This window comes from Electrophorus electricus, chromosome 2 (assembly GCF_013358815.1).
Source record: "Electrophorus electricus isolate fEleEle1 chromosome 2, fEleEle1.pri, whole genome shotgun sequence".
Taxonomy (NCBI): Eukaryota; Metazoa; Chordata; class Actinopteri; order Gymnotiformes; family Gymnotidae; genus Electrophorus; species Electrophorus electricus.
Window position 1 is genome coordinate 35,062,679 of NC_049536.1, and position 69,878 is coordinate 35,132,556.

Here is a 69,878-nt window from a genome sequence, read left to right on the forward strand (position 1 = left end):
AGGAGCACGGCAGTGTGGTTACTGCCCGCTGTCACCTGTGCACTGGGGCTGGGGAGAGCCTGCACTAGTGTCGGAGACCCTCTGTGGAAGAGAGAGGCAGAGGTCAACAGAGTCAACTTCTCACACTAATGACATTATGCATACAACACCATGCAATACAATATCACAGCAAAACATTCAGTAAATAACGACTGAGAGCATTACAGTGGCAAAACTTCACCTGGAATTGACATCTCCATGGCCTAACTGGCCATGCTGCCCATAGCCAAAGGTGTAAACATCCCCACTCTCCATTAACACCACTATAGGAAGATATCGCGAGATTACACACAGAAAGCAGCAGCAGCAATTATGTCCAGGACGAAGTACATCACCACAAAAATAATAATGACTATTTTATTGACTATTTGGATAGTAAATATTACATTGGTTATAAATACAATTAATTCAGCAATGTGCAGTCATAACATAAAACAATAGAAAAGGCTCCAACTTAAGATCCGTGTACACACCACTGCAACAATCTCAGAACAGAATGTAGGGACTGAAAGTCCATAATGCAATTTATAAGCAGCGATTATTTGATTGTGATGTTGTAGGAATACACAACAATATGCAATAATTGTAGTTTTGTAATTTGATCATTTACAATTTAAAGGTCATGGTCCATATTTGTACATGTATTTTATCTGCAGATCTCCTGCCTGAGAGGTGAGCTGTATTTTAGGCTTACCAGAGTGGTGAAACCCGCAGCTGACCTGCAGGGCACGGAGCTCACAGTCGAAGCGCACGGCCCCCGGGGGGTAGGTGGTGATCTTACTGGCATCCTTGTCTCCGCGTTCACTGCTGCCGTCTGGAACACAGAGCAGAGTCAGACAGGAGTGGGGGCCAGGGAAGCAGAGAAGGACAGCCACACGCAGGCCCACACCTCGAGCAAACCAGTCACTTGGGAGGAGAGGCTCGACTGGAGCGTCAAGAAAAATGATGATAAAGGGAAAAGGGCATGTGCAGAGGATAACGACCAAATGAAGATGAAAAACAACCCACAACAGCAGAACCAAACCAAATTATGTTGCCGTTTTACGAAGTGTGTGTGCGTGTGTGTGTGGGGGGGGTGTCCGGGCCAAAAAACAGCACTGATTTGTGGGCAGTGAGACCCATGACCACTGTATGTGGAGGCAGACAGCCAGCGTGGTACAGACGAAACTTCAGCCTTCCCCCACCCTGGTCCACACCCTGGTCCACTGGTTGGGGGTATGTGTACCAGCGGTCAGGACAGCAGGGGGTCAACATGAGTGAGGACAATACCGTCCACCCCTCCATCCATCTCACAGCAAGAGAGCACGTGGGAGAAAAAGCTTTTATCTGCCACCAACAGGGCTGAGTAGACTGGCTCGATTAAAGAACATGCAAAAGGAGTGAGGGGTGTTGAAACAAAAAGACTAGCTATTTATTTGGGCTCTCTTATTTATTTAATGTTTCCAAATATTTATAAGGATTCTGCAATGGGATTTATTTCTGAATGTATGCAGTGATGAAAGTGCTGGAGTCGATATTTTCATTATAAGTGCCAAATTTGACTGTAGGAGTCCTGGCAGGACCTTTCACATACTCTGGCTGAAATGAACTACTTAAATACAGTAGTGTTCCCATATTACAGGTTCACTACTGTTGTAAATAAACAAAAAAACAAACAGTGGGTCCAGCAAACAGTCACATTCAAATTAAGAGAAAATAGGGACAGTACTACTACACTGTGTATGAAAGAAGCACAGTGATATGAGAGAGAGAGAGAGAGAGAGAGAGAGAGAGAGAGAGAGAGAAAAGTTAGGTAGTGCCTGGTGAGAATAGGCAGGGTCACTGGCTCAGTGGAGCCTAGAGTGAAGACCAATGTACCTTTGAGTTTGTCCCGCATTATCTTAAAGGCCTGTAGGGGTCTTAGTCTGGCTAGAGCCTGTTCACGCTCACGCTGGTTCATAAAAAGGGGGCCAGGGAATACAAGAGGCCCTGAGGGAGGTGGAGAAAGAAACTTTCACATGCATGGGCAAAGCATCTCACAAATGGAAAAACAGCACAGCATACAACACACTGGCAAATCATAGAACACACGAGCATGCTAGCAGCCCTGCTACACGCCCATTCCCAAGCACACAGGCACGTAAGGAGGCTGGGGAGAGTGGCAACTTTACGGATCTCCGCTCTCTGGAGCCCTTTTTCTGTGGGAGTTTTTTTTGTGCTTGAACAAAATGTGTGTTCAAAATTACATTCATGTGGCGAAACAAAAGGCCCCAGAGCCCAGTCCACAGGAAGCACTGGATTACGCTGCCGAGGAGAAGCAGCGCCCTGATCCATCAGATCCACAAAGCTCCAGCTCTCAGTCACATTCGGACGGATTTACGGTCGAGCTGCAGCACAGCTCTGCCCTGTAAGGAGCTGTGGAGTGACATGGTGAGCGTGTGCGTGGAGGGGGGCGTCGGCGCAGTACCTCTGCCTTCCTCCAGCCTGTGACGGCGGTTGACGCGCTGCCTTTTCTCTTCCTGTCTGATCTGGATGTGCTCCTCTATGTTTACGCCTGGAGGAGGAGGGACAGGCACAGCTAAAATAAAAACAGGCCAGCATGGGCGGGGCCGAAGGGAGGGACAAACGAGAGACAACACAGGCAGGGTGAATGATGAGCACCAAACAGGCGATGCCTGCATGCACGCACAAACACACACGCACACACACGTGCGCAAACACACACACTCTTGCACAAAATGTTATCAGGCAAACAATGAAAAAAGTACAGAAACAGCAGTTCTCTGGAGTGAGGGAGCCGGAATACCCAACAACAGGAGGTAAGGAGAGGGAGTGAGGGAGCCGGAATACCCAACAACAGGAGGTAAGGAGAGGGAGTGAGGGAGCCGGAATACCCAACAGCAAGAGGTAAGGCGAGGGAGTGAGGGAGCCGGAATACCCAACAGCAGGAGGTAAGGCGAGGGAGTGAGGGAGCCGGAATACCCAACAGCAGGAGGTAAGGCGAGGGAGTGAGGGAGCCGGAATACCCAACAGCAGGAGGTAAGGCGAGGGAGTGAGGGAGCCGGAATACCCAACAGCAGGAGGTAAGGCGAGGGAGTGAGGGAACCGGAATACCCAACAGCAGGAGGTAAGGCGAGGGAGTGAGGGAGCCGGAATACCCAACAGCAGGAGGTAAGGAGAGGGAGTGAGGGAGCCGGAATACCCAACAGCAGGAGGTAAGGAGAGGGAGTTAGGGAGAGGGGAATACCCAACAGCAGGAGGTAAGGAGAGGGAGTGAGGGAGCCGGAATACCCAACAGCAGGAGGTAAGAAGAGGGAGTGAGGGAGCTGGAATACCCAACAGCAGGAGGTAAGGAGAGGGAGTGAGGGAGCCAGAATACCTAACAGCAGGAGGTAAGGAGAGGGAGTGAGGGAGCTGGAATACCTAACAGCAGGTCTAGTGGGATCATCTCCTTCACAGCATCAAAGATCCCCCTCTGTCTGGCCTCCGGACCATCCAGCTCGCGAGCACACGCCTTACAACAGCCGCAAGAGGAACAGCCTGACTCGCCTGAGCCACAGCCACAGATGCTGAAGAGGATGCACAAACCGAACACACACACAAATTCACACTCACCGTGCGTACACAAATGCAATGCATTCAGAGGCATAACAGCACATTCGGAAAGCCCAAACTAGCAGTGTGGTTTGTGAATGTGTGCTGTGGGAGGGTGTGTGTTCCTCACCCTCCCGGTACTCTGTCAGGTCTTCCACTGCTCACACAGCTGGCCCCATAGCCAGTGCAGTCTCCACAGACAGTGCACACCATACACTGGTCCAGCTTCCACTTGTGCATGCCCGGCTGACACATCATGGACTTCTCCTCCTTCTCTTCCAGCTCATCCTCCAAGTCCTCGTCCATCGCCGTGGCCATATTCTCCACCCCAAAGGCTGGAAGGAGCCAAGGACATGTTTGGAAACGTGACTGAAGAGCCTTTTCCCTGAGGCTGCACAAGTGTAGGTTGTAGACCTACACACCCACAGAGCAGCCTGGGTGTCACGAATGCTCTGGGTTACCAAGCAGTTGCTTGACAGAGAGGCTTTACCTTTCCCTGCCTGACTCATCGCTCCAGTATCTCTGCCACACTGGCCTTTGTTGTTGACTCCAAACGTCCACACCTCACCACTCTTAGTCAGCACACAGGTGTGGGCCTTCCCCATAGCTACCTGAGTTACAAAGTGCCCCTTCAGGTCTGACACCTGACCTGAAAGAAGTGGAGAAGAAAGAGAAACATTTAAATCAATACCTCCCAAGATTACATCCAGAATGTGTCATCTGGCCAATGTCCATGCTTCCACCACAAAGCACAGCTGTCAATACTGAAATACCAGGCAGAGGAGAAGGCAGTACATCCACGCATCAGTAAGAAAGGTGTAGAAACTGCAGACAGCTAAATGGCCCTGCATCGGTGGTACAGACGTTACCCCACACACTCTGCAGGCTGCAGTGGCACTCACAGGTGCTGTCGCTGTAAACGGCATCCTTGCCAAACATGTAGAGCTCTCCGTCCTTGGTCACAATGCTGCTGCTGCCGTTATTGCAGGCCGTGTACACGGCCGTCTTCGTCTCCAGCTTGATCATTTTCTTGGGCTTGTAGGGCTTTGGCTGCCTCCGACTCTTGGCTGAAGGAATAAAAGAGAATCACATGCTGACCAACAAGGTTTAGCAGGGCAGCTGGAAAGCGAGTGAGCGTTTTCATACAGTTGATATCCAGGTAAGTTAGTGTTGTCTATAATAGATGGTCATTGCTCTCCTACAGAACAGGTAATTAGGTGAGTAGTTACAAGTAGATAATTCTTTACTCCTACAGCCTCTAGGAACTAAGGGATATTTTTCAGCATAAAGACTCAGAAGACCAAGTCTCTGCTTCCTTCAGAGGTCTCTAAGCCTCACATGCATCACACTGTGTGAAAACTACTCTGCAGTGGCTGATTGTCTGGGGAAGCTAAGCTCTCCTGAGTGTCTGGTCCTAAATGCTGAAGATGTTTACTTGTCCTGGGACTAATCAATGGATGAGAGCATGAATATTGATCTACATGTCAATTCACATTGATTTAACAGAAGGCATGCCAACTTTTGATTAAATCTTGGCCCAACCTACTCTCATAAAATATTTTTTAAAGTTCAGGAACTTACCTGAAATCACTAACCGTTTGGATAAAATCAATTAAACATTGTAAAATATTAATTGATTTTTGCAGACATTTGAGAATCATCGTTTATTTATGACACTGAGTACATTCTTAGAAATCTGAAACTTAACATTAAAATGAAATCACACTAAAAGTACCCGAAATGATGGAACATTACCGAAACGGCACTGGATATCCAGCATGTACTTGAAAATGAGAAAATGAAACGTCAGATAAGATCTGGTTCCACTGGTCGTGTAAAACACAGAAGTGACTCTTACTTGACTCTCCATCCTCCCCCTTACTGGCGGACCCGGTAAAGAAAACACTGCCATCTTCGGCCACCAGGAGGGCATGGGATCCGTCGTGGCCCACCGAGAACTGGACGATCTTGGGGGACTTGGTGATGGGCAGCTCCACCCACTTCCCCGCAGACGGCCCACCCTGCTTTATGCCCAGGCTCTGATACTTGCCAGTGTAGTAAATCTACAAGGGGAAGAGAAGATTGCGTAGTTTTCTTTTTTAAACTCATACCACGTCAGACATGTTTTGTATTTCCAATAACTACACAACAGGCAGATGGATAGATAAATAATACACTACACCTTTAACATTTTCTGTAATTGCTTTTAGTTCTTTTTTCCCCACCAATGAAGCCCATTCCCTTTCAGCCACACACACACCATCCATACAACACCCTACTCCCAACACAATCCATACACACTACAGAGGTACAAAATAAGACAGGCCAAAAGAACTGCCTCCTTGTAGAATTTCTTTTTCAGATTGGTTGATACTGTTAGACTATTAATATTCTAAAGTTGGCCATTACCAAGCCTAGGACTGTTTTGTGTTCTTATAGCAGCTTTGAGAAATTCTATTCCTCTCTATAAAAACCAGTGCAGTTTTACTTCTAGCGTCATCAAAACTCCTCTCCCTCTGTCCTCATCACTTTGTTTAAGCCAAATGTAAATGGTGCAGCTACGGGGCATAATGGGCAAGTCGTAGCACTATGAGCAGGAGCCCATAATTAATAATTGATAATCAATAATAATTTTGTCTCATAGTACAATAAGAATTACAAGCAAAGAACACAGGCCTACATAGACAACAGAAAGAAAGGCGTCATCAAAGCTCACACACACCTTTACAGACATTCCATTGGGTACGCTTTTGGTCTCACATAATTCAAAAAACATCAAGAAAAAAAAACAAACATTAAACAGAATATCTTGACCTACTGTACAGTAAAAGTGGAAAATACCTTTATTTAAATGGATGTGTACAATAACTCAATTACTTCCAGGTATTGTTTTAGGAAAAGGCACTGTGATATCAAAGCACAGAGATGATAGTCAAATTGTCATCCCAGGCTGACACACACACAAAAAAAAAACAAAAAACCCAAACACATATAACCAAGCTCACGTTTCTCAAGGCTTGTTTGGTTTCTTACGTCCAAATCAAATAAATCTACTTTAATTTTCTCAAGATGTCTCACAAAGCAGACTTTTGAACTGGATCAGCTTCAGAATGTTCCGATCAGCAGTTCAGTGCCATGTAATCAGAAGCATTTCCTCTGGCCTCTGATAAGCATGTACTTAGTTACAAATCCACACTGGCTCCTCTCCAACATCATATATTGCACTGTTGTTGCAATGTACTCAAACATAAAACACTTACATACACTTTTTCAGCATTTGCAGATGCTCTTATCCACAGTAACGTACGTACATCAGTGTGACTGTGTGCGGTACATAATGTATTTTGGTATGATACCAGATGAGCAGAGCTGAGATGTGGACAGTTTACCTTCCCAGAAGCAGTTTTCATCAGAGCAAACTCTCGACCAGCTCCAAGAAGTGCTGCTTCTTCATCAAACCCTGTGCCTGAGGACAATCAATCACACACACACACACACACACACACACACACACACACACACACACACACACACATACACACACATACACACACATACACACACATACACACACATACACACACATACACACACACACACACACACACACACACACACACACACACACACACACACACACACACAGGTGAGAAAGGCAGACACATTTGCATCAGCAGCTGAGAGTGCTCCAAAGTTAGCTCCTTTTCTGTAGTTAGATGGGCTCTAAGAGTTTGGCGCACATTTAAGAATGCTAAACAATGGACTGGAGGGATCACGAAAGCACGTGAACTCACTAATGATGTGCAGGTCTTTTTCCAGGTCAAACAGGGAGATGCCACAGGCGTGGAGACATTTCCTGGCCAGTTTGAGCTGCAGCTCCTGCTGTAGGGCGGGATCTGTGCTGGTGGCGTAGATTCGCACCACAAAGCCGTCCTACGAAAAGGAACGCACACACGATCAGTACCGCCACGGCACTACCTTCTCTTGAAGTGAATTCATTTATGCAACAGGGCAGTTATGCATCACAGAACTGTCCAGGTCCAGGGAACAGTAACTGCCCCAACAAGAAAACATGCCTTCATGTGCCCTACTCTTACATTGTGCGTTTTGTGTGTTTGTAATGGTGAATGTATTAGAACACTCATAATGTGTCCCAGGCACACTCAGTAGAAAAGAGCATAGTCCACTGGGGCCAGGAGTAAAGGCCATCAGTTTCTCTCTCTCTCTCTCTGTCTCTGTCTTTGTCTCTTTCTCTCGCTCATAAATAGGCCATTAGGACTGGGCTCTCAGTCACTGAGCACTCAGCTGTCAAACTGACCAGAAGAAAGCAACCTGCTTTACTAGGCAAACAGCTAAACTCCGCACACCTGATAATCTTACATAATGGGAATAGACCTGCGTGTGATCACTGGCCCCAGTCTAATTTGAGCAAGTTTACCAATTTAGGAAAGTGTCTCATCACTGATTTGTGATGAGTGCTATTGGTGTGTCATATGTCTGACATATTGAAGACCTCTGGTCTAGTGCCATTTTTTTTTAAATATCCACCAGCGTAAGGATATCATTTTCAGAAAAACAGACTCACTTTAAAGCCTAAATTCCTTTAACCTACTTTGTTCCAGAATAGTTTTAAAATGTGTTTTAGTCACCTTCACAGCGAGGACAGGAGTAAATCAGGTACATAGTCGTGGGACACAGCATATACGAGTGCAATCCTTTGCTTTGGGTTGGTCATAAAACTCAGTATTAAGCTTTAAAAAGGTTTTAGGATATTTCTTTTGTTTTTGTGTAATAGCCAGGGTCAAGAATACCTACCATGAACCTTTTTCCTTCGGTAACTGAAAACATAAGCACTTGGCACCTTTACCCTCTAAAAGCATGAAACTACTCTAAGTGAGTAATAAAATACACTGTTTAGGTTTGATGCTGGAGTACTCCTCAATATGATCACTATCATAACCGTTCAAATTTAGACATTTCGTGAGTTATCAGGCTTCTACTCTCTCATGCCAAAACACAATGACAACTCCCCACCACTCCAGATCATCATTTCTGCCTTGACAGATTTTCTTGTTCTTCTTATTTATGCCTCGTGCTTATGGACTTCATGCTTCAAAATTTCTTGGAGATGTAAGAAAGCAGAAGGATGCTATGCAAATATTATGGTCTTGCCCTATATAACGCCATTCTGGACAAATATTTCAAAATGTTTATTTAAAATGACTAATCTTAATATACCACTATCTTCAACACACCTCAATAAGCAAACTCAATAAAGTAAGAGTTAAAATTATTCTCTGCTAAAATTATGATCTTCTGCACTAGTAGCTAAGAAAACCACTTCATTTTCACTGTCACCTTCCTTCAATAATGTATTACTAGAAGTGTCCTGTCCCTTTCCCCGAAAAGTAAAGTGTGATATGAAACCAAGGGGATTTAAATCGGATTGACCTCTAGCTCTGGAATACTTTGTAATACTTCTTTGTTGATTGATTTATTTTTCACTATTATTTAGTTTACTGACTAGGTGGGCAAAACAAGAACAAAAATGAAGTCAACTGGAGAATCTCATGCTGAAGGAGCGTGTCAAAGCAACAGTTTGGCAATGTTTTGATATTTACTAATAAACAAACCATAAGCCCTGCCCACTGAACAAGAACCCTGCATTTGGGAGCAGAAACTAAACCAGTTGCATGGGTGTGGAGGTCTGTCAGCTGGATCCATTATCCTGGAACGCTCATGAACAAGTGGTTTCAAAGTTATGTTTACTATATAATTACAGTAATTACTGAGTATAGCCAGTGAGTCCGACTTGTTTGTGTTGCTCTCCAACTACTCACTGATACTCCACATTAGATGTATGGTTGTGCTGCTGTGCTCGTCATTAAGGTCGATTTATGTTTGTAGTCATCACTATAATGCTGTCATTTCCCATCTCACCAATTTAATTTAATCACATTTAATTTCACTTTCACTGAAAGCACCGGAAATGTTTTCAAAGACTGTAAATAAAACATTTACACTTTGGAAAATCTGCCATAATGGGTAATCACACCTTGAGAATCAGTAACTTGTAGCATTAGTATCCTTATATATCTAGATCTAATATCTGATATTAATCCAAATATCAGCAATAGAATAAAGGTTAGAAAATTCATTTATAAGCCACCTAGACTTTAAATCTTGTAGCTGAATTTATAGAATTTATCATGGCAATTATGCAGGCAATAAGCATTCTAAAAGTATATTAACATTGATTATTAACAAGTGTTATTAATATATTATTAACAGCATTTGAATGTGTTTCAGAGCAACAAGGAGGAATGAAGTACAAATTTACCCTGCCCCCAACAGTCCAGTTCATACCAACCAGCCACTTAACGGGGCAGCTATGCATACACGTCTCACACACACACCCCTCCACATCCACTCAGACATGAGACAAGATGAAGACAGAGACACTGAGCTGAGGTCTGCAATGTGTTCAAATGTGGGTGGTGTGGGTGTAAGGAAAACAGCGAGTCTTTAAGATTTTGACTGATTCATCAGTGCTTTGATGTTCTCGCCTGTTCACCAGGATATCCGTGTTGGCAGCTTAGAGGCTGTTCATGCTGATGAAACTCTCTCTCTCTCTCACACACACACACACACACACACACACACACACACACACACACACACACACTTACTTACTTACTTTCCCTCCCTTCTTTTTTGCTCACATGACCACACAACAGGCTGAACCTTGAAAGAATGAGCAACACATACACATGCAGTGAGAGTGGGTGAGACTAGGAAGATCAGATGCCCATGACAGCCAAGACAACACGATCCAAACAAAAGGCCTGGTAGCAGAGGAGCTGTGTGTGTGTGTGTGTGAGAGAGAGAGAGAGAGAGAGTGAGAGAGAAAATGGGAATGCTATCTTAAACTTTAAAATTACAAACCCTGTCGAACTTTAAATTACAATTACTATGTTGTGATGAGTGCTATTTGCTCTGTTTTACCACTACACACATGCACGCACATACGCACACACATACACACGCAAAGCTATCAAAGTAATCTGAACAGTGAACAGCAGAGTCTGTCGCAAGTGGCTACATCACTTTGTCAGCAAATGCCTTGGCAAGAAGGCTCAAAGGAACATGCGATCAGGCTACATGATGACTACAAACGTTGTGCCAAAAGGTAGACAGGAAAAATGATTTTGTTGTATGTGCAACAAATAACAGCAATACAAAAACAACGAAGCCACGACTGTGAAAGTGTGATGTGAAAGTAAATTGACTGATGGCATATTTACTGTCACAAGATAAAATTTAATTAGTATTGTCACCATTTAAAATGCTTAAACATATTTGTTTAACATGGATTTGTTTTAAAATTGTTGTTAAAATTTGAGCCAAATCTCAAAATTCTTCTATAGTGAGTTCAATACATTTTGACTTTTGTATATTAAAAAGCATGAAAATGTTGATAAGTGCCTAATTCAACAAGTATCCATTTTAGTAAATAGCCATTTTTCTTTCCTCCATATATGTCTAAAAACAGGAACTTGATACATTTTGTCACTGAAAAACCCATGTCTTCTGGTGACACCATATCCAGATTTTAAATCAGGCAATTCCACGGAGACCATTCAAGGTCACGTTACTGAAGCCCTTGGTGAAGCCTTTGATGTGCACATGGGAAGTTTTTGTCTGACAATTGTTGTCCTTGCTACTGACAGGTTAGCTCTCAATAACACGGTCATTAACTCACACAAAAGGCAGAGACGTCTCCCCATTTCATTTTCTGCTATTGTCTCGACACTTTATAACAGTAAAAAATTTCTGCAAAATGCGGAAAATTTAAAAACTATGAAAGTGGTTAAAAAAAAGAATACCAATGAATGAAATCATTTAATATTTATATTTATTTATATTAAATAAATGACACTATATGAACAGTGTCTGAAAATGAATATGAATCTAACTTTCTGTTTGTAATTTAAGATTTTTCACACCACAGGACACATTTATGGCGCAGTGCAGTGAATATGTTCGAAACACAGCGAAAATCGACAGTTGGTTACTGTAATGAATGCGGGCAGCCCACTAGTCTTACCACACCCAGGCCTTGATCACCTTCTCCTGAGTACTAATGGGTGATGCCTGCTTATCTCCATCTGTTCCCTTTTAAAAACTGCAGACCTCTTTGTGACTTGTTCCCATCCTAGTATGCATACCAAGCGTGCTCTTCTCCGGTCCTCCGTTTCCCCCCAGACTATGGCTCTCTCCCAGCCCACTGGTTCTGACCCTGGTTCTGAGTCTACTCTCTGCAGTGCGATCTTCTGGTTACTAACCTATGATCCTATGAACCTCTCTTACAGTCCTCGTCTGTATTGTGAACCAAATAAATACTTTCACATTTGGATCCAAACATACATGCATCCTAGCATTCCTGACAGTTACCCCATAAATTCTCAAATATCAGTTTTCACACTAAATAAATATATTTTCATTTCTTCAAAAACATGTTTTACGCACAAAAAAATGCAATCCAAAAAAAGCATCTCCCAACTACCCAAATGTCTCTGAAAATGACTTTTTACAGAATATTATTACAATCCATTACACTTACGTCCTTGGAGGCAGCGATCTGGTTGACATACTCTCCATCAGTGAAGATGATGTTCTGTCCATCTGCTTGAAGACCTCAGAAGGAAAACAATGACCAAACTTAAAATATCAATATGCCCTTCATCCATCTGTAATTTACTTTAATTTGGATTTGGTTCTAATCAGAAATTTTTGTCCTTAATGGAAATGTGCTGAATTGGCATTTTTAAACAATTGGTTTTCTGAAACATTAAGATAATTTAATTTCTAGATTAAAACTGGACACACTAAATAATAATTCTTAACTTCTGTTTACTAATGTAACCAACTGTAAATAAAGTGTGATGTTCGTACTTGACACTAATGTGATTATAAGTAATTCCTACCTGGTACTGTAATCTGAAGTGTTTGTAAGTAATTCCAGGTGTGATTACCTGGCATTGTGATGCTGCCCTCCTGTTCGAGAGTCTCTGGATTGATCTTGATAGCTGACATGCTGTGACTGTTCATGTCCCGATATAGCAAGGAGCCCTACAAAAAACAAAAATGTTCAGAGATTGTGGCAGAGATACATGCATACATTTTAGTAGCTAGTGTGCGCACACACACGTGCACACTTTCCTAAACTCAAGTCACTAACTGAACAATAATTTACTATTCTGGTACCTCTTGTTCAAGATGAACATTTCACATATGCCTTACAATAGAGTGCAAGGTAAAATACACCTCAGTAATGATTCAGGATTCTGTGGCCCTCCTCAGTCTCACTTTCATTAGCATACAATGAATTTTAGACCTAACTGCTTGTTTTATGTTACAGAGCTCTAACCCTACAGATGACTGGTCCTGGTGACATCCTTTTGTCCAAGCCATTTTCTTTAATCTGCAAGCTGCCACACATGACTCATCACCAGTGCAAATGCTACGCCTCGTCTAACTGGTACTGGACTTACTGTACACTACACATTCGGCAGTGGTAGCTCAGTGGTTAAGGTACTCGACTTGTAATCGGAAGGTTGCTGGTTCAAGTCCCACCACTGCCAGGTTTCCACTGTTGGGCCCCTGAGCAAGACTCTTAACCCTCAATTGCTAAAGTTGTACGCAGCCATAATTATAAGTTGCTTTGGATAACATAAATAAATAAATCCCTAACAGGGATGAATCATAACACCTGTCACATTAGACTGGACTGTCTCACTCCACAGTAAATACACCTCCTTATGGTCACCCTTCTGTGGGATGCTAAAGAGTTTGTGTTAGCTATAACTAATGAAGTTCTATAATTCTTGAACTGGTCCAAGAATTTAATCTTGGCCAAAGAGCACTTGCTTTACAGAGTAACATTACAGTTGATTATAAGACTGATTACAGTTTAATTGCAATCTTATACTCATACCAGTATGAACACTGATCCAAAAATGTTTCTTTTTAAACTACTGAGGGGTTCAGAGATATTAAGCTAAAGAACTACTGAACTCATAAATAAAGTGAGATCAGTGTGCACCTGGGGGACACCAGCTCATCCTGTATAATAAATAGGCTCTGTAAGGACAACACTTTTGGAAAAACCTTTTACCTGAGCAAATCCCAGCCATGACCTCTTTTCCTTTCGGTTCCTGATGCGTGATGTGGAGTTGTACACATGACCCTGTAAAAGTGCGCCAAAGCAGTTACTCAGACAAGCACCCACACCAGAACCACACCACAGCTCTTTACAAATGCAAGAAAGATCTTAATACATCCTCAACAAAGAAGCCAAGAGGTCAGCAGCCTGGTCTTTTAGGTAACCGCGTAGTGAAGTGCAAGCTTACCCTGACAGTTCCACTGTATCCTGAGCCTACTTTGTAGAGGCCATCCTTGCAGAGCAGGTAGAGGAAGGAGCCGTCGGTCTGCAGCAGACAGCGCTCATCCGTGTCCGTGTTCACCTCCTTCAGCAGCCACTTGTTCATGAGGGCCGCACGCTTAATGCCGTTTCCAAACCAGTCCTGGATCTGGATCTTCCCCACCAACACCGCCTGCACACTCCTCTGCAGGGCGTTCAGGATCGTCGGGACCTTACGCATCACATACGAGACAGGAGACAGGACATCTGAAGTCATGTGTACATGCGCGCTCACATGGACGTGCAGGACTGGTATTTGTTCACACTCGGTCACGTTCACTAGGCTCCAGGAATTCAGCACGGAGGCTGAACCGGAGCAACGTAGCAGCTAGCGAATCACTCGGACAACACGTTCTCGTTACATATAGACAAAGTTACACAGTGCTTGTAGCCCAGATATTAAAAACACTATTCTGCATCATCCAAGTGAGATTCAGGCGCATGTTTTTAGCAAGCCTTTTTAGCTGGACCAGTCAGCATGCTCTTATTCAAGGATGGTAATATACACATCACTTGTGGCAGAAATCAAAGAGGAAACGTCAAGTGACGTTTTTGTGATTCTCATTAAGCCCGTTATTTTTTTTTAACACAACAGAACTGGAAGCCACAACTGTGAGGGGGAAAAAATGGCAAAAGGAGTGATGCACTGAAGGCTTTTAGTTGATTGAAAAGCTGTTCTGGCACTTCCCCCAACTGGGTTTAGCAAGCAAGTTTAATATCTTTCTAATAAGTGGCCACGTGCTTGAACGCTGTACAGGTATCAGCACACTGAGCCTGTGGGGTGAAGCGAAGGTGTTCATTAGGCACTGGGAGGACAGGCCAACCTGACATTTCCTCACGTCCACAGTTAAAGAGGAAACAAGCGGCAGGAGACACCAGTGAGGCTGGAAATATCATTTAACCTTTCACTTACACTTGACTTTAAGCAAGACACTGCTTCCAACGTAATTGGCGGGGACTGGCAGTCTTTTGGTTAGATGCAATACTTGCCCAGTAGGTGCGATCCATTTCTCAACTCAACATCACTTGTATTCTTTTAAAAACTAAACAGACGCTTTCTCTTTTCTAATTGGTCTTGCACCTGTGAATAATCACAAATTCATCGCTGTTCATAGTGATTCCTTCTAGCGTGACCTTGGCCTCAGACAAGGTGTGTCCACAGGCTACACCTCACTCATTTGGGAGACTGTGCTTTCCAGTCTGACAACCACTTTCTCACAGAAAAAGTGTTTAGGTGCTCAGACTCAGATTGTCTGTTTCCCAAACACTTTTTCTCTCCCTACCATACAGACAAAAGGAGAACACAACCCCACAGTCTGACACCCAAATGCTTTCTGTCCATACCATAAACACAGAAAGATAACAGCCCTGCAGTGTGACACCCAAATGCTATCTCTCCATATCATAAACACAGAAAGAGGATAGGCCTGCAGTCTGATACCCAAACGTTTTCTCTCCATACCATAAACACAGAAAGATGACATAGACCCACCCAGAGTCTGAGCCCCTAAATGTTCTCTCAACACCATAAACACCATCCAGGTATGAACAGTCGGGACAAAATCTTACTGTGTTGTCACTGTGCTAGTTACACCGTCACGTCAACAAATCTAGCTCCATACTTTTCAAAAGTGCACAAATTATACGTGCTCCAATTGCATATGCTCCAAATACACATGCTCCAATTAGGCTTCCCCTAAGGAACATGAACTCAAAGCTATGTATAAACCTTATGCCTAATGATGCTATAGTCTACATCATTAAGCTAATATTAGCCATGTGCAGAAGACAGCGATGCACAGAAGTCAGGTACAAAGGCTGAACTCAAACGCATACAGTAACAGTGAGGTGGCCAAGATGCTCTCAGCAGCTGCAGGAACATAATAAGGCTGGGAATCAAAGGGCTTTGGCATTTTCAGCAATTCAATCGTTGCGCTCTAGAAGCAGCTGAGTGTGTGGGCCTGCCTCACAGGGGCTAGAGGAGGACCATCACTGCACCTCATCACAGCTGTCAAAAAACACTCAAGATCCTATAAAACAGAGACTCTCAGGTCCTTAGGCCCGAATGTCTTCCACATCATTTATTCAGAGCATTTACATTTACAGCTTTTGACAGATGCCCTTGTCCAGAGCAACGTACAGAACACATACATCCACCGAGGTGTTATTCAGAGTACATCTACACATCTATGACTTCATTTAGCTATGGAGACAGCATGACATTTCACACACCCAAGCAACAAGCCCCTCTAACCTGGATGGTCTGGCAAGCATGGCTGCCGTTGTTGGTGAGGATGGCGGACACGGCCTGGAGGATTTTCCCTGTGTCTCCCCAGGCTACCACCAGGCTGAAGAGGCAGGCGCAGGACAGGGCTGTGAGAGTCTGACCTGTGGGGTCGTTCATTCCTGTACTCCGCACGGTGGTCTCCAGCAGCAGATGGAAGAGGGATTCTACAGGACCAAAATTGGAATGTTTGACAAAAATATGTGTGTGTATGAGTGTGTGTGTGTGTGAGTGAGAGAGGAACACTCACCCAGCACATCTGGTGGTTCAGTCTGGAAGCTCTCAGGCTGTTGGCCCTGCAGCATGTCCAGCAGGGCCTGGAGGCTCCTCAAGCACAATGAGGGGTGTGAGAATCTCGTCTCCTTGATGAGCTCGAACACCCCACACAGACCGATGCCAATGATCTGTAATAGTAACACAATAGTAACACATTAAACAGTCACGGCCCGTCCGCTACTGCATTAAACACAGGTCACGTCCTGCCTGTTACTGCAATGGGTGCAACTGACAACAATTATTTTATACAAACACAAGCACAAATGCACTTAGATTATAGGGATGAATACAGACCATGCACTAAAATTCACACTCAACCCTTTGAATACAATAGTGTTTATTATATTTATAGTATATTATTCTGTATTATATCTATAGACACATTTATATCTCTTAATTATTTTTATTTAAAAACTCTGTACACTAATAGAGTAACAACGACCAAACATTCACAAGCATTGACTAAATGTCTGTACTTTCCACACATTCATACATTCAAGAAAACCAACTCACATTAATGAATGCCTTTTACTGGTCATACCCTGTCTGTTACTGTTACCATACTAAACACTGTATTAAGGCCAACACATCCAAACCAACAAAACCCACTCACATTAATGAACTGCATGAAAACTACAACCAAACGTATTAAATCTTCATATGAATACTGTGTCTAATTACTAAAAAGGTGAGCTTAATGAAATGCCTGCATTTCTTCATAGGACACCATGCACCCAGGCTACAGCTTGTATGTGTTCCCTTTACTGAACTGTACTTAAGTGAATAGCTCTCTCCAGACAGGTTAAATCCAAATCACTGAATAGAAATTAAATGTAGGTTAAGATAAACGAGCGAATAATTCAACAACTGTGTAGTAACAAAGGCAGAGAGGTCACACTCAGCAGCAGAGGCAGTGACACCAGAAGAAAACATTAGTGGAACCTCGAGACAAAGCACACGAGCCACAGTTGGCCTACCGTTCCAGCAACAGCACCCTGAGGGCACATATGCACAAATATTGAAAATATGCTCAAAATCGGGTATAGTCTGATGTCCACTAACAATGTTTTACTAGCTAGTTTTTGGAGTTCTACCAATAAGGATCTAAGTAGCCCACTTTAAATAGCACTTTATTGTTGAGTTATGCCTCAGGCAAAAACATATTGCTGTCAAATTTTTCAGAGGTATGTGCCCAGTGCACAGTGGTTTGCCTATTATTTCACATTTCATGTCAATGCATGATCATGCTGAAATAAATATACCTGCACAGGTAGTTACATCCCTCACTGTACTGGACTGGTTTGCACAATCAGAGATATCTGAATGGTTCCAACCTGTGTGGGTTGGTTTTGTTTGTTTGTTTGTTTTTTGAAGGAATAATTGAATGCCATTTTTGGCCAGTTTTGACAGTACTATTGAGGGTGATGCTGCGTGGGCCATATGCCGTGCGCTAGGCCTATTAAATAACATTTAAAACATAACTCACCACATTTCAGTTTATTTGCACCATCACTGATGTACCTCAGAGGTCAGCACTCTTAACATATCAGGACAATATATAGCATTTTTGGGAAACTACATTCATTTTCTAGGTTCCAAGCTTAATTTAAGCTACAGGATGCCTAATAAAATACAGGGTTTCAATTTTCATCCAGTATATTATTCGTTTAATAAGTAACCATAGGTAAATTTCCAATGCTTTTGTTTAAAAGATTAAACCCATAGCTACTATTCATTTAACATTTAAATCAATTAAGTATTTATTTTCAGTTCATCTACTAACATACAATTCTGTTTCCTGCACCGGAGGTGCTGTGTTGTGGGCCGACTACCTAGTGACATAACTAAAAATCTCACACATTACACGTGTTGACTGCACTCGAGGTCTGTTGGCGTGGTGAATATTTTTGCTGATCTTACATTACATTCAAAAGAAATTTGTATGCCAAGAGTTGATGGGGAAACTGAGTTGATGGGGAAGTTTAGTTTTCTACAAGTTCTAGTTCTAGTACTTCCACGTTTGCTGCTCTGTCCTGCGTGTCTCTGATGTCTGATCAAATGTGTGGTGTTGGCATGGGTGGTTCCCATTACACGGGCTCTGCTGTACATGCTCTTGGGCTCCATTTATTGCAGTTAATGCTTTTTATATTTAATTACATGTCTCACTTAGAAACCCATTCAGGAATGCCAATTAGGGTAGTATAAGACTATGTATGTAAAAAAATACAATAAAATATATTACTATTATTTATAAGTCCTTTCAAGAGTTTAAGGTTAATGTAGCATGACATTTTTTTAAATTATGTAGAAGAAACTGGCTGCTGTTAGATCGCACTTCTATTCATGAAAATCCTACTGCAGTAGGCTACAGCAGGGGACTCTGGCTTTGTGGGATAGTTTAATGAAATATTTGCCTATTTATAATGACAAAAGAAAACAGCAAAATTCAAATGGTAATTTTTTAGATGGAAGGACCTTGGTAGTCCTTGGTGGGGATATTTTATACCTTTTTACTTACTTCACCATTTCAGTAGTAGTTTATTGTGTAAATTGCATAGTTACACATTCTAACATTTCAACATTTCAAACTATTAATGCCTATTCACATTGTAATGCTTAACATTACAATTAATTATGAAATGTTAATATTATTATTCTTATTAACTGTGTTTTTTAAATGAGTATTCACATGCTTGTTCAGAAACACTACGAGCTAGGACTAGGAACTGAGTGAAGGGCACTGGTGGGCGGGGCTAACCCTGGGGAGTGAGTGAAGAGCACTGATGGGCAGGGCTAACCCTGGTGAGTGAGTGATGGACGCTGGTGGGCGTGGCTAACTCTGGGGAGAGAGTGAAGGGTTCTGGTGGGCAGGGCAAACCTTGGGGAGTTTGACAGCAGGCTCACGACACTCCTCCTCTTCTTCGCTGTCGGAATCACCACTCTGCACGGAGCTGCGGGAGGCCAGTGCCAGGGACGCCTCCTTCTGCTGCCAGTCCAACACGCAGTGGCGCACATTACAATAGACATTAAACGCAGAGGGGTTGCTGTGGAGTTTAATGTCTGGCACAGGGAAGGCCCCATCCAGGCTCTCTGCCTGCAGGAAGGATGAGAGACACAGATAGAGAACTGGGTGGGTGAGAGGCTGGAGGAAGGCAGAAGGCCCCAAATGAGAGGAGGCTGAGCATGAACAGGTGGGTCTGCAAAAAATACAGTGTTTGTTCATCACTCTCGCAGTCAGGAAGTGGCTGCGCTTATGGCCCAGAACTCTGGTTGGGAAATCGAAACACAGAAACAACAGAGCACGCAGACAAGGTGCTCTCAGTCTTATTATAATCCATCTACAGAGAAGGATGACCGTGAATGCGGCATTCTCATCTGAAGAAAGAGAAGGAACAGGAGAGTTGCTCTCAACATCACTGGAGAGGTGCATGATGCTGTGACCCACTGGAGCCAGTGTGCTCTACAAAGCCGGCACAGCCAACTGCAAGAAGAAACACAGTGGCAACACTTCCTTGACCATGTTTAATCCAGTCATGACACCCAAGGGTTCCAAATCAGCCAACCACCAAAGAACAGGTGGGCTAGTCAGCTACAAGGAGAGATGTATAGGTGATTACGGGGAGGAGCTCTGTATGGCTTGACATCATAGTTTAGCTTACTGAACTGAGCAAATACCGAAGGTGAGCCAAGTTTGACTTCCAAGGGATTGCATAGCCATCGATGCCTAGATGTATAAATAACCCTGTCTGCATGCATCTCACACATCTCATCTCATATGCCTGCAGCATCTCACACACAGTGAATCGCACAATATAATTTTAAAGATCACAAAGCACAATTCAAAAATTTGTTCAAGTTATAGGCACACAGAAGTACTCCAGTTTCACATAAAAGAGGAAGTGGTTTAACAAACGCCACACGACTTTCCTCCCCTTGGGTACAGCCACTGAATTCCTGTAAGAGGATTCACTGTTCGGTGGTTACGGTCTTAGTCATAACGAGGGAGAATGGAACTAAACTACCCTGCATGACACTGTGTGACTGATGGATGGAGCGAGGGATGGGCCAAAAGATACCAACATTCTGAAGTTAGTCCTTGTTGCTGTAATTAATACATTCCTCGTTCTCTGAACATGATTTACACAAAAGTAAACAAATAAATAAATAAATAATACAGCTATTCATTAAACAAAAGATCTTGCAGATAAACTCAAGACATTTCCAATGATTTCTAGCTCATCTGACTACTCATTCTTGAGGAAAAATGCTTTCAGACATTGGCAGTTCAACAATGACATTCCTTTCAGTGTAATGTTCAGCTGTAATACACTAGCTATAGGTTTTTGGCATAACAGAACATTAAATAAAAGGGCGCTTTTTGCAAAGCTGGTTTTCAATTTTATATAATTGTATGATGTGTAAACACAGGAAAGTCTGCAAGTTAACTTTGGCCTGTGTTTAGGGGCTAATGTACAGGAACATGACTCATGAACATGACTCAGGAAGGCGACGCGGAAAACACCCAATACAGACTCTGCTGTTTCATAAGTGGAAAGAGAATTCTGACCAATCAGCATATCATCTTGCACAGAAGTACCATAAAGCATGGAGGCTCCATTACAACTAATATGATTCAACAGTTTCATCTGAAACTCTCGACTAAACCTTTGATTGACAACCAGTTCTTCTAAGACCAAAGTCAATACTCAACCAATTGTTTACATTTATATAATTTAAATTTAAAATTTAAAAGTAAATATACAATGTCAAAGCAAAAATTAGAGTCCTTAATAAGATTCCTGCAAGCAGAAACAAACTGAATACAGGTCAAACGAGGTGAAATGAAATTCAAGGAAAAGAAAAGCAAAATGTTTATGGTGTGGAAATTCCACTTTAAATGATCAGGCCTCACACAGCAACTACACGCTGGAGCACTCAAGTTATTTCAACATTATCTTTAGTCTTCAAGATAAATTATCTACTCTGAAAGAACCACCAGTGTGTATTTGGAAATAAGCAGAGAAGGGCAGTGTGAAATAGTGGAGAAAGAGAGCGAGAGAGAAGCAGAAACAGCAGTTCTTTAGGGCAGACGAGCACTGCTACGCAAGTCCCTATCTGCTACAGTCACATTATTATCCCTCACCCACGTCCATGAACTATTTCATACACTGGGAAAAAGAAGCGTGTCGGAAATAGTGCATACAGCAGGAATAACCCTTTAAGAGATGGAGGGAAAAAATAACATCTGTTTAACATCTGTTACAGAGATATTCTCCCCACAGACAGAAAGCCCTGCTGACATAGGTGCTGAGTGCAGGAGATGGAGGAAGCAGTTGCTGTGGAGATGTGCAACACTGGTTGCCCAGCAACAGCCAATCATGGACCCAGCCAGTTTACTAGCATCTGCCCAACTCTAAAATACTAATTAAAATAGTCCTGCTGATATATACACAAAAAGGTTATATGTGATAATATAAAAAACAAGATTTTCAGGCCAGTGATAACTCTGAATCTACACTGAACACAACTGTGTCCACCACACTGATCTGTTAAGTAACATTAGAAGTAAATCCAGTTCTGTGTTTCCACATTAGTGAGAGAAGAGTGACTGGCACTGACTAGAAATTACTCCTGAGTATTTCATTTATTGATGAAAATGACTCATTACATATGCTAAACAAGTGTTTAGAATAATATAAAAGGTCAGATGCTGTTTTTTAAACTTCAAATAGATGAAGAAATTGAAACCTAACAAACACTTGGCTTTCACAGGGCAGTCTGAGACAAGATAAGGCTATGTGCACATGCAGTGCTTTTCTGAGCAGAAAGCATGCTGCAGAGTGCTTTTAGAGCTGATGTGAAGGTGGTCGTGTGACTAATATTGTTACCCCATTCAGTTATGCTATGCATTAGATCACACTACCTAGCCACCTAAAACTATTACACATCGTCATCCTCATTTAACTATAGCAGAAAGGAAGATGCCTGCCTTAATACCACTGTTTAAAAATTCAAATTAGAAGGAATAATGGTTATTTTTATTTATAGAGCATAAAATAAATTAAATTACAATAAAATAAATTAATTAATAGACAGAGAAACTGTAAATATGTAAAACAGTTTTAAAAAAGCATCTAAACAGAAAAACACAGTGATCAAATGAGTTGATATAAAAGAAGAAATACTGCAAGCTCTGAGGTGCTATGGTAATGCATTTCAGAACCATGACACTGAAGACTAGTCTAGATGTAGAGAATTTTGTATGAGGGATAACAAGAAGGTCTGATCTAATTGAATAAACTGGTGTATATGGAACTATACAATGTATATTGCAGGAAAGTACATGTGACAACCTCCTTTTAACCATTACTGTTTTAACAGACAATAAATGTGAGACCCCACTGTCAGAAAAAATGCCAACTAAGAGAAGATATAATGGATGTGTGTGAGGTGTATTCTGGATATTTCTACAAGAAACAAAAATGAATGTAAAAACATACTCCATAAAATGCTAACATGAAAACCATAAAAATTCCATCTAAAAATGTTATGAAGCAAAATGTTCCATTACCATCAGAAAGAGCACTTTATGATCAAGCAAGATCATTGTTTTACCAGGACGGTAGACTCAAACAAACATGATTTAAGATAATGAAATCTTTACCTTTGTTCTTGTTTTGACTTTTGATCTGACTTTTTGCCGCCTTTTTAGTTTCTTCTTACTTAAAGCTTTCTTTCCCCTAAAAAGAGAGAAAAAACAAGAGTGTGAGTGAACATTTACTACCTCTGATTTAAAGGAGTTGGCTGGCAACCAAGACTGTAAATGTAAATGTTCACAACTGATATTTAGGAAATAATAGAAACTGATCTTATGAGAAGAAACATTAATACTTTTGCACTGGTTCATTAAAGTATTCTAAGACTATCTTTGTGGAATACAAGTAAATAAATAATCAACAAATAATGACTACACCCTTCAGTGATAATGAGAAAAACAATGTGTTTCACAGTATTGATAACATAAGGACCCCATGGCTACAGCCATTTACTCTGCAGTTTTTTTTTGCGTTTAAAGTGTACTATGGTAACACTTAACTTGCATTACCCACGTTAGATTTGTTTGGGAGCTGTCACAAGGGTATACTCACTAAGATCATTAGCTCACTGCCTGTTGTTCTTATGAAAGGGAGATTTGTCATTTACCATATCAAGCACCAGAGAACTTGAATCCCCCTTACGTTAGGCCCATGCATAGGGAGCACATTTCATACGGATGGTGAAAACCAGCTACTTATTTACACTATATTTTTTTTCTGCGTCTGTAAATGTTGTTTGCTATTTTGTAATGTGCTAATCGTACATTTGGATTAATGAATTCTGTCACACTGCACTGCCAGGCGTGTATAATGGAGACGCTCCCAAGCCCCGTAGATGCGTTACGGGGATGTGCGCGGGGTGACGTAATTGAAAACGTACTCGAGCCTGCGTAAACTAATAAATGAACATGGCTTGGGCGTATCGCTTCCCTAAGTAAATATCACGTTTCGGTTTCGTTCAGCAGTGAATTTTAATTGAACTCAAACCTCAGGCTAGTTAACGCTGTCGGATGGATGCAGCTTGACACTTGGCCTGATGAAACAAACCCACCTAGCTGCATTCCAGTGGCATTTTAGGTCCACAGGCCTCACTTCAGATGTACATAGATAAAAACGGAACAGCATCACGACATAGCGAGCATAGTTGCCTACTTGTACACACAGCCTAAATATCGGCTGTTTTATCTGCGATTCTTCGCTTTACCGTAGTGGAAAGCAGCTAGCTATGGGCAGCTAACCTAAGCTAGCTATGGCGTAGGCTACGCTGTCAGCAGTTACCCAGCTAGCCGGTTATCTTAGCTATGCTAGCTATCGCGGTAGTCCCAGTACACTACAAATGTCTTGGCTAACGTTAGCAGGCTACAGTTTAGCACTAGACAGGGCCGGGAGTGAAACTGCCCTAGCCAGTGGGTACCAGCACCTGAAACAAGACACAGCTAATACATTAGCCAACCTGGCTAAATACTCGTGGGCCAAGCCAATTGAGAGCCTGATAGTGCCAGATTTAAACCGATTAGCCACCCAGCTAGGTCAACCTGACATGTTGGTGTGTCAGAACTCGCATTTTGAATGTAAGCAAGCAGCAAAAATACCTTATTTGGTATGAATGTGGTCACTGTAAACAAACTAGCCAACATCAATTAGCATGACGCTATCCTCCCTCAGATACGGAAGTTAGCTACATCTAGTTCAGCTGGCGTGTACTCAGCGTTAGCCATTAGCTAGCTGCCACTGTTTGTAGTGTTTTTACTGTTTTTACATGGCGCGGTGGACACTTTTACAGCTGGTGTCTTCAGATTATCTTCAGAAACATACCTCCCCAGGTGTGCGCCGTGCTCTTTGTCGCTGACCGCGCTAGTGTATATCTTTCGGTATCTCTCCGCCAAAGCTCGCCCTGACAGGAGCAGCTGGTATCGGCTCCGGCAGTCCGGAGACCCCGGAGGGGCATACGAGCCCATTCCTAACCCGACTGAGGGAAACTCGCTCCCCAGTCCGGACACAACCCTGACCCCCAGTCCCGGTCCCAGTCCCGATCCCAGTCCCGCTGACGGGGGTGAGGAAGACAGAGTCCCAGCGCCGGCTCCAGCTGCCGCAGCAGCACACATCATCGTTGTGGGGAACAATGCATATATCACACCAGTGTTACGGGCTGGTAGTCGGTGTGTGGATTCAGACGTCGTTAATCATAAAGTTCTCCTCAAATATCCGACACGTTAAAGCGAAACCGTCCGGGGGCAGCGCTCTGCATCCAGGCTCTCCGATCCGGTAAGGCTCCCGCACACAACTGCGAAACAAGCCGCTTTCTCTAGATAATGATTCAGCCTTCGCTCCTGAAAGAACCACGGTTCGAGCCAAACGGAGTGTTCATCTTCGATTTTACAAGCCGAATGCTCTCAAAAACCGTGAACCGCCGTCTGTTGTTTTTGTGCGTTGCCTGTGTTTTTCCGGAGCGGCGGCAGCACTAGCCGCGCTGCCATCTTAACTCCGTCCTCCTCCCCTCCGCCTCTCTGCATGCCGGGATGCCTCCCCTCCAAGCCGCGCTGGAGGAGCCGGATCGCCCCAGCACAGGGGCTTACTGCGATCAATTAAACATCTAAAATAATCGTTTCATTCTTTTATAGAACCTAATTATCCCATACTTAATAAATCCTAACTGAAGCACAACTATACAAGCAGGAGCTAAGACTACACCGGAATAGTACAGTTAAGTTTCCCACTGATAACCTCTGCACCACCATTTTACGGTGACGGTTATTACCCCCAGTGATAATTCACATTTTACTGAGTTTCTGTGGGTCTGTTATACATAAAGATCATAGAATGTGGATAAAGATTTCCGACGTAGCGTAATAAAGATTGTAGCTGCTGTGTTTGATCTAACGGATTGAAAGTAATCCAACACATAGTCAATTAGAAAACGGAATTAATTCCACTAAAACCACGTTTAAAAAGAGGGGATCGCCATTTATGATTTTAATAAGAAAACTTTGAAGTCACGTAGTGATATGGTCATAGAGATAGTCTTGATATTTTTACCTACTGTGCAACACTATATATAGGTTTTATATAGCAAGCAAAAAACGTGAATGTCTGTCCATAGTTTAGTTTTAAATGAACATTATAAGAACGCACACAAGTCAGCACAGCTTACTGTGAAGATTTCTAGAAAGCTGTCCACTCAGAATATCGGTTCTTGGCTGTCCACTATGCTCTTGACCTGTAACAAGATTTTTAAGAATGTATCTGAATGCACAGATATTGCAGGGGACCTGTAGGCACACAATCTATTGCCATCTTAGAAATACATTTCCTTTGGATGGAGAAAATGTAAATGTTCTGACTTTTAGTACAGAAGTAATAGATGCCCTGGCAACCAAGAACAATGCAAATAATTACCATTCTCAAGTGAATATGATATATGAGGTCAGTTTGTTGTATCAAAATGCAGCTTTAATGTTTCAAAATAAAATAATTTTCAAAAGTTATGTTTGCACAGATAAGGTTTGTCTTCAGACAGTGAAAGATGGACAATAGAGGTGCAATATCAGTAGAAGTGGAAAAAAACTTGGAGGCCACACATGCATGAAAAGCCCTGGTGGGGCTTCGTGACAAGGCCTATTTGTTTCATTTAGCTCGTCCTATACATAGAATATATCAAATGAAAGGAATGTGTATCTCCTATTAGTATAGTGTTGATGAATTATCAACTTCAAACAGATTCATCCTTGTACATTGTTTGAAACATTTATGAATTTCAGTCTGACTGTTTAAGCAAATACAGAGAAATGTACAAAGCATAAGACAATGTAAGTGATCAAAAACCAGAGTGTAGCACAGTATAGCAGGCCCACTGGCCATCTAACCATGCCAACGGCACTAGAGCAGACAGAGAGAAAGAGTAAGAGAAAACTGAAATGGACAGGCTTATAAGTGCATTATACAACAACAATGACCAACATTATTTAGAGTGCTAATTCCTGTCATTTACACAAACATGCCCTTCACCCACCAGAGAAGGTCATTCCAGCTCAAAGTTGGTAGATTTTTTCACAAAACACAACTTACTGCAACTTACTGTAATTCTATAACTGTGTGTGTGTGTGTGTGTGTGTGTGTGTGTGTGTGTGTGTGTGTGTGTGTGTGTGTGTAAAGAAAAAAGAAAGCGAGAGAGAGATTCAGTATTGTAAAGATGTGGAGTACACAAAGTTTCCAGAGAAACAGGACAAAGGCCCCTCATGAGCTGTGCAAGCAAAATACTTATAAATTTGCAGGAGGAAGAACTGGTTTATGTAGATTTATTATAATTATGTTATTATACAACATAATGAACGTTTATGTTAATTATATTAACATTTACTTTTCTATAGTTTGTGAACCATGCCATCTAGTGGTAAGGAGTAGTAGTCGATTTAAATTCAAAAACGTTGGAAACAAAACAGAATTCTTGAATAATAAATTACAGTGAAATGCCAGTTAAATAGTTTAAATTTAAATAAATATTTAATGTATTTCTCCACTGAAAATAAATAAAACGTCCTTTTGTACAAAGATACTGTGACTAAAGGTTGGAATAGCTGTACAGTAACCACATAGTGATATCTTTACTGAAGTCTTTGGGGTTTTTCTTCCAATTGTGGTCCTTTTGCTTGCTTATTTATTTGTTTTTGTTTTGCTTTGCTGTGTAGAAGGTGTGTGAAAAGTGTGTACATGTAATCTACCACCACACCCAATAACTGCATGATAGCTCAACAATAATACTTCTACCTTTGGAATTCCTTCCAGTCCCAGAGTTCACTATTTCTGAACTGTTTTTCATACTACAAATCAGTCTTTTTCATGAGCCAAATTAAACCTCAGTAATAAAAATACTTTACAGTGGTATAAACATTTTTACTAAATCTGTATTAAACATTTACTCTCATTCATGTACAGCATGAAGAGAGTGTGGCTCTAGCCAGCTTCTCATAGTGAGAGTTTGCTGTGCATGTCTCTCCTGGATCAAAGGGTAATACAAGGAGTGCTGTAGAGAAGGAGATAGGAAGCAACATTATACCAGTGTGAGATATTTAATGTTTTTTCATATTTAACAAGTTTGTTACAGGCTTCGGGCAAATTTGGGCATTAAATATATTGAAGACATATTAAACCAGACACATTTACTGAGGTTTCAACTAATCTAACAGGTCTAGAGGCTTTCCCAGGTCATAGATCTGAAGTTAACATTTTTAGTACTTGGTAGCATTGTTGCAACTGCCAAGCAGTTCAAAGGTTCCAGCAGCAGTAAACCATTTATATTAAACAACACTTGCTATTTATTTAGTCATTTATTTGGGCTATTTATTTGGGCTATTTATTTTGTGAATATTAAATGCTCCTGTAGACTAAACAAAACAAAATTGTAATAATTTTCTCAATTCATGTATTATTCACACCAGTTGTGTATTTTATACAGAAATACTTTGACTGATATTGAAGTTGGCACATAAAAATAGAGAGAAAAAAAACAAAACAACAACCCAAAAAAACAATTTTTATTACTGAAACTCTTTAAAATGTCTCACACCATTCATTGCCTATAGGATTTTCATTCTTTCCTTTGATTCATTTGTCACACCTGAACACTTCACTAATCGCAGAATAACATAAACACGGTGACACTTACAGGTCAGGTTCAAGTACAGACTTGTGTTGCGTTTGAGGCCACGCCTTTAACTGTCCTCGCCACCCCATCCCAGAAGATCCTATACAGCGGAAGAGCCAAACTCCATAATATTACTCGTACTCAGCCTTTGTCCATTTCCAAACTTAAGGTAAGTCCTCGCTTGATGTTAAATGACTTTTTGCTATAACAGGAATTCAGTATTTTGAGATTGTGTTTTCATTCATTGGTGACTATATGTTGGATGCCTTTTCTAACAGAATGCATCTTGAAACTGTGAAAATTAATTGGAGTGGGGAATTTGTCTTATTCAACAGCTTAATATAATAAATTAAGGGATAGTACCATATATTACTCTGTTCTATAGTCGTACTGTCAAAGTGTAACTGGACTCATGACAGATCTGGGGAAGGTCAGAAATGTTTTTTCTTAATATAATAAAAGTTAGTAAATATAAGTTCTTTAAAATAATATATACTATATAGATATATATAATAAAAGTTAGTGAATTCTAAACACTTTATGGCTTGGACAGAGATAACGGTCTGAAATGACATTTGCTCAGTTACAGTGGGAAGTTATGATAATATTGGATTTGAATGAGTACTGAATTTAAGATGCATCATGCTTCTTCCAACCTTTAACATGATGAACCCAAAAGAACCCAAATGAGTTTCATAGAAAGTTGCTTGTGAGCTGATTTTCAAGAATTTTATTCCCATTAGTAGCTAGTGAAGCATACACTCACGTGAACTGACAGACACTGGAAGTAAGTGAAGAATGTAAACTCAAAAAGACCTCATGCATACTAAATCACACATGCAAAAGTAAAATGTCAATTATTTACAAGCCACACTCTTGTAAACTGTTCGTTTTTGCACATCCAAGAGTTTATAAGTCTTATTTAGTTAATGTTTTGCTCCTTTGGAATGTATGTGAACGCAGTGGTAGCTCAGTGGTGAAGGTACTTGATGGTTGCTGGTTCAAACTCCACCACTGCCAAGTTGCCACTCTTGGGCCCCTGAGCAACACCCTTAACCCTCAATTACTGAAGTTGTACTCACTCATAATTGTAAGTCGCTTTAGATAAAAGTGTCAGATAATTGCCGTAAATGTGAATGTACAGATTAAAGGATTGAAGAATGTCACTACATCCGCTACGTGCTCACTGTGTGTGTGATGGAGCGTATGACTAATAGTTGTATAAGGATAAAGCTGTCATCACTGGGCAAAGGATACTCCTGAAGGCCTGTGTTTCAGTGAACTGTTTCTGCTAGGGGTGTGTTTGAGTAAGGTGTGTCTTTAGAACAACCAAGAAATACAGGTTCTGTATGCAAAAAGGTGTTTATAATAAATGAGAGGTTAAAACAAGCATTTCGCCTGTAGCTCACCTGTTATGGCAGGTAGCACACAGTGCTGGAAACACCAAGGTCTTGGGTTCAGTTCCCACAGGGTGTGTGAACTATCATCATGATAGATGTGTACATTTCTCTGGATAAGACTGTCTGCCAAATGTAAATCTACAGATAAAACAATACCATGAAGGGGCATCTGAAGTTATCAAGTAACATCTGAGTTATGCAAAGTAATCAATATAATACCATCTCTGTGCTCACAGGTTTGAGTGAAATGTAAAGTGACCACTTTTCTACCACATGAACAGTAAAACCTGGCTTATATCACCATCTTGTGGGTAATGGATGTATGTGAAATAGTTCTAAACTGTTCTTTCAATATACAGTGTGTCCTGAACACTCCTGTTCTTTTTTAGGGTACCTGTATAAGTCCTATCTCAGCCATGATCAAGAAGCCGCATGCACCCCAAACAGGTGCGACAATGTTATGCTCTGTTCTCTACCACTTTAAATTCTTTCTTCTCCAGTGGGTGAAGAAGATATAATGGTACTGGTACTTTGTCCTTTGACGATTATGCTTTTATGCAGCAGATAAAAGACCACAGCTTCGACAGGAACTGGGAGATGTTGATAAATGAATGCCAGACTTCATTAAATAAAACATTGTCTAGCACTGACAGGTTCATTTAATACACATTACATTTGGGTGCTATGTCTGCAGGCAAGAGCCAAACCAAGACTCCAGAGGAGAGCAAAAAGAAGACATCACTGCGGAAGGACAACAGCTGGATCAGAAAAGATCAATCTGATCAATCCCTAGAGTGAGTTTACATTTACACAGCCAAACACACAGATAAACACACAGCCAAACACACAGATAAACACACAGCCAAACACGCAGCCAAACACACAAGCACACAGCCAAACACACAAACAAACATACAGACAAACATACAGTCAACAACACAGACAAACATATGCATTCCTTTTCATATTCTTTAAGGATGAGTTGATGAGGAAATGTACATTAATATTTGTGGTGACTTAAAAATTATATTACTGCAGATATAGTGCAATATGATTTTGCATCTTGAGCTTAGCAGTGCCATCTATCAACATGATCATAAAAGACGTGTACCTGTACGGTGATCATACCTTTTTAGCATGGTTCGGTGGTCCTTGTTGAAGACTTGTCCAGACTTGTTAAAGACTTCCCCAGACTTGGTAGAGACTTGTCCAGACTTGGTAGAGAGAGCAAAATCCATGTTAAGTTTTCAAAGTTTTGAAACCAAAAAAGTGAACGCCACAACATTCAAATACAAACTCTTTAAATATATTATTTGTATCAGATGATTGTGAGTTGATATTGTACATCATGTAACATCAAAAATATAAAGTTGATTTTGCAATTCTTCCATATTCCATAAATATTCCATATTTATCATCCATCCAGAAATAAGGATGGATTGTAATCATATCTCATATCTCCATGAATATCATTTAATGTCTAGATTACAATAATAAACATTGCTGGGTTTTTGGTAGGCAAAATGTCATTTTTCTTTTCAATCCAATTCAATTTTATTTCTATATCACTTTAACAGACATACAAACAATTTAAAGATATTTAGAAATTATTTTGAAGTTTGGGTAGGAAGAAGGGGTATCATCACATTTGCCCCCAGAATAATAAGGCAATAACATCCAGGCCTATTCGTACCACTTGTGTATAAAAAATTCTGTTGAGTTTTCTTCTGTGCTGTCCTACCATCTCCCAGTATTCCAGCCTGCAAACCCTGTGGGCGACTGTACAAACCCCCACCTGTTGTGCTGTCCTACCATCTCCCAGTATTCCAGCCTGCAAACCCTGTGGGCGACTGTACAAACCCCCACCTGTTGTGCTGTCCTACCATCTCCCAGTATTCCAGTCTGCAAACCCTGTGGGCGACTGTACAAACCCCCACCTATTGTGCTGTCCTACCATCTCCCAGTATTCCAGTCTGCAAACCCTGTGGGCGACTGTACAAACCCCCACCTGTTGTGAACACCAGGAACCGCTCAGCCCCACAACGCCACACCTACCTCTTCCGACGTCTCTGATCAGGTTCGCCAGAATACCAGTACACACCTGAAAGCGATTCTCCTCATTACTGCCCCCTACTTAAGCTCCCCTCCCTCGCACTCACTTCGCAAAAATATTGCCAACCCCATGTTGCATACCGAGAATTCCGGATACATGACTTCCTGGTTTCCGAATACTGTCTGTGTTTATGACCTCATCTCCTGCCTGACCCCTGGACGCCTCCCAGACAATGCCCTGTGTCATCGACTTCAGACCGACCTGATCACAAGTACCTGCCTGACTCCTCTAACCTGTTCTGTTTCATCAATAAAACCTCTTGCAATTGGATCCTCTCCCTCGTGTGTGTGTGTGTGTGTGTGTGTGTGTGCAGTTGTAACACAACCCACAGAACTATGAATCAGTTTATATATATCAGCCTTATACAAAAACATTTGGTTCTTATATATGAGCATGACTCAGAATTTTGTCTAACTTCAATTATAGGTGACTGTAGTTAATGTTTCTTTCATATAGCTGTCTATATTCTAGCTGTCTATGCTAGTTAGCTAGCTAAGATCAGGTCATGTGATGGCATAATATAAGGCAGACAACCAGAACCAAAAAACAAATATAGAAATAATAATAATTATTATTATTGTTATTGGTCCTGCAGAGAGGCAACCAAAGCGGGCAAATGAGCTGTTGCTCAGGCAACTTCAGTCCAACCTTGTACTCCTCCATAAACCACTTCAAAAAATGTCACAAGTGTACGATACAATTGTCAGACGTGGGTCCCAGTATGTATTTGTGTTTCCAAGCTCTCCAGATAAAACCAGCACCATCACCAGTCCAACTCAAACATCATCGGTCCAGGCGCTGTCTAAAAGGTACCGCTGACAAAACATAAGCGTGTCATGATTGTAAATACGATGTTTTGTTCGTGGAGGCTACCTCATATCAAAGATCAGTCTATCTGGAGATAGAATCAGGAAAGTAGTGCTTTCTCATGACACTTTTACAATGTAATATTTTTAAACTTGCAGATTCAGTAGAAGTCATGATGAGCTGGATTCAAGCAGGTAACACTGAATTTAATGGAATTTGGCTTCATTTTCTGATATTGATTTTTGGTTTACTTATTGATACAAACCTGTGAGTAATGAACAGATGCATGAATGGATGAGTCTGTATGTTGTCATGATCATTTTATTTTCTTTGAGAAATGCAGTGACTCTCTTTTTTATAGAGAACTCAACAATCTTGACAAATCACCTGCCTCAACCCTCAAAACCTCTATGAGGTAAACACACGATCACGTGCCAGTATTCAGTCACCGAGGCACAACATTTTAAATGGGTCAGATTATGAGCCTAAATGTCTTATAACCTCTGCATCTCATAATAGCACCAAGACCTATACTAATGATGATTATCCAACATCAGAGACCACATCTCATACCATCAGCTCCAAATCCAGGTGAGAAAACTTACAAATATCAGTATGACCTTTGATACAATTGTCAGACGTGGGTCCCAGTATGTATTTGTGTTTCCAAGCTCTCCAGATAAAACCAGCACCATCACCAGTCCAACTCAAACATCATCGATCCAGGCGCTGTCTAAAAGGTACCGCTGACAAAACATAAGCGTGTCATAATTGTAAATACGATGTTTTGTTCGTGGAGGCTACCTCATATCAAAGATCAGTCTATCTGGAGATAGAATCAGGAAAGTAGTGCTTTCTCATGACACTTTTACAATGTAATATTTTTAAACTTGCAGATTCAGTAGAAGTCATGATGAGCTGGATTCAAGCAGGTAACACTGAATTTAATGGAATTTGGCTTCATTTTCTGATATTGATTTTTGGTTTACTTATTGATACAAACCTGTGAGTAATGAACAGATGCATGAATGGATGAGTCTGTATGTTGTCTTGATCATTTTATTTTCTTTGAGAAATGCAGTGACTCTCTTTTTTATAGAGAACTCAACAATCTTGACAAATCACCTGCCTCAACCCTCAAAACCTCTATGAGGTAAACACACGATCACGTGCCAGTATTCAGTCACCGAGGCACAACATTTTAAATGGGTCAGATTATGAGCCTAAATGTCTTATAACCTCCACATCTCATAATAGCACCAAGACCTATACTAATGATGATTATCCAACATCAGAGACCACATCTCATACCATCAGCTCCAAATCCAGGTGAGAAAACTTACAAATATCAGTATGACCTTTGATACAATTGTCAGACGTGGGTCCCAGTATGTATTTGTGTTTCCAAGCTCTCCAGATAAAACCAGCACCATCACCAGTCCAACTCAAACATCATCGGTCCAGGCGCTGTCTAAAAGGTACCGCTGACAAAACATAAGCGTGTCATAATTGTAAATACGATGTTTTGTTCGTGGAGGCTACCTCATATCAAAGATCAGTCTATCTGGAGATAGAATCAGGAAAGTAGTGCTTTCTCATGACACTTTTATAATAATGTTTTTTAAACGTGCAGATTCAGTATAAGTCATGATGAGCTGGATTCAAGCAGGTAACATTGAATTTAATGGAGTTTTGCTTCATTTTCTGATATTGATTTTTGGTTTACTTATTGATGCTTACCGAGTTTGTAAAAATCTCACTTTTATATTTGTGCTCTTCCCCTGTAATTTATGGCAAATCTAAAATATACATTTGCAAACTGAGAGCTTTTATAACAACAACAATAATAATCATTATCATCATCATCATCATCATCATCAGCATAACAACAACAATAATAATTCTTACTATTATAATATGAATTTCTGCTTTACAGATCACCTGTGAAGTCTGATACTCCAAAGATGTAAGTGTACTATTGGAGGGAATGTTCCTGTTGAGTGTAGTCCTGTCAAATGAATATCCATCTGAGTGCAGCAAGAAGTGCATATCCAAAAGAATTTCTGACATTTAAAAAATAACCTCCCCACCAACCTGTTTCACTGAACTAGACATTCTAAAACAACTGTGACAGAAGAACCAAAGACGAGGTAAAACACACCCTGAGCGTCTACGGCACGCCTAACTAAATAACACATTCCTTTCTCATTGTGGTATGTACAAGAAAAATTACTTTTACCTTTCAGCATTACCACTACAACAGTTCCAGATGCTACAAAGACTACTGTAACCACCACCAGGTAGCATGCCTAATGAAAAAAACATTGTTCTTTACTAAATGGACATTTTAGTTTATGCAACACATACTAGATTACTCAAACCTGCCATTTCCAAGCTATTAAGTCTCTTTATATATTTCTTTAGGACATCTGTGGTGAAATCACCATCCAAGTCTGAAATACTTACTGAGAAGGTCCTGGCAGATGCAAAGGCCACTTATGACGGGTAAATGTTAATCAGTACGATGGCATCAATGTCCTCGACACCCCTAAGGCTCGAGGGGGATACAAAATCATGGCAGGGCTGTTGTGTTTTGTACCTGGACTTTTATATTTTTGATAAGGAGACAGGATTGCAAACCTTTGCCACTTCTCATGCCTAGCAGATGCATACCTTAATTCACTTATTATAGCTAAAGAAAAGAATGATAGAAACATGAAGACAGAGCAGTGAAAAGATGGCATTTGGCTGTAAATGTACAGTTTATCTTCAGCTCATGTCTTTACAGGAAATCCCAACCCAACCAAAAGGTCACAAATGGTTTTAATCTAATAAACATAAAATCTGAATACTAATAAAAGAGTAATCAATAAACTTTTACATGGTATCTCTGTAGCTCAAGTGTGTCCAAGACAGAAATCATGACTGTGACAATTTCTAAGGAAACCACAAACCTGTGAGTAATGAACAGATGCATGAATGGATGAGTCTGTATGTTGTCTTGATCATTTTATTTTCTTTGAGAAATGCAGTGACTCTCTTTTTTATAGAGAACTCAACAATCTTGACAAATCACCTGCCTCAACCCTCAAAACCTCTATGAGGTAAACACACGATCACGTGCCAGTATTCAGTCACCGAGGCACAACATTTTAAATGGGTCAGATTATGAGCCTAAATGTCTTATAACCTCTGCATCTCATAATAGCACCAAGACCTATACTAATGATGATTATCCAACATCAGAGACCACATCTCATACCATCAGCTCCAAATCCAGGTGAGAAAACTTACAAATATCAGTATGACCTTTGATACACCTGAGAACAAAGCACCATTTTCAGTAAATTACCAGTAACATTAAAAATACCAGTATCATGCAGAAAAGAACATATACCGATGTTATGCTTCACCATAGTGCTGAGGACCAGTTGTCTGATATCCCCATACCAACCTCACTCACGTCAGCACACCCATCGCCTGCCACCAGGTATGACATCCAGGGTGGGGTCAACATTTTTCTCTCTCTCTCTCTGACTCAGAGTCTTTACCAACATCTGCATAGTGGAGCTCTTTGTAGTTATGAGAAAAGCAGTGTAACCAGTCCTGCAGCCTATAAAAGAACTCTGTCCAGAGAAAGCAGGTACACTCTTTCAGTCTTTTCTGGACTCCACTGTCTTGTCTTGCAGTCAATTTGCATTTTGTCAGTATTTTTAAATGGCATTAAATCGCTTGCGCAGATCAGACGATTATTTTTCTGATACACGGGTCTCCAACAAGACTGTGTCTTCAACACCTGATAGGTAGGAGTCATTTCTCTGAAGTTATGCACCTTTAAGTCACTAAAATACTGCAAACTCCCTAATTTTTTGGATTTTTTAAATGCACAGATATGACAGGTTCAGTAGTGTTAAGAGCTCATCTAAGACCTACACCACTTACACAGACAGCAGGTACAGTGAAAATATAACGGCAAATGTTTTTTAAAAATCTAAGTTATGTTTCAATTCACCTAATAATTAAACACATTTTTAACTAATTGTACATTGGGGCATATTTTATCTGCAGACCTGAAGACTATCTCTCTGATACCTTTACATCAAAGACGGTTAAAAGTGTGTATACAACACCTGAGAGGTAGGATGCAACTGAAATGTTTACATCATTGTCACTTTTTTACATTTTTTACATTTTTTTCATTTTTACATCGCATCCATCCGCTGTAGGAAAGTGAGTGAAAAGGATATGTGTACATACTGCCACAAGCCCATGCAATGTGAGACCAAGATGATCCTGGAGGACATAAACCTAAAGTGCCATGCCAGCTGTTTTAAGGTCAGTCGTTTTCTGACCTTTTTTGAGGGCTTATTATCTTTATCTAACAAGCACTGAATAAATGTTTTCAACTATTAAATGACATTATTGCTCATTAAAAATAGTATGGCATTATGAGGGCAGTGGTAGTGCAGTGGTTGAGGTACTTGAATTGTAATTGGAAGGTTGCTGGTTCACGTCCCACCACTCAGTCGTAATTTTAAGTCGCTTTGGATAAAAGTGTCGGATAAATGTAAAATTATGATTCAGGTTGTCAGATCATGATTTGATATTTTTGAGCATTATAGAAGTCTTTTGTACTTTGTATGACAGTTAATAGAGTGGCAGTGTAGTAATTCGTTTTATGTATGAGTTGTATGTTTGAGTTTTATGTGTGGCTCTGTTAAAGTGCGAGGTGTGTAAGAGTCCTATGGGACACCTGAAGGCAGGGGACACCATGTGGATCTACCAGCGCACTGTGCACTGTGAAAACTGCTATGGTGCCACCAGGGGTAAGACTGTTGACTGATTGTACAGAATCCCATAATGATCCACATACTGTCTAACTATTTGTAAAACAAATGTGCTTGTTCTTCAGAGAAGTGGCATCGCTGAAGCAAACCTATGAAGAGCACAGAAATGAAGGAATTCCGTGTGTTTGACACTTTTACAGGGTTGTGGTTCGCTAAATCTTTGTTACACTACTCTTTCAGGGATGTATCAGAACGTTTAATCATTTGGAAATACAGGATAGTCCACAAAAAAGTTGGCGAATATTTCTTTGTTATAATTGCCTTTAATATTTCATCCCACCTGTCAGCTTTATTTTGACTAATTTCCAACAGAAATTATCGTAACGTCTTCCGAGATCCGTGGATATATGTTATTTTATGTATTAGCAACGAAGAACGGCAGATTTTTTAACTCCTTGTTTATGTTATTCTTAGTTATGATTGTTTATGATTGACTGTTCACGTCCATTGTGTATAAAAATAAAATAAATCACCACAATTTATTGACCGCTTACTTGTTTTTAATTGTGCTCACCGGAACTGCAGTAGCGCTCTGCGCTTTTAAAATCAAATCTCTGAAGCTAATACTTTAAGAAAATAATGCGTTGTTGTCTGATCCTACGTGAGCATGATGAGACCCCCCCCCCCCCCCCCCCCCCCCCCGGTTCTCCGCCACTGAACATCTGAACAAAGGCATGGAAGGATGAGCAGTGGCTCCAGACATGTAAGCATGTCCTGACGGCGTTGTGCTGTGGACCGAGCAGGAGGAGACAGGCCAGGCATCCTTTACGAGTCTCCACATCAGCACCTCAGAGAAGCATGCAAACCCAGACAGCGGACAGCGTGCAGTCCAGCGCGCACTGAAAGCAGTGGTGCGGGAGCACTAGGCGAAACCACTGCCACCATTTTACTGCTGCATATTTACTTAGGCCTGTTTTTCTCCAATGGAAGCTGCTGTGTTCAATTTGCAAATGACGGCGGACGTCAATGGAAACGATGCGGCGATGGACGCAGAACTGGAGGTCAAAAAGCTCCAGGAGCTCGTGAGAAAACTGGAGCGGCAGAACGAACAACTGCGGACCCGAGCAAACGCTGCCAACCACTGCACCTCCAGCACCCACCTGCTTTCCAACCCGATCTGCACAGGAAACCTTGCCACTGGCCCAGGCCCTAGCCATTTTTACACGGGTAGTTATTGCATTTCGTCACAGTTAGCGACGGACGGACACTGTCCTTGTTTTTACCCGCAGCCTCCGACTGATGCTGAGAACAACGGATCCTCCGCGATGGAGGACGTGGAAATATTGGACCTTCGTTTTCTTCTACCCACCGACGGAGAGTCCGAGGACAGTTGGTACTACACCAGCATTCCGTCGCATTGACCTGCTTTTAAATGGCTGCAGTTAGACGCTTTTGCGAGCCTCTGATTTGAATAAACACGATTATTAATGAATTCCGCCAGTGCTGCTCAGACTTGAATTACGTAGACTGCACAAGTTCTTATTGTGTCTGATTTGACTAGGAGAGTGAAGTAAGCTTGTCAGCAGTGCATTTATTGACTTTCTTTTTCTACCTCATATTATGTTATTACCTACCCCATATTACCTTAACAATTTAGCTCTAGTTAGTAGTCAGGGCGACCAGGTTGCAACAATAATCAGGTGTGCGTACATCTGAAAAGGACCAGGCTAAAAGAATCTGATGGGGAATATGTGAATTAGTCTAACAGATTTGCTGACTTCCACACAAGTGGAACATTTCAGATTTAAACTTCAGTTTACAGTTGCCACCTGTCACCGTTCAGTAAGTGCACAAACCTTTTACTGTCAGGTTTAGATATTCCAGCACAACACAAGGGCTCAGTAAAATGACCATGGTGACAGTGAATTGCATCCCATAATTTGTGGCTGTGTCCCATTTGTAATTGCAATAATATCTTTAATCTATATTACATGCATAACTTGATTTTCTATGAAAGAAATAATCATGTTAACATTTAACATTTTAAAACATTTTATCGACACTGCACACCATCTTGAATTTTGGCCATGAATTTTTGGCCACACCATCTTGAATTTTGGCCATTCTGTTGCAATTTAGTGTCTATAAAATCACATACAGAAATTGTGCCATGGTACTCTGTGATCTGAACTGATAGTTGACGCGTCTTGTTGTGAATGATGTTCTGATCTCACCATCAGTCTGCCTGCAGCCCTGTAGCCTGGTCTCACTGTACATCGTTTCCGCACAGCTCGGTCTGTAAACTTGTCTTGTATGTCTTGTCTTAAATCACTAGGTTGTATGTGTCACCGAAAGCAAAGCTGCACACACACCTGTCCCCCAGCCCTCTCCAGTGGTGTAGACATGTACTCGACAAGCCTACTCCAGAGGTGGAGTTAGCTAAGCGATCTTTATGCTACCGACTAGACCAAGGTATGGTATCCTTCTCACACCTCTCTCACAAACACTCCCACACTAACAGAGAGGTCTGGACCTGAAGCAGACTGGGGGTTTTAAGAACAACAGGGCAGTTAAACCTTTGAGCAAAAAATCTCTTGTGGTGGCAGTGTGAGTCGTTAGGTTTTACTGATATGTTGGCCCTCATCACCGTCCTGGGCCTGCCAGCAATTTAGCTCTAGGTTAATGGTAAACAATGATATAATCAACCTGAAACAGCAAAAATCAACAATAAAATCACGAATCTCTTATGGAGATTTTCCCAGCAACTGTCGCCTTGCTCACTGGGGGTCTTGCAGACATCTGTAAGTTGCTTTGTGGCAACAGCTGCAATTAAAACCCCAATATGAGTAGATTTGCCTCTCCATGTCTTACGCCTGTTCTGTAATAGTGAGCCTGTTGGCTAATATGTGGCATGGCAAGTCGTGCTGTGTTTGAGTCTTTTGAATGTGCTGGTTCTTTGTTAGACTCAGCAGTTTGTGTGTTTGGGCTGAGGGGGAGGGGACAGAGTGTGTGTGTGACGTGTTTGTTCCCTTTGCCTGTCAGTTAGTTATATTTAGTGGAAAAAACAGTACAGAATGAAATGTGCAAAATGTAAGATGTGCTATGTGAATGTGAGAAGTGCTGTTCTACTTGGATATAGCCAAGTCACAGAGAAGAAAATGGTCAGTAAGTATCCTCTGAAGAACAGAAGGTAGAGTTCCAAAAAACTATATATACACACACACACACACACACACACACACACACACACACACACACACACACACACACACATACACACACACACACACATATATATATATATATATATATATATATATATATATATATATATATATATATGTATGTATGCATGTAATGTATGTATGTGTGTGTGTGTGTGTGTGTGTGTGTGTGTGTGTGTGTGTGTGTGTGTGTGTGTATATATGTATGTGTGTGTGTGTGTGTATATATATATATATATATATATATATATACACATATATATCTTTAAAATATCACTATCACTGCTGTGTATATGAAACAGAGAAGCCATACCAAGTGTAAATCCCTTTCTTCTCCTCAGCTCTCTTCAGTCCTGAAATATTCGATACTGTGTTTTGCAACCATGTTGGAGAAGATGGTTACCATAGAAACTATATTAACCATTTCTAAGGAGGCACATGCAGAAGAGCAGTGCAGTGTCTCAGGCCCAGGCACAGCATTCTGACTTTAGGCTTCTTATATCAACCATTGCATTCTGATTGGTCAGTATAACTAGTGGATGTGACGCGGTCTACAGAGTAGCGTGCTGTTGAGCTGGTAGCTCTGTGCTGTTGAAAGGCCGGATTCAGCAAGGTTGGCTCTGTGCTGCGAGGTTGTGAATACTGCTTTGTTTAGATAGCCTTTAAAACCCTTTGTTTTCCTCAGAAGCCATGAATGCTACTTTTCATGCAGTGGTGGCGAGGCTGGTTGTGTAAGGTGTATCAAAGGCACAGTGCTCTGTTTGCCCCAGAGCAACAAGGAATTTGCTGAATTTTCCTATGCAAAATACATCTAACTGCACTGGTAACTAAAGACTGACAGAAGGTCAGATTTTGTGATGTAACCCTCTAACCTTGTGCTCTAACTCAAACCATGACACCAAGCACCTTTTAACTCCAGGTTTGCATAAATATTAATCTTGAATCATATTATTCAGTAACAACATTGAAGTAAGTATGAAATGTATGTACTAGTATGAATAATATGTAGTTACATAATTAAACAAGAGTGGACCTGCTGGTGGGTAGTTTAAGGGGTTTTAAGAAACCTTAGAGTAATATTTGTTTTTATCAACAACTCAATCGTGCTAACGCTTTTTATAAAGCTTTATATTGGCAAATGCATGATCATCAGGTCAACGAACCCTTTATGGACAAATGACTGATATCCTTTCTGTTCTTTCTTTAGCCAAAAGATGGAGAGGAGTCCTGTCAGGCTATGGGTCATCCTCCGTTACGTACAGCCCAATGTTAGGACCGTCTTCCCAGAGTACCTCTGCTAAATGTCTTACTAAACCTGCACTAACTGAACAAACAGGTAACAGATAACAGATAACCCAGCAAAAGCAGGCCATTGCCTGCACTCAGGGACTTAGACTGCTGGGGGTTGTTATATGCTGATATAATCTCATCTTTTTAATCCAAGTTTTATGCTTATTAAAATGATATAGTATTGCGTGGCATTTCTGTAAATGATGTATGAGAGCATAATACAGGTTCAGGACAGCCACTGCATTAGTGCTGACGTTTGCTTTGGACAGAAAAGGATACAGCTCAGCATATTTTTTTCAGACTTAGCAGAATGTGAACCCTTACTGCCTGGCTGAGGTGACCTCGTGGTGTTTGAGATGTGGCTAGTTTTCTGTTCTCCTTATAGTGACGCTGTGTTCCACAGTCTTAAAGGGACGTGTATGGATCCCTTCATCATGAGTGCTTTAAATACACACTTCAAATAAGATGCTTCCTCATTTCTCATATTTCTGTATTGACCTCTACTTTGTAAACGTGCAGTGGCCTCATTCCTCATCTGAGCCATTGCACTGAGCTGCTTGTGGTGTCTCTGTTCATCCAGCGCCATCCTCCCCGCCCAGCCACTCCACCCAGCTCCAGCTGCCTCTCCCGGGGAGGAGTTGCAGCCGCCTGGCCGAGAGATCTCCCTCATTCCTCTTTCACACAGCTACCCACAGTAAGCCAGGCCATACTCACCCATCAGTCATCCAGAACTTGGAATTCTTGCCCAAAAAATATGTACTGAAGTAGCGTTTTGATTTAGTAACTGAAGTCTCAGTTGGTATGGAAGGAATAGAGCTGAGCAGTAAAGTCCTGGATGTGCCAGGACGAACCCTCACCACTCCAGGGTAACACTGCCTGTGACCTTGCAGGCTACAGTCGTCCTCACGCTGCCATCAGCCCCCAGTCTTCCATGGCCAGTGACTTCAGCATGACTGAACTGGATGAGGACTGCATCTCTATGAACTACAAACTTCAGGACATGACTGATGTCCAGGTCATGGCCCGACTACAGGAAGAGAGTATGTTGGTTTTAACATGCCGGTCAGCTTTGCAGCATTAGTATATGAACATGCTAATGTGGCCACATTCCAGCAGTGAAGCGCTTGGGTTTAAGTGCTAAAATATAAGCTACAGTGTTAGAGTTGTGCTTAACAAAGCTGTGTTTTAACAGAGTACTGTCATTTAAAAGCTTTATTAAGATCCAAGATTTATCAAGATATGTGTGTGACTCTGTGTATGTGTGTGTGTGTGTGTGTGTGTGTGTGTGACTCTGTGTGTGTGTGTGTGTGACTCTGTGTGTGTATGTGTGTGTGTGTGTGTGTGTGTGTGACTCTGTGTGTGTGTGTGTGTGACTCTGTGTGTGTGTGTGTGTGTGTGTGTGTGTGTGTGTGTGTGTGTGTGTGTGTGTGTGTGACTCTGTGTGTGTATGTGTGTGTGTGTGTGTGTGTGACTCTGTGTGTGTGTTTAGGTCTGCGCCAGGAGTACGCCACCACTTCAGCCACATGCGCTCGACGTAGCTCTAGCTTTTCCGTGCACTCTGGTCTGCGTCGGACAGGGCGGAACAGCGTGGGTCTGGAGGAGGACGAGGAAGATGACGAAGAGGATGTGGAGCACGATGAATTGCCGCCGCCGCAGCCGCGGCTCCACCGCGCGGGCTCCATGCAGCGCAGTGTGTCCCACTCCTACGGCCTCTCTGGCCCCAGAGACCCACGACGCAGCCCCTCCAGCCCACACTACCTCAGCAGCCTGAGCAGCCCCAGCCCAGCTAACTACACGCCACCCGCCGAGACCCAGGGTTACCGTGCCAGCACAGGTCAGCACACAGGTCAGCTCACAGGACAGCACACAGGTCAGCTCACAGGACAGCACACAGGTCAGCTCACAGGACAGGTCACAGGTCAGCACACAGGTCAGCTCATAGGACAGCACACAGGACAGGTCACAGGTCAGCTCACAGGACAGCTCACAGGACAGGTCACAGGTCAGCACACAGGTCAGCTCATAGGACAGCTCACAGGACAGGTCACAGGTCAGCTCACAAGACAGCTCACAGGACAGGTCACAGGTCAGCACACAGGACAGCTCACAGGACAGGTCACAGGACAGCACACAGGTCAGCTCACAGGTCAGCTCACAGGACAGGTCACAGGTCAGCTCACAGGACAGCTCACAGGACAGGTCACAGGTCAGCACACAGGTCAGCTCACAGGACAGCACACAGGTCAGCTCACAGGACAGCACACAGGACAGGTCACAGGTCAGCTCACAGGTCAGCTCATAGGACAGCACACAGGTCAGCTCACAGGACAGGTCACAGGACAGCTCACAGGTCAGCACACAGGTCAGCTCACAGGTCAGCTCACAGGACAGGTCACAGGTCAGCTCACAGGACAGGTCACAGGTCAGCTCACAGGTCAGCACACAGGTCACAGGTCAGCACACAGGTCACAGGTCAGCACACAGGTCAACACCACACCTGCCATATGACCCTGCTGGGTCATGAGGGCACAGCGTAATACATCTGGTGACAATTACAACATTTTGTTGATACATTGCACATGTAAGAAAAGGAAGCTTTTTCAGAAGAAATTGTTGCTTTTTTAAAAAAAAAACCCTTTACATTTATTTGTAGATAAATAATAGCTACATTTACTAACTTTGCCATAAATGATAATTAATGTGCTGGTAATCTTTTGTAATTACAAACACCACATGTGGTACGGTGTGTGCCATGGGGCCAGTGTTTCAGATTATGAGTGGTTGAATGGCAGGTTGTGGCAGACTTCAGCCTAGATTGCACATGCTACTCTATTTCTGCCAAAATGTGGGGCTACATCAGGCTGTAGAGCCCTTGGGGCACTTAGAATAACAATTCACTTGTGAAGGTTTTTTTGTATAATTGAAGTAATAGTTCTGCAAGGGTATAATACATATATATATATTTGGCCTTTTTGTGTCCTATCAAATTTAGAATCTCTTTAAACTGAATAGCCATTTCTCTTTGTGCTAATTTGTACTATCAACAAGCTATTCAATGTCCTTTGTGTGTTCATGGAATATTTAACAACTGACAACGGACCCTGCTCCCATATTGACTGACTAAATTAGTACTTATTGTAGGGTATTGTTTATTACACTGATGTTGTTTAACAAACTCTAGCACTTATTGTTTATTGCACTCATCATTGTTTAAGATAGACATGTATTTGTACTTCTAGGCATCAGCAGTGATCTCCTGTATTCTACAGTATTCTAGTTCATTGGTATATTGGACTCTAACCTACTGTACTGTACTAGGATATATTCTATGAGTAAATGACAAAGCACTTTTGTAAGTCACTCTGGATAAGAGCGTCTGCTAAATGCCGTAAATGTAATGTGTTTGAAGACAAGCTGCGGAGAAGTATGCCCAACCTGATCCGAGCTCCCAGCATGCTCTCTGTGTCCACTGGCCCAAGTCAGGCTGCACCTGCTAGTCACTCGACCTTTGCAGCTCACCCACCTTCGTCATCATCACTGCGGAACAGCCAAAGCTTTGACTCATCCAGCGGGCTCGCCAGGCTACAGTCTGCAAGTGAGATTGGCTACAGTCTACAAGGGTTTTTGTACTTATAGTTGCTGAAGAGCCACAAATGTACAAGTCATTGTTAAAGCAAACTGTTCACTTGGAACTGGTTCAACTGAGTCCACAATTCAACCATTGGATGTTTGTAGTGTGCAGTCATCTGTGTCTGTATCTAATCTCTGAGCATTTATGATTGTGTGCCATCAGTCCCTTCTGCTGGTCAGCTGCAGCAGTGTGTTCAGAGCATAGCCAGCTTCTCCACAGCCGGCCGGCCGGCGTTGAAAGCCACGGCCTACGTCAGCCCCACCATACAGGGTCCCAGCACCACGCCTTCGGCCGCTAGCGTCTGCTCCCTGCCCAGCAGTGGCATTCCTCTGCCCAGTAAAGCCGCTCGCAGTGCACTGCCTCGACCGGCTTCCTTCATCGGGACCCCACGCTCCAAGATAACCCAGCCAGCACGCAGGTACTCAAGGTCAAGGACGGTTCTCACTACACAGCTAAATTGTTGCAATTGATCTAAAGGCAAATAATCAAATAATTCAGACTGAGGCATTATTTGTACAATTATTTTATGCTACTGTGTGTGTGCATTATTAATGGATTTGCCACAGATTTTCCTGTTCATAGGATGCTGTAATTACTCTGCAGAGACTATTCAGCTGTTTGTTATGTCTGTCTTGGTCATTTTCAGCTTACTGACGCCCCCAAAGACAGTGACAGCACTTAGCACCCTGCGCGACGCGAGCTGGAAGGATGGCTGTTATTGATGAAGGATGGAGGTTATTGATGAAGGATGGAGGTTATTGATGCCAGAGAAGAGCAACAACCCACAAATCTCCAGCAGCGCTTCAGGCCCAGCTGGCTGGGCACAGCTGTTGTACGCAGACTGTATGAGAAAAGAGACAAGGGGTCTTATGATAATTGGTAATATAAGGGAGTCCACAGTCTTCATTGCATTAATGCAATATAATAACATTAATTCCAATATGCCATAAAGCCAAACATTCTGATTAGAGAATTATGCATTCAATTGTTTACATGCCAGTTCCTCCCCTCTAATTAACCACTGGTGTTATTTCTCCCTTTATGATTACAGAAAACAAGGAGAAAGTGATATAATTAATTAGATAAGGTATTGGATGTTTTAGTGCCTAATGTCAAGTGTTTTAAAGATTACAACTAATTTACTATCTCCCAAATGGCGCTTTAACTGTTAAGCTTAATTGTTACATTGGAACAGCCACATTAGTGCCAGTTAAGTTTCGATTTGTAAAGCTCATCTAGTACTACTGAACGGCTGCACTCTAAATGTTTGTAAGAAGGCACTTTTTGATAAGTATATAAGTGAAAAAAATATTTAATTACACTTTAACTGTGAAAACAAAGATTTGATATTTCTGTAATTACCAATGTGAATAACTGACAGGCTAGCCTTTGACAATATTACACATACATTAATACAGTTACTGGCATTAATTTTGTTCTTAGTAAATACTCTTTAATTACACACGGTAAGTAAATGCCTCTTAATGCAAAGTGCAACATGCATAATTGTATGTTTACAAGATGCTCATGCGAAAGAGCATCATTAATGAATTGCACATCTGAAAGACTTTTGTTAAACCTGAAGGAAATACAAATAAGTGTATTTTAACATTAAATAAAGACTTTTCGACTGACTTTCAATCATTTTCACTTGAAAATTTACACTACTTACCAGTAGATGGCACTATGACAAACGATTATCCTATTTGAAATGGATCTTGTCCAAGGACTCATTTTTAGGTATATTTAGTTTTGGCCCAAGCATGAATAGCCATGTATCATATGGCAAGTATTTATAGTTTTAGATTTCTGACATTCTTCTATAACAATGCTTAGATGCTTATTTGAAAATCTCAAATATTGTTTGTTCTCAAATATTCAGTCTCCATGCTCTAATTTGGATTTAATACACAGAATTATTTATATTATAGGTAAGGCTTTGATATGTTTGCTATGCTGTTACCATGGTGTCATCTGGAACAGCTGTCAGGATGTGGATGCAGCACAATTGGGAACTCATATGACTGGCTCGGTCTGAGACGGCTGTGTGGAGAGTTCCAGGCCTAGTGCTGTTCTCTGGGCTCATCCAAGTCTCTGTAAGTGGAGTCCACCATGTGTGAACTTCAGTTTGTCAGTATACAAGTGAAGACAGAGTCTCTGCAAATACAGTTGGACAGCAGGCGTGCAGTAGCATGGCTGGGGAGTCTGTCCCACTGTCTGTCCTCAGTGGACTTGTGGACAGATAGACTCCTTTGTTTCGGTGTGACCAGGTTTTCGTGGAAAGGGATTGCAGCTGTATATGATGTCTCTTCCATACCTGCTAGTGTTACTATATGTGCAGTTAGCAGGTAACTGGGGCACCCTTGGATCCAGCAGTTTGGTCAGCTCAATAAGACGCTTCTTCTCACTGTTAGCAACCAAGACTGCAATGATCTCAGTGTAGGTTTGTTCCCTATGAGTCACTTGACATAACATCATATTAAGTTCAGTGCACCCGAAAGGGTGAGCTCAGCATCAGTGAAGCTTTAATTTGTAACAGAGTAGTTTTGTGTTGGAGAATCTCCATGGTGACTCCAAGTCAGAGCAAAACACTTTTACATGCAGCTGCAAGAAAGTAAGTATAGGTACAGTGTATCAACATTTAACTGTATTTGTTAGTTACATTTAAAAACAATAATGAAATCCAGTTGTATTGCCATGTATGATATAGAGACATTAGATGTTTTGAGCAATATCCAAACAATCACTGACTTTAACCTTTTATTTATGGACCCATTATGGATAGGAAAGATTTGGATGCAAGGAACTGTGTAGTCAGAATGCCAAGTAAAGCCCAGGAGGTGAGTTATGTGAAGCTTTTATGCAAAATCATTACAGAAACGATTACTGTATAGAGTGCGCATTTTGTGTGTCTACCAGGATGCTGTGATAAATATGAAGTCGATACAGGACATCTCTAAGCAGCTGGGTTTCGAGTGGCCAGTTCTTGCATATGAACTTGGCTTCACAAGATCTGAGGTCAGGCAGTTTCATGCCACTTCTAAAGAAAAGAGGGTTCAGGCTAAGAGCATGCTGGAGTCCTGGTAATAAATAAATAAATAAATACATACATTTTACTTTGTTAATGTGTTATTAAATCGTTCTACTTAAGACTGGTACGAACTTTTTGTTCAAATAAAAGGAGTTCCGTATGTGGAGTCACTTTATATATTATTTATTTGTCTAAATGACATAAACGTTTTATCCCACAGGTATGAGCGGTCTTGGGACAAGCCCAACAAGACTAAAGTGCTTGAGGATGGTCTGGAGCGAGCCGGGCGGAGGGACCTGGCCGAGAGGCTGCACTGCGTGCACTGGGGACACCAGCGGCTCAGCCGCAGGGTGGAGCTGCCCTCCGCTTTCCCCTTCCTTATTACAGTCCACAGGACCATAGAAAACACGGACGCCCTGCGCACGATCAACCAGCTCAACCGCAGCTACAAATAATACTGTTGGTCGGAGAGCTGGAAAAACATCCACAGTTCATTCGTCTGTCATGTTCGAGAGAAGAATAGAAATGTTAACTTCGCTTTACAAACATGTCCGTTTTTAATAATTTAGGCGAACGGACATCTATGAACCCGTTCGTGAATATGTATCTAAATAAAGTTGAAATGTTTCAGTTCTGAAGTGACATTTCATTTGTAACCCTCCACGCACCGCCTTCTCGTAAAGCTGCGTGGAGCGCAAACTCACGCAACCTCAGAAAGGGTTTCAGAAACGTGCGCGTCAACCAAACGTGTCCGCACCACCAATCACCGCCGCGAGGTCCAGTACAGGGCCAGCAAGCTCGGCTGCGCCACTCCGCCCATATCGACCGAGGAGGTGAAAAACGACGTTTGGACGTTAACGATGAACGATAAAGGCGCGCGGTCGCCGCGGCCACGTTGTGACGCGCGACACGTGTTTGCGTTCTCGGGTAACGAAGAAAAGGCGCGTGTCTGTGCCGCGGGAGCCTCTGCCGCTGCAAACACGAATTAGGCGCGCGCGGCGCTCGCGGGACCGGGGACTCACACACACACGCACACACGCGCACACACACGCACACACGCGCACACACACACACACCGCACGGAGGAGCAGGACCACGCTGCTTCCTGCAGGCTCCCGAGCTCGACATGGATACGGGGCGTTGCTTCAGTGGTCCGGAGGCGCTCGAGGACTCCCGCCATGCTCTGACGCTCATAAAGCAGCTGAAGTGTTTCTACGACTCGCAGCTCCTCGCCGACGTTACCATCGAGGTGCTCGCGGAGCAGGACCCGGTGGGGCCCGGCGTGGCCTCCGGAGCGTCCGCGGGGAAACTCTTCCCGTGCCACCGCAACGTGCTGGCCGCCGCGAGCGCGTACTTCAGGAGCATGTTCACGGGGGGGCTGCACGAGAGCTCCCAGAGCAAGGTCTCCATCCGCGGCGTGGACGCGGACTCCATGGCCGCGATACTCGACTACTGTTACACGGGCAAGGTGGCGGTGACGGAGAGCAGCGTGCAGAGGCTGTACGCCGCGGCCAACATGCTGCAGCTGGACTATGTCCGGCATGCCTGTGCTGACTTCATGACCAGAAGGCTGGACATCTCCAACTGTGCAGGGATTTTGAAATTTGCAGACACATTTGACAATCTTGACCTGAAAAGTAAAGCTCAGGCATTCATAGCAAAACATTTCGCCCAACTTAGCGCAAGTGGTAAGGAGCTGTGTGAACTGGACATGAAACAAATGAAAGAGATCCTTACTCTGGATTCCCTAGACGTGGACTGTGAGAGGAAAGTGTGCTCTGTTGCAGTGCACTGGATTGAACGTAACTTGCGTGCTGAAACGGAGGATGCGTTGCACATCCTGAAATGCGTCCGATGGCCGCTGTTCACGGAGAAGGATAGGGTTTACATGGACAGCCTTAAGTCCAAGCCTTTTATACAGAAACATCTTTCTAGTTTGCTAGATCTGACCAGCACTGGAGACAGCAGTGTGATTTCAAAAGGCATGCATCTCACAAAACAGAGAATTGGAAAATCTGCAAAAGAAATGGTCCTGTTCTTTGGGCGACCAAATGAACCTTTCATGTGTTATGATCCTTATACAGAAGAAATCTACTCCATGGCTTCCCCTGTGATTAATCTCAGCAGTCAGAACTTCAAACGTCCTCCCATGGAGACATTTTTAGTCTGTGCAACACCAGAGAATAACCTGTATCTGGCCTCACACCTGTCAAAGAATTTCTGGGTTTATAACGCTTTGTTGAACTGTTGGCAGGAGCTGGCTGAGAGACTTCTAGGGAGGCTGCATTCATATATGGGCTACCTCAGTGGGCACCTTTACATTCTGGGTGGCAGAGACCCTGTATCTGATGCCAGGCTGAAGGAGGTGGAGTGTTATAGTATTCAGAGAAACCAGTGGGCATTTGTTGCCACTCTGCCTCACTCCTTAGGAAAGATGCAAGTTGTGACAGTCAATGAGAGACTTTATGTGGTGAACAAGAGGCGAATGCTGTGCTATGAGCCCCAGCTAAACCACTGGACCCAGCGTGGCTCCTTAAAACGCAACAAGCTCCACAGAGCCTGCGTCTTTCAGGAGCAGATCATCTGCCTGTGCGACATCCCAGTGGTGAAAGCATACAACCCTACCCGAGGGGAATGGAGACGCATGGGGGACATTCCCATGGACAGCAGTGCCCTCAACTACCAGGTGGTGCAGCACAACAACAAACTGCTGCTGCTGACTCTGGCCATCGTACACCACAACAAGAACAGGCTTGTGGTGCACGAGTATGACCCCCTTAGAGACACGTGGAACAATGTGGTGACCATGTTTGGGTGTTCATTTGGGTCCTTGAGTCTGTCTGCCCGCATGTACACAGCATGCCTCAGCTCTGGACACGGCTTCGTTACGGAGGAGGATGACGACAGCGGCTCCAGTGTAGACTGGGACTTTGATGGGTTGACTGACGCAGACTCAGATTCTGGAAGCTCAAGCTCTTTTTCAGATGAGAATTGGTAGAAAACCTCATATCTGGCACTTGTTGTGTCAAATGCAGCGCTTTACATAGGAGATAAACAAGGTATTACAACCCTTTCTGAAGATATATGTGTTACTAAACTGTAATTATATTACTTGTCTAGCCATAAGTTACTTTTTACCAATTGTGTACCAGTAGAGGGGATGTAATGTTACTTGAATTGACATGGTATTTGTATTAGAATTATATAATCATACGGTACTGTGATTACAAACGTCTGAAGCTGATAAATTATTTTCTCAGGATTATAATGCCAATTTGGTAAAATGCTGTTAGTGTATGAACAGTGTCAGTTGTTTATGCAGCTACAGAGCAGTATTAATACACTTTTGAGTAATGAAAATTTACATTTTGTTTTATTCTTGCTATATATATTTGCTTGTTATATTGAGACAAACTATATTTTTCCATCATTTTGTGCATTTGTCTGTAGAACATGAATATTTGCCCTATTTATAGCCTCTGTTTGGACCTAAATAAATATCCTTTTTTTCTGTTCATGTAGGCTGTTTATCTTGGTTGTTGTTTTTTTAAATAATAATAATGAAGATTTTACCTAACGCGCATTAAATAACAGATTTGACGTTACAGATTTGCGCTCTGGGTGGCGGAAGGCTTTGGTGCCTCTCTCTGAACTCTCGCGATAAGCCATGGGACTTCACTACTATGGCAGATAAAAACAAAAATACCGACGATGAATTTGCTACGGTTCACGAAACAGACAGTTCGTTTCAGGACAATTTTCAAACGCGTATATTTAAGATAATTGTTATTGGTGACTCAAATGTTGGAAAAACATGTCTAAGTTATAGGTTCTGTGCCGATAAATTTCTTAAAAACCCCGAAGCAACAATAGGAGTTGACTTTAGAGAAAGGACCCTCAGACTGGATGGCGAAAATATCAAGGTAAGAAATGATCTTGCAGCCCATGCGGTTTTGATCTTTGTCAGTTATTTTGATCGCTACACTGTCAGGATTGACAAGCTGTGGATGTCGTATCAGTAGAAGAGCTCTGTAGTGTGAATAGATAAAGACTCAGAAAAACCCTGTTCAATAACTGGCCTCCATTTAAGGGCAGTTTGAATCCCCTTAAAAACCGTTGAGTCCATTTGATTACAGCTACATGACACCAGCTAGATGACAAACAGCTACAGCTGGATGACAAAGTCATTTGTCATCGAGCTCAGGGGGAACATAAGCTACTGCACGCTTACATTCATATAAAGATAACGAGAAGGAGTAAGACAAAGACCAGACATGCGGCATTAAGCGGCACTGTGATCCAAATAGCGTGTCCCATTTTTAGTTGCAGATCTGGGACACAGCTGGACAGGAGCGGTTCCGAAACAGTATGGTGGAACATTATTACCGCAATGTCCACGCTGTCATCTTTGTCTATGATGTGACCAGTCTGGCATCTTTTGAGAGTCTGCCGGAGTGGATTGAGGAATGTGGGCGCCACTCTGTCCCTCCTACGGTACCCTGCATCATGGTGGGGAACAAATGTGACTTAAGAAGAATCGAGGTTCCCACCTCTCTGGCACAGCGACTCGCTGACGGCTACAATTTCCCCCTCTTTGAGACATCTGCGAAGGACCCGGCTGAAAAGGCGCATGTAGATGCCATTTTCCTCACCTTGGCCTACAAGCTGAAGAGTCACAGGCCCCTGAGACTGAAACAGCCAAGTGGAAACATTGCAGTGCACCTGACCAGTGTGCGGGAAGAGAAGAAGCTCTGTTTCTGCTAAGCTACTGTGGCCATAATAGTCATAAAGTACCTAGTGACAGAATTCAAAGGATTTAAAAAAGAGTAGAGCAAGGGGCACTTTTTGTTCTTACATTTGAATTGTGTAGCTACATGAAGTGCTCGTTAGAAAAAAATACACATTTTGTTTGTTATCATTACAGTTTGAGATCAGTCTACCAATAACCCAGTGATCATGACATGATATCGTGACAGAATTAACTCCTCGATTTTAGGAGTTAAAAAGGGACATTGTTCATTCTTCATTCATTCCACATTATAAAACAGTTACAATACATTCATAACAGTTGAAAGATTATTTTTGGAATTAATCTGGATCTAAACTTTCGTCCACAAATAAGAGAAACTTTTCAAACCATGAGAATATTATCAAGTTTTAAACACAATTTATGTTTACCAAGGAAGGATATTCAAGAAAAGCACTTTGTTATCTGCATGACAACACAGTATAACTAACATATTACTTTAAGTAACATTTCTTAAAATGCTATCCTTTGTTAAGTTCAGAACTATTTCCATGTTTGTCATAGATGTGATTATACGACAAGAACAGGTCCCTTGATGATCTGACACTGCAATGTATATTTTATGTGTCGAACAAGTCTGTCATAAATGTGTAATTACTCAGTATAAATAATAAACATTAAAAGGTCAAATGGAAATAATTCAGAAATCTTGTTAATACAAAATTGTGACAACACTGGGTATTTGGCAACATCTGAGAATTTGAGTCTTTTATTTTAGACATTAAAATCATTCAAATATTTTGGGCCTGTGAACTGAAGAAATTGTTCTGTCCCCCATATAACAAATGTTATCTTGTATGATATTCAGTGTGGAATTACATTACGCATGGGCTTTAAAAGTCACCCAGAAAGTGCCAGTGCAAATATATGTCTTGTTTTCTCATTAGTCTAGCTCCTAAATTAGACACTGAAGGTCTGATTAAATTTTAAAACTGTGCTGGATTTCAAACCTTTGTGAAAAGCATCATCTGATATCTCAAGCCTCCAAAATACTCCAAATACTTCAAATGTCGCTTTAAAACCAGGTTTATTCTTGTCCTGCATTATGGTTGACAAATCATTTTACCTGAAGCCAACAGTCCTAAACTCACGTATCATTATCAGTGTTGTGCTGAACCAGCAGGTGTCGCTGCACACTCAATATTGCGAGGGTTCTCGTGCTGCGGACGGAGTAAACAGCTACAGCTATTTGAAGTTTGTCTGCCACCATATGTATGAGGCACTAAAGGGATTCATATTATTTAAATGTCCCATTTCAGTGTTCAATTTCTAAAAAAAGAAAATTTAAGTATGTGTAAACAAAACAAAAGCAAACAAGTATCCAAAAGACACATCTGATTAACTGGTTAAAAACTATGATATTAAAAACAGGAGGGGGAAAAAAAATTATATGTATAATATTATATAATATAATTATAATATGGTGTGTGTGTGTGTGTGTGTGTGTGTGTGTGTGTGTGTGTGTGTGTATTATAAGGGCTCATGGTTAAAAATAAAGATGAACTGCACTCATGTTCTACAAGTGTCACTTTAGCTATTTATAAATACATACTTTTAACCTGCATGACGCCAATCGCTGTAACTCACCCGGAAAGCTAATAGAAGCGGGGGTCTGATGCCCCGCCCACGCCCCGCCCCGCCCACGCCTGGAGTCGGGGAACATTTAAAAGCAAACTTGCGCGCTCCTCCTGGAGGCTTGTACGCGAGCGAGGGTTACCGGGATAAGCGCCGAGCTGCAGCTCACCGTTGGACTCCTACTTTGCAGCGCCTGTCGGGTCATTTCGACACCAGCGCCACCATGAAGCCCCTGAGCAAACGTAAGTGAACGTCTTGGACTTCGTAACCTTGGTGACTGAAATTAGTCCGCATCCGAGACAGCCTACTCTTTAAACTTTCAAAAGCAGCATTCCAAATACCTTTTCTAAAAACATTAAGTCTGAATAATTGATATTAACCACAACGCGAACTTTCCAGCGCTTCTAGAGGATGACGCCGGTCTCGGCGCCGTACTGCGCGAGTTCGCCGCCGTGCTCGAAGACTTCACGTGCCCCGCGGAGAAGAGACATTTCCGGTACGACGAGCACCTGCGAACGGCGAAGAGGCGCAGCAGCGCGAGCGTCAGCGACAGCGGCATCAGCGACACGGACAGTGAGTGAAGGCGCGAGACACAACGCCGCGTGACTCCGCGCGCGGTCCTGTGTTTGCAAGGGCGACGGAATGGGGTTCGGAACAGAAACGTCACGTCGCCCAGCCGCGCGTGCACACATTAAAAGCCTGGGTGCCATGCCGTTTGGCATCATTATCAAACCTACTTGGCACGTGGCAGTGTAGGTCATTGCGCATGTAGACCTCCATATAGACTATACGAGCACGCGCTACTCAGGACCTGCCCTTATAGTGAGAGAAACCTTGGTGTGTCTCTCATGGCCAGTACTCAGTCCTGGCTGCCTGGGATTCAGCTCGTTTAGTTGAGGCCTTCCTGATATGGACTATGTGAGGCTGTCGAGACACCGTGTAACGAGACGAAGAGCAGGCTCGCTCACGGCGTTACCTGAGCAGGTTTAGTGTCTTTGTGAGCATTAAGAAAGCCAGCAGTGAAACGCCAAAGGAGGCTGTGAGTGCAGCTCAGACTTCTGGCAGCGTTGGGGACCTCAGACAGACAGCCCAGGAGCGCAGCCTGAAGCTCAGCACAGCCAAGATAAATGACTGAGATCCTGGCAGTTTCAGCACAGCCTGGAAAACGTAGCATCTCATTTTCAAGCTGAACACTCACTTTCTGACAGCTTAGATCATTGTAATTTGAAGCCTGTTGGTCTCTCTTTATTTTACCACTAGTGCACAGGAAAGCCAAGTTAGGGCACTTTTATTGTAATTTCTTCTGCATCTGCATCTCTGGTGCAGCAAAATCAGAGAATCTTTATGTGCCCTCAGCCCAGTGCACAAGATATTTCTATGGCCAGTAAGAGGACACCTCTATTCTTTAACACCTAAACTCAAAAATCTCTCCTTCATTCATTTCCTCCCAGAAAAATCAATCACATGTGTAAAAGTTTGTGTTGGGCTAAAAAAAGCTCTTGACCAAAAGTAAAGTGCTCATTATCTCGCTCAACCTGTCCTCTGCTCCTGGTTTTGAGCTGTGGTGTGAGGAGGGAACCCTGCGTTTAGGAACGGAGGGAGAACACTCCGTTCACGCAGTAGTGCCTCCACCCAGGGGAAGGGGTGTATGATCTGAGCTTCCCTGTAACGACACACCGGGTGTGCCTGTGCTAGGAACACAGATAAGAGTAAACACGCGTAGCATGAGAGGGGCGTGGAGTGAGCATGTCTGCTGCAGCCTCTGGCTGTACATTAACCTGCCAGAGGGTGGGACTCGAGCCTCGGTGTGTGCACATGTTGGAGAGGAGAGGGAGACTTTTGTTTGAGGAGCAGGCACTAAACACCACTGAAGGCCCTGCGTTGTGAGGCAGTTTGACAGGTCTGTGTGCTCAGGGGTGAGAAGGAACCAGGTTGTTCGCCTGCTGCGGTTTCCCAGAGAGAAAGACTGCTGTTAACCATTTCTGTGCTGTCATTCTCTTGGTGACAGGTGCAGAGTCTCTGAACAGAAACAGCTTCAGTTTCAGTGATGAGAAACTCAACTCACCCACTGTGTTTTTACCTTCTCCCACCAGTACTTTAGTAGCATCACCCAAACGTAAGTCATAAGCCCCCATCTTGGCCACAGTTTTCACTGTAGAAATATTTTGTGTTGATCTGTGATTTTTACTGTTTTGGCCGTAATGTCTTTACAGCTAAACTTGGTGACACAAAAGAATTAGAAGACTTCATCGCTGACCTTGATAAGACATTAGCAAGTAAGAGCTACCAACATGACTTCAGTTAATGAGTGAATGAGCAGGTTTTTGGTTGTGAGAGGACCTAGAGGGTGAGCTGTGAACACGACTGCCACTCATGCACTACCACACCAGTGTGTCAGAACAGAAAAGCACATTCCACATCAAAGCCCAGCTGAGGCGTAATGGATTTTCTATGTGCTTCCACACATCAGTATGTAAAAACCTGTTGGAGGCCTTAAAGGGTGTGGAATGCATGTTTTTCAAACATGACACGAATCAAAGAAATAAATATCAGGGCAGTTGTCCTTCTACCCTTCTAGGGGGCAGTTAAAGGCGGTATGTGTATTGGATCAGAGAGACTGTAAAACTGGTGAATATAATCAAACCCCTTCATCTAAGAATAGCCTAACTGGGGTGTCCCCTGTTTATTCTCTCCAATGTAGGCATGTGAGCTGAAGTGAGAAAGTGGGCAGATGAGCAACAGACCACAGCACACTGCCAGGACGGGCATCGGCTAGCATCTCTCACACACACACACACACACACACACACACAACCACACACACACACACATCCACCGGCACACAAAAACTCACATGCTCGTACACACACACACACACACACACACACGCGCGCGCGCGCACACACACACACACACACACACACACACACACACAACCACACAATATCAGGACAGGTTGTGCTCCCCCTGGAAAACTGGAGCTGGAAGATTATTTAAATGGATTTTTATAGAAACTTATTTGTAATTGTAAAGAGCTGGTTATTGTAAATATATATTTTTGTATTTTATGTAAATATTAAATGTCTATTGCCTTGTTATAAGAAACCATTGTTTTAGATACTGCATTATTAACTGAGGTTAGTACCATGGATTTAACATAAATGTAAACTTTACATTTTTAATTCACAAGAGAAACTGGAAAGTAATATTAAGTGTATTTAATACAACTACCAGAGATTAAAGTGGAAAACTAACCTTTTGTTTCTTTGTTTTATTCAGTCTTGGTGAATCTTTCAAGCTGTTTTCATACCCATGTTTTTGAGCTATAAGAAAAAGTGTTCTTAAACAATGTGATCAATTTTACACACAAAATATGCATAAGTACACCATATTGATAAGTAGAGCTATACTTAATTTAGAGAAATGCTTAAATTAGCTCTTGTGTGCTGGCTGTTAATGGTTGACCACACAGTGAGGATCTCAGCTTTGGAGCAGTGGTTTGATCGGATATCCGAAAGTCACTCAGCACCTCAGTCCTGTCTACCGTCAAAGCTGTGGACGTCTCCCATCCTCAGTCTCACTGCTCTGTTTCAGCCTTGTTTCATCACCCCAGCTGACACAGTTCAGAGAAGGTGATGAGCTCTGCTTCGATCACTCTGTGAGTTTAGCGTTCAGAATACATGGCCATTGAAGCAAAGCGCCTGAATACTGAGACGTATCCATGGTGAACGGACCCAGCTGAAGGGTATGACCTGCCATCCAGCTGGACGTGCAGCTGCAACTGGAGGAAGCTGAGAGTTTCCTTGTTCATGTCTGTCTTTTATAAGCACCAAGAACTATAGCTTTATTTACCAGAAGGGGCAAAATAAAATGTGGACTGAAAAAATACAGACCAAACCAAGCAGCTGCTCAGCGGGGGAGCGTTAACACAGCTTGTACCCAGAACACTTGGAGAATGTTGTCATGCCCCTTTTTTCATTTCTTAAATAAAATTGGTAGAGCCCACAGGCAGCTCCATTCCCACCCAGATCTCTGTGCTCTGGATGGAGGCGTAGGCCTGCCGAAACCCCTGCGCAGGCGCCCGGCCAGTCGGTGCCAGACATGTCGACACAACCGCTTAACCCCCTGTGGCCGTGTGCCATCACTTCTAAAACAAAACAGATTGCCCCAGCTGGTAGTAGCGGGCACCATCCTGACAGGGTCGCCTGCGTGAGGTGGGCCGGCGGGGGGGGGACGACCGCTCTGTCTACGCTGCAGAAGAGAAGGAACCTGCCAACATCCCACCCAACTCAACACCCCAGAGAGCAGGAGGAGTGCTGGCTTAGTGGAGCCCCAGAAATCACCAAACAAAACCCTTTCCTTACACACCTCCCAAAACTCAACGTCTTAAGAATGAACAGCAATTGCTAGGAAAAGCAGTTTTGTTTAGAGGAAACCCAATACAAATGTTATCAAATTTGTTTTGATATTAAATTGACTTGGCAGGAATTTAAGGAAGAAGTTTAATTCAATACTGTCAGGAGAACAATAGAATGAACTGAGCCAAGTAGTGTGACGTTAGATATAAACGTACACAGTTCAAACAGCAGGTTCCTTATAACAAGGAAGGAAAAGGTCAAACATCTTGCATTGTGACAATGCCTGCAAGGCAAAAATAAGTTTCAGTTTGCATGGAAAACCTAGAGACTTGGGACAAAACCTGTGATCTCCTGGCAGGACTTCAAGTCTGGAACTATGGAAAGAAAATTTAACTTAAGAGCTGGCAAAACTGAAAACCCTGCCAGTTTGATCCTGTATAGAGTGTGGAGTCAGACCTGCTGTTCAGAGTTCACTGGACTATCATGCTTATAACTCCCAATGCCTGTGGTATGCCTGCACTGAAAACGTCGTATGACCTACTAATGAAAAGTGAAACAAAATTCCAGTGTACAATCATGAATTTCAGTATATGACCATGAGTCAGCTGGAGCTGGAATAGTGTAACATGAGTAGATGTGGAAGCAACAGCATGTGCAACACATTGGCTCATGATGATGTCATGAGGCAGAAGGAAGCAGTGGGTCAGTCCCAGCTGCTCCAGGTTCTCCCTGTGTGTCCCTCACAGCACCAATGCTGGAATGAGTTTATTCAGGCTGCAAACCTGCCAACACAGTCCTGCCCAGCCAGCTCACAGCCCTTCCACTACGGAGCTGCAAGGCAGTCTCTCTTTTTCCTGGCTCTTCCCTAAATGTGGAGTTTGGCTTGACGTGGCAGCGCATAGGAAACACTGATGTTAGGAGCATCGTTTAGATCAACCTCAGCCTCCAAGGCTGTGATTAAAAACATCAGCAAGAATCCATCTGCTTTAATGTCCCAAACACATGGGAATTCAGAGCAAGCCATCTAAATTCATGGATATAACTTAGTTTCATAAGCAGATGGCACTGGAGTCGGCTGGAAGGCTGTGTTATGGTATTCTGCCCCCAGGCCAGTGAGACACAATGATAAAATACCCAGGCCAAGCAGGCAGATCTCACACGCAAGCTCTGCATTGTCTGTCCTCCCCCTGACCTCTGGGTCACCCTCCACCATTCACACACACATTCACAAAGGAGGCCTGGGTCAAAGGTCACACAACAAAGCTCAAGGGAGTGGGATACAGAGAAAGAGCAGACAAGGGCTGGATTAAGAATTCATGTCCTTGATGTGTGGAATAAGAAAACAACATTTAATTTGGTTTCACAATCTCTCAGTAGGCTAAAAGGAACATTCTTGCCAGGGGAAAAACAGAGCTTTATCTGCTCTTGGTCTAATTATAGATCATTATTTGATCATAATGTAATTTCATATTTCAGATTCATTGTAGCTGGGTGAAACCAAATCCTGTCAAATGAGGATTGTTAGCACGCAGAGCATCAACTGTCGTTTCTGATAAGACACTGTAGGCGAGTGAGACCAGAGGGTCCAGATGGCCTGCTGTGACCTTTGCTCTTATCATGGAGCTACATGGCTAAGCACACATCATCTACAAACCTCTGCCACAGACTGACCACTCCTCTCAGGACAGAAGCCATAACCTGTGTGTGTAAACTACATGGTGTCTGAGAACAGGAGCAGAAAGATGGAACTGATGATATCGTTCTGATCTGTGGGGAGGAGGGATTACAATGTTTCCTCTAACAGACCATGCAAAGGTAATGCACCTGGAAAATGCAAGTATGACTGCACAGTATGTGTGCTATGTATATCACATAACTGGAGCTACAACCACGAGACAAGGATCTGAAGGATCTGAAAGAGAGCTTTTGAAGATGAGAGGCTCTTTGGCTGAAAACATGCGAACATGCTGTGTTGGACTTTTTGTAGCGAGTGCGTAGACAGAGTCAAACATGAAGCACGAAGCTCAGGACAGTAAATCTTAGACACAAATCGAGACTGGAGGGCAAAGGTCACACTTCACTTCTCACAGAACAGTTCGTTTGGTTTTGATAAGATCTGTCTGGATTTGTATTACAGACATTAAACTTGAGTGAAAGGCATTAAGAGGTGCTGAAAAAAGCAGAGACTGAACTCCATTGTAAAAGAGGGAGATTATAAACCTTGAGCGCAATCTAGGGCACTACCAAACAATTTGTTTCCATTCAGAACTCAACGCATCATTCAGCACAGTGCACTTATCTGCCCGGCCAGCGGTGAGAAGAAAGGCCGCTTTCAGAGTACGGGAACGAGGAGGAAGGGATCAACCAATCACACGCAGGGCTCTGCCAGTCACACGCAGGGCTCAGCCAATCACATGCGGGGCTCAGCCAATTGCATGCAGAGGCTCCATTTAGCAGACCTTGAAAACAGTCGTGAAAGACACGCTGGCTTCTGCCAATGTCTTCTTAACGGAATACAATTCCATCCTACGTGTAGCTGTTCAAGTAGCTACTCTCACTGGCACAGAACTCATTAACTCAGAGAAACTGCCCTGGCTGGACTGGCAGATTTGGTGGAGTAAGAAACATTTCTAACCCACATTTTGCCCAGAGTAATAAAAAAATGCTAAAATATACATATATAAAAGACTAATTTTAAAATGCGAACAACAATTCATTTAATGGTTCTTGTTTGCTGACATGGGAAAGTGAACAACAATATAAAGTACATGTTCAGTGTACAATAACCTACAATACCCACAATAACCTACAATAACCCACAACAACCCACAATAACCTAGAATATCTACAATAACCTACGGTAACCCACAATAACCTAAAATAACCTACAATAACCAGGAAAAGGTCCACCAGACACGATTCACAGACACATGGATGGTGATAAACGTGACTCGCTCAGACATGTAAACCAGAGTGTTGACCACTGAGTGGGCCTGTATGTCTGGCCTCTCCATGCCATCCTCCCCTGCTCAGCCTTCGTGGGTCGTGACTTTCCCATCACCTCTCTCTAATTTAGCTCTGTGCGACTCTCCTTTGCACCTGGAGCCAAAGTCTGAGAGGTGTCTGCTTCCCTTCCTAACCCTTCCCTCCAGCCTGGATTGTCTTTCAACCAATCGAACTGCTGCTACAACATTTCTTCATTTTATTTTGTTCAACACGTGGGCTGAATTATAGGTCAAGTTAACGTGGACTGGAGTACACGTGGGCTGAATTATAGGTCGAGTTAACGTGGGCTGGAGTACACGTGGGCTGAATTATAGGTCGAGTTAACGTGGGCTGGAGTACACGTGGGCTGGAGTACACGTGGGCTGAATTATAGGTCGAGTTAACGTGGGCTAGAGTACACGTGGAGTACATGTGGAGCACACGTGAGCTGTAGCACACGTGCGGTGCATGTGGGCTGTGCAGATTTTCATCCTTACCCACAGCCAAATGCAAGTGCCTATCATCAGCAGTGGGCTGATGAAGTGGGTGTGAACTTCCTGCTTTAATGGCAGTTTATGTCCATGAAGGAACAATAACTCAAAACACTTGCTATTCGCACAGAAAAGAGCCACATGCTCTTTTGCCCTGGTCCGTGGTTGCCAGATGCTCTTTTGCCCTGGTCTGTGGTTGCCAGATGCTCTTTTGCCCTGGTCCGTGGTTGCCAGATGCTCTTTTGCCCTGGTCTGTGGTTGCCAGATGCTCTTTTGCCCTGGTCCGTGGTTGCCAGATTCTCTTTTGCCCTGGTCCGTGGTTGCCAGATTCTCTTTTGCCCTGGTCCGTGGTTGCCAGATGCTCTTTTGCCCTGGTCCGTGGTTGCCAGATGCTCTTTACCTCTTCAGAGCCATCTGTAGGACTTTCCACAGCACAGATGAGCCTGTGAATGCATGGGGTTTGAGTCCCTACACAGGCGCCTACACTCATTAAAAAAGGAGAGAGCAGACATCAGGGCGTCAGGGTGAGGGCTGACTCAGTCACAGAGGAGGGATTTCTGATGCCACTGCAGCAGCTACTATAAAGAGATCATAGGCTCAATATGTGTGTCCCAGTTTTCTTACGCAATATTCCAACCAAAGGACCAAAATGGGACTGCATTTGATTCCTGTCGGGTATAAACAGTTGTCCACGCACCAGAGTCACTCACATGGCACACAGTGTCCGATGCTACATTTAGCATCGGATCAGCTGCGGTCGCCATTCCAGACGATATAGTGGAGGACCCACCCTACCCTTCACATTATGCTGTAATCTGCAGAACTTGACCTTTGGGCCTCCGGTCCAGTCCAGAGGTTCTCCACTGACTTCCCTTCCCTTCATCTCTCAGCAGGCACTGAATAACATGCCAGTGGAAAAATCTCACACTGTTCTTACCGCGAAGCCTCTTGCGTTTTGCTAACTACACGTGTAAAGGGGAAGAAAAACAAGGCAAGACAGCGCAGGTTTTGAAGTGCCAACTGCAGATCGCAGCAGCAGACGTTTAAGACATGCAACTAAGATACAAATCCCAGCAACGCCAACCTAAGTTCTGCAAATTACATCTGCAAACGCAGTTAACAACAAGCTCCTGTGTGAGGCTGACAAGCCTTACTCATGTGTTCAATTACAAGTTCTACAGACAAACATCCAAACCGTTTCCAACATGCTCTCCAGTGCCATATCCAGCCCCTGGTGTCTCCCCTGGGTTCAAGGACATTGTTGCATTGTGACTGCCTAATCATGATATGATATGATATATTAGCTCTCAACCAAAGCCCCAAACAACAGGCGCAGAGCAGGCAGGGGACCGTCCAGGCCACAGGTGCCCATTTGTCTCGGGTGAACACGTGCACTGTATGAAGGGACTTTCTTTCACCGCTGTCTCCAGCGTCACTTACGTCGAACGAAAAAAAGATGCTGGGCCTCAGCCTCCATCATAACGAATCCTTAAATTAAAGTGATTATGTCATACAGGCTATCAGCGGGGCGAACCATATGGTACCTATTAATGAAATCAGGGTGGTCAGCTTCTACAGATGAAGGGGGAAGCCTTGGAAGAAATATGTATTAATAATATAATAAATAAGTAATTTTGAAAAACAGTAATTTAACTTAAAGGGCATGAGGAGGTTAGTGTTTCATGAGTTTCTCATGCTGAAAAAATGCAACAACATAAAATGAAACAGATGGAGTAGGACTGTGTGTGTGTGTGTGTGTGTGTGTGGGTGGGTGGGTGGGTGGGTGTTTGAGGTGATAGAAAGACACAGACAATCCCTGCCGCGCACCACAAACCTTCTGAACATACCTTCCCTAGCATTTTAGGGTAATCCTGAAATATGAAATGTTACACAACTCATATTTTAAAACATTTCGTCTCTTAGGAGCAAAGTTATGATTTGGTACTGACGCAAATAACACTGGAAAGGATTTAAAGTGTTTATGGCATCAAACAAGAACATAAAGACAGTATAGCACTGGCTGAAGAGACTTCTGAAACAAACCACCTACACACACAGATTCAGGACTCAGGACTCCTGAGGAGGTTGTGCTCAGCTGGACTGCAGGACTGGCAGCGATGAGCCTTTTGCATTAGGCAGTGAGTGTGTGGAATGTAGCTGGGACTCATGGCTGAGAACATGAGAGCAACTCGGACAGAGCCAGCTGGCTACGGGGGAGATTACAGGGACACGCAAGCACACATACATGTACACACACACACACACACACGCACGCACGCACGCACGCACGCACATACACGTGCACGTGCATACATGCGCACATGCATACACACACACACACACACACACACATGCATACGTGCTCACACACACACATGCACACACCCACACACATATATGCACGCACACACAAACACCCCTTCTGCTAAACTAATCAATGTCTTTCCCATAGAGTTGTTCCCACAGCTCTTGAGCCAGATCTGTCACGCCCTGTCCAGAACAGACTGTTATTGAAACACAGACTGTGTGGACCACAGAGAATTACAGGAGAGTCATCAGTAAATGGAAAGAAAGTAACAGGTGTGTGAATGCCCAACGCTGCCGTGGGGACAGTATGGAAGTGGGAACTGTTCCTCGGGAAGTCCGAACAGCTTGGACCCGGTGTCACCAGAGACTTGTGCTGGTCATAACACGGCTACGAGACGCAGACGCTTGGAGAGATGTGTGCAGGCTGTGCACAGCTGAGCCAAGAGTCTGTCCCAAGAACATCAACTCCACTGTGCCAGAGTAAGGAACACAGCAGATGTCCTGCCCTGAAGGTGTTTCATAGCGCACAAAAATGAAATACAAATACAAATTTAAGACATACGAATGTTGCAAACTACACTGGACATTAGCGAGTTGCTGTGAGCGGTTATGAAGCATGTGACACACAGGTAAAAGAGACTCAGGCTGCTTGCACCTCACAGTGCGAACCTGCGGATTACATCATCACACACACATACATGTGCACAGACACGCACGGGTCAGCACACGGACGTCGTGCCTTCTGGGTTGTCATGGTCAGTCTGGACCACGGACGCTCTGCTGTGGGGCTTCATGAGGAACTACAGATGATGGACGACTCCGTGTTATTATTTGACTTCCACTGTCAGTTGTGTCTGGATGTGAGCTCCTGTCCCTGGTTAACGAGCTGTCCAAACTACAAATCTGCAGAGATGTGGGAATTTCAGCTCTGTGGTTTAACCACTAACCTGTTCTCAGGCCGACCTTCATTGCACAGGAAAGGGCGGGCTCAGCACGGCATCTTCCAATAAGAACCCACCGCGTGGCGCTAACTCCACCCCTCTACCTGTACGCACTGACACACTGGGCCTGAGGCTGCAGTCACACATTCCTAGACATCAGCAGCGCCAGAAAGGCCGTTAACAAACACCCCCGCACACACACACACACACACATCACTGTAAACACACTCTCGTACTTTTTAACGGGCCCTCCCTACATACACTCTGTAGATGAGACTGTAGATGAGAGCTAAGGGTGACTTGTTGAATGGAGTGTGAACTTGGTTGGTGGGCCATTTTGGTTCCTGCACACACTCTAATGTATTTTCAGTTAACCTAATAGTGTGTTGCCAAACAGCATATCTTTATATAGAACTGAGAGTGCAAGCCAAGGTCACATTCTCACATTCTTCCAAGTGTCAGGAGCATATTGACTAATGCTGAAGTGTTGAGTTTGATTTACAGAAATAACTGAATATTGCACAATGTATTTGCAATACAGTCACACTGTCTCTGGGTCACAATCATCACGGGAAGATCAGTCTGTCAGACCCATAAACCCGAGTACAAACAGCCCTGCAGGAAAAGAAAACACCACTCCAGTGAACCTGCAAGCACTCAGAGGTCAAACCTTTATACTGTCTGTCAAACCTTTATACTGTCTGCTTTGTAATTAAGTGTCAAAATAGCTGAGTGCTTTTGTGAAAATGCCAGGACATACAACATAGTATTACATGTGTTCGTGGAAATGAAGGCAGGTGCCACTTGTATCCTCTCCACAGGAGCTGAGACAAATGTAATAAGGCCCAGACACAGAGGAAAAGGTTCCAAGTCATGGCATGAACGATGCCACGGAGGGCAACCTGGCAACCGAGTGCACACGCAGCAGTGCCAGGGAAAATAAACACACTTTGACAGAGATCCTGTTATCCCCAACGTCTAAATATCGTCTAATTACGACATCGAGGACAAAGGAGTAGAAGGAGCAGTACCAGGCGCTCTGGATGGAGATGAGTCACCTTAACATGAGCTGTCATGACATAAGAGTCAAAACACCTCAGTCAATGGGACAGGGATGCTCACGTCAGCTGGGAACAAGACACACACACACACACACACACACACACACACACACACACACACACACACACAGACAGACTTACTTCCTAAATGTTCCTTTGGCAGTAACACATTGATAATGCATACTGATAATACTTAGCCATGATAACGAGGACTGACTGACAAACGTGAGCTATGTTACTTCTCTTGTATGGTAGGCAACTACGTCAGAGCAAACTTCGAGCATGTTCTGTGCAGTGTTGATTCCATAGTCAATACCAGCTCAGAGTCTTGTTTATCCTAATGTTTTGGGTTTTTGTCTGAGCATAGCAGAGCTCTGGGGAGGGCAAGACATCAGCGCAGGGCATTAATGACGAGATGACTGATAATCACAACAGACCGAGAGGGGACAACATGGAATGGCGCGGCTCAGTCGGGAAAGCCTTGGATTTGTTCCCTAGAAGATGGAAAAAAGGAAAGAAGCAGAACGCTCCAGGAAACCGTCCAACAGCCACCTCACGCAGGAGACAGTTGCTGAGGCTCGTGGTACAGAGGGCAAAGTCAAACAATAACGCTTTTATCTAAAACCAGCCATGCTGCAAATATTACACATGACACAGGGAGCAGGACTTCCTGTGTAGATTATCATTCAAACCCTCAACACTGACAACAGATGACCAGGTTTTACTGTAGTGCTTTATTTGATCTTTTAAATGCTCATGTAATTAAAGACTAGACCATATCAGAGTCACAGGACATAACAATGGACAGAACACAAACATTAGCAGTCCATTACAGTCTCTTTAAACAATTTCTATTATATTTCTTATTTAAAAGCCACAATAAATAATTAAACACAGCAATAAATCTGAGACCTGCATGGATTTGAATGAAGAGTGATACAGCTGTGCTGATTCAGGTATCAGCAATTGTGATGAGTCATAGTAACACCTTGACATGAGTCTCAGGTGGGCTTACTGTTCCTTGGCTACTGTAGAATCCAGCGCGCACACAAACACACACACACACACTCACACAGTCACTCACACAGTCACTCACTCACACACACACATACACTCACACATACACTCACACACACACATACACTCACACACACATACACTCACTCACACACTCACACACACATACACTCACTCACACACTCACACAGTCACTCACTCACACACACACATACACTCACACACACATACACTCACACACACATACACTCACACACTCACACACTCACTCACACACTCACTCACACACTCACTCACACACTCACACAGTCACTCACTCACTCACACACACACATACACTCACACACACACATACACTCACACACACACATACACTCACACACACATACACTCACACACACACATACACTCACACACACATACACTCACACACACATACACTCACACACACGCACACATATACACACGTGACGTGTAAACACGTGACCAGCCCTGGGATCCCGGATCCCTCATTCCTCCATCACTCTCTCCTGTTCCTGTCACCTGTTCACCGTCTCCAGCTTGCCAGCCAGTTCCTGTAAATTGCGGAATCATTCCCCCTGGAGCCCCGAGGTCCTGCAGCAGTGTGTTGGCTTGGCTCGGCGTCAGCGAGCCCAGCCAGACAGGAAGGAAAAGGGTCGCGCAGGAAACACACGTGCATCCCACCAGAGCCGAGCAGGGGAGGAGGCAGGCGGACTTGCGTAAGTGGTGGCGGAGGAGCGTGGGCTGTCAGGTGGGAATGTCAGAGGTCAGGACAGCGACATTCCAAGCAACAGTGGACGTTCAGCCATCACGAGCCCAGAGGTTGGGAGAGACAGGAAACTCAGGACAACACGGGACACACAAAAGACTATAATCCACACTAGTAAAAATAGATTGGCTCTGTCTGCCAAAACTGCACACGCTTCATCTGGGCTTCTTATTGACTTTTCTGTTTCTGCTTTTCCGTTAACGCGAGCTGGTTTCAAGTCTGCTGTGGATGTGAGCACTGACCCTGCTAAAGCCCTGCACACAGACACTGGAGGGGCTACAGGACATGTTCAGATCAGGAGGTTTTATGGAGGAGACGCACTGGAGTTAGGGAATGCCTTTTCCCTGCCACGTACAGGAGGGGCCCACCCT

General features: G+C 43.0%; 8 protein-coding genes across 24 annotated transcripts in view; 6 read left to right on the top strand and 2 right to left on the bottom strand.

The window, feature by feature from the left end:
* Window positions 1–25,769, bottom strand: part of mycbp2 (MYC binding protein 2) — a 66,799-nt gene extending 41,030 nt beyond the window's left edge. For 10 of the 14 annotated variants that reach the window (XM_035521231.1, XM_035521256.1, XM_035521245.1 and 7 more), the window contains exons 1-21: window positions 25,067–25,769; window positions 23,320–23,395; window positions 19,534–19,749; window positions 16,630–16,783; window positions 16,350–16,546; window positions 14,025–14,267; window positions 13,790–13,861; window positions 12,648–12,744; window positions 12,236–12,309; window positions 7,407–7,545; window positions 7,002–7,078; window positions 5,471–5,675; window positions 4,515–4,679; window positions 4,103–4,261; window positions 3,743–3,947; window positions 3,442–3,587; window positions 2,486–2,596; window positions 1,897–2,007; window positions 734–853; window positions 221–302; window positions 1–81 (exon numbers count right to left, since the gene is read on the bottom strand). The exon at window positions 1–81 is cut by the window's left edge and continues 37 nt beyond it. In XM_035521231.1, coding sequence (XP_035377124.1) covers window positions 1–81; window positions 221–302; window positions 734–853; window positions 1,897–2,007; window positions 2,486–2,596; window positions 3,442–3,587; window positions 3,743–3,947; window positions 4,103–4,261; window positions 4,515–4,679; window positions 5,471–5,675; window positions 7,002–7,078; window positions 7,407–7,545; window positions 12,236–12,309; window positions 12,648–12,744; window positions 13,790–13,861; window positions 14,025–14,267; window positions 16,350–16,546; window positions 16,630–16,783; window positions 19,534–19,749; window positions 23,320–23,395; window positions 25,067–25,359 — 3,023 coding nt within the window. In that variant the 5' untranslated portion in view covers window positions 25,360–25,769. The remainder of the gene's footprint in view (window positions 82–220; window positions 303–733; window positions 854–1,896; window positions 2,008–2,485; window positions 2,597–3,441; window positions 3,588–3,742; window positions 3,948–4,102; window positions 4,262–4,514; window positions 4,680–5,470; window positions 5,676–7,001; window positions 7,079–7,406; window positions 7,546–12,235; window positions 12,310–12,647; window positions 12,745–13,789; window positions 13,862–14,024; window positions 14,268–16,349; window positions 16,547–16,629; window positions 16,784–19,533; window positions 19,750–23,319; window positions 23,396–25,066) is intronic. The other 4 variants (XM_035521275.1, XM_035521228.1, XM_035521247.1 and 1 more) reach the window with 3 other exon arrangements.
* Window positions 25,770–29,014: 3,245 nt separating this feature from the next.
* scel (sciellin) lies at window positions 29,015–38,514 on the top strand. Its single transcript, XM_035523618.1, has 27 exons — window positions 29,015–29,061; window positions 30,682–30,739; window positions 30,987–31,086; window positions 33,146–33,214; window positions 33,371–33,406; window positions 33,574–33,627; window positions 33,732–33,803; window positions 33,884–33,952; window positions 34,109–34,144; window positions 34,312–34,365; window positions 34,470–34,541; window positions 34,622–34,690; window positions 34,846–34,881; window positions 35,149–35,178; window positions 35,324–35,362; window positions 35,459–35,512; window positions 35,637–35,717; window positions 36,109–36,168; window positions 36,263–36,316; window positions 36,421–36,492; window positions 36,631–36,702; window positions 36,953–37,015; window positions 37,103–37,165; window positions 37,281–37,349; window positions 37,439–37,547; window positions 37,936–38,038; window positions 38,125–38,514. Exons 2-27 carry the CDS (start codon window positions 30,709–30,711, stop codon window positions 38,139–38,141), a joined length of 1,584 nt encoding a protein of 527 aa, XP_035379511.1. The 5' UTR covers window positions 29,015–29,061; window positions 30,682–30,708; the 3' UTR covers window positions 38,142–38,514.
* A 199-nt stretch (window positions 38,515–38,713) lies between these two features.
* slain1a (SLAIN motif family, member 1a) lies at window positions 38,714–47,785 on the top strand. Of its 4 annotated transcripts, none has more exons than XM_035522524.1 (9): window positions 38,714–39,392; window positions 40,335–40,471; window positions 42,431–42,559; window positions 43,094–43,207; window positions 43,404–43,553; window positions 44,003–44,383; window positions 45,923–46,108; window positions 46,307–46,562; window positions 46,791–47,785. In XM_035522524.1, exons 1-9 carry the CDS (start codon window positions 38,983–38,985, stop codon window positions 46,864–46,866), a joined length of 1,839 nt encoding a protein of 612 aa, XP_035378417.1. In that variant the 5' UTR covers window positions 38,714–38,982; the 3' UTR covers window positions 46,867–47,785. The 4 variants fall into 4 exon arrangements, with proteins under 4 accessions (XP_035378417.1, XP_035378425.1, XP_035378433.1 ...); XM_035522532.1 differs by having other exon boundaries at window positions 44,003–44,359; XM_035522540.1 differs by having other exon boundaries at window positions 44,003–44,347.
* A 938-nt stretch (window positions 47,786–48,723) lies between these two features.
* Window positions 48,724–49,790, top strand: wu:fc50b12 (uncharacterized protein LOC103911624 homolog). The gene is made up of 4 exons (XM_027009567.2): window positions 48,724–48,758; window positions 48,930–48,984; window positions 49,064–49,227; window positions 49,396–49,790. The coding sequence occupies exons 2-4, from the start codon at window positions 48,964–48,966 to the stop codon at window positions 49,628–49,630; spliced, it is 420 nt and encodes a 139-aa protein (XP_026865368.2). The 5' UTR covers window positions 48,724–48,758; window positions 48,930–48,963; the 3' UTR covers window positions 49,631–49,790.
* Window positions 49,791–50,015: 225 nt separating this feature from the next.
* Window positions 50,016–52,690, top strand: kbtbd7 (kelch repeat and BTB (POZ) domain containing 7). The gene has a single exon (XM_027009562.2). It carries the CDS (start codon window positions 50,302–50,304, stop codon window positions 52,171–52,173), a length of 1,872 nt encoding a protein of 623 aa, XP_026865363.2. The 5' UTR covers window positions 50,016–50,301; the 3' UTR covers window positions 52,174–52,690.
* A 147-nt stretch (window positions 52,691–52,837) lies between these two features.
* Window positions 52,838–54,918, top strand: zgc:101559 (uncharacterized protein LOC492776 homolog). The gene is made up of 2 exons (XM_027009566.2): window positions 52,838–53,098; window positions 53,499–54,918. Exons 1-2 carry the CDS (start codon window positions 52,859–52,861, stop codon window positions 53,937–53,939), a joined length of 681 nt encoding a protein of 226 aa, XP_026865367.2. The 5' UTR covers window positions 52,838–52,858; the 3' UTR covers window positions 53,940–54,918.
* A 756-nt stretch (window positions 54,919–55,674) lies between these two features.
* Window positions 55,675–58,376, top strand: rgcc (regulator of cell cycle). The gene is made up of 5 exons (XM_027009608.2): window positions 55,675–55,799; window positions 55,957–56,130; window positions 57,566–57,673; window positions 57,771–57,833; window positions 58,259–58,376. Exons 1-5 carry the CDS (start codon window positions 55,781–55,783, stop codon window positions 58,264–58,266), a joined length of 372 nt encoding a protein of 123 aa, XP_026865409.1. The 5' UTR covers window positions 55,675–55,780; the 3' UTR covers window positions 58,267–58,376.
* Window positions 58,377–69,560: 11,184 nt separating this feature from the next.
* The window catches only part of vwa8 (von Willebrand factor A domain containing 8), a 50,273-nt gene continuing 49,955 nt past the window's right edge, over window positions 69,561–69,878 (bottom strand). Inside the window, exon 45 of the mRNA XM_035521793.1 lies at window positions 69,561–69,878. This exon is cut by the window's right edge and continues 461 nt beyond it. The gene's annotated coding sequence lies outside the window, so the exon portion shown is untranslated.

Coding starts and splice junctions, on each gene's coding strand:
- scel (XM_035523618.1), top strand. CDS start 30,709: ATGATCAAGAAGCCGCATGCACCCCAAACAG. Junction 34,145..34,311: donor GATGAGCTGGATTCAAGCAG/GTAACACTGAAT, acceptor TCTTTTTTATAG/AGAACTCAACAATCTTGACA. Junction 34,542..34,621: donor ACCATCAGCTCCAAATCCAG/GTGAGAAAACTT, acceptor TGTGTTTCCAAG/CTCTCCAGATAAAACCAGCA.
- slain1a (XM_035522524.1), top strand. CDS start 38,983: ATGGAAGCTGCTGTGTTCAATTTGCAAATGACGGCGGACGTCAATGGA. Junction 43,554..44,002: donor GGCCCGACTACAGGAAGAGA/GTATGTTGGTTT, acceptor GTGTGTGTTTAG/GTCTGCGCCAGGAGTACGCC. Junction 46,563..46,790: donor ATAACCCAGCCAGCACGCAG/GTACTCAAGGTC, acceptor GGTCATTTTCAG/CTTACTGACGCCCCCAAAGA.
- wu:fc50b12 (XM_027009567.2), top strand. CDS start 48,964: ATGCCAAGTAAAGCCCAGGAG. Junction 48,985..49,063: donor TGCCAAGTAAAGCCCAGGAG/GTGAGTTATGTG, acceptor TGTGTCTACCAG/GATGCTGTGATAAATATGAA. Junction 49,228..49,395: donor AAGAGCATGCTGGAGTCCTG/GTAATAAATAAA, acceptor TTTATCCCACAG/GTATGAGCGGTCTTGGGACA.
- kbtbd7 (XM_027009562.2), top strand. CDS start 50,302: ATGGATACGGGGCGTTGCTTCAGTGGTCCGGAGGCGCTCGAGGACTCC.
- zgc:101559 (XM_027009566.2), top strand. CDS start 52,859: ATGGCAGATAAAAACAAAAATACCGACGATGAATTTGCTACGGTTCAC. Junction 53,099..53,498: donor TGGATGGCGAAAATATCAAG/GTAAGAAATGAT, acceptor TCCCATTTTTAG/TTGCAGATCTGGGACACAGC.
- rgcc (XM_027009608.2), top strand. Junction 56,131..57,565: donor CGGCATCAGCGACACGGACA/GTGAGTGAAGGC, acceptor TCTTGGTGACAG/GTGCAGAGTCTCTGAACAGA. Junction 57,674..57,770: donor TTTAGTAGCATCACCCAAAC/GTAAGTCATAAG, acceptor ATGTCTTTACAG/CTAAACTTGGTGACACAAAA.